General features: G+C 38.9%; 1 long non-coding RNA gene across 4 annotated transcripts; it reads left to right on the forward strand.

Moving 5' to 3' along the window:
* The first annotated feature begins 12,339 nt into the window (after positions 1-12,339).
* LOC125497025 (uncharacterized) lies at positions 12,340-14,094 on the forward strand. 4 transcript variants are annotated; one of them, XR_007273540.2, is made up of 3 exons: positions 12,340-12,791; positions 13,235-13,357; positions 13,928-14,094. It is a non-coding gene; the product is annotated as an uncharacterized LOC125497025 (long non-coding RNA). The 4 variants fall into 4 exon arrangements; XR_008969091.1 differs by having other exon boundaries at positions 13,248-13,357; XR_007273538.2 differs by having other exon boundaries at positions 13,235-14,094.
* Positions 14,095-72,089: the final 57,995 nt, after the last annotated feature.

Raw genomic sequence — 72,089 nt, forward strand, 5'->3', positions numbered from 1 at the left:
TTGTGCGCGAAGGGTGGTGGTGCTCGAATTAGGGCAGCAAAGTGGTGGTGGTGGTGTGGTGTGCAACTCGAAGAAGTGAAGAGAGAGAATGAAGGAATATCGCACTTGGGGTAGTAAGAAGTGAAGAGAGAGAATGAAAGTGGGAAAATAATGAAGTAAGGCGCGCTACATAGCTTGTATCGAAAAAAAAAATTTGAATGAAGGGCTGCGCTAGTTTCAAAAAAAGCGCAGCCCTACACACAGAAGGGCTGCGCCTTTTAGAAAAGCGCAGCCCTTCTGCATGTGAAGGGCTGCGCTTCCTAAAAAGCGCAGCCCTTCACCTACAGAAGGGCTGCACTTTTCTAAAAAGCGCAGCCCTTCATACAAAAGGGCTGCGCTTTTTTTAAAAAGCGCAGCCCTTCATCAATAGGGCTGCGCCTTTTTAAAAAGCGCAGCCCTACTTGCGCAGCCCTTTCGATTTTTTCCCCTAGTGTCATCATAAGTTTCATCTTTACTAGTGAGAAAAATAACCCAAGTGTACCTAGAGTAGTCATCTACAATCACAAGTACATACCTCATTCCACTTCTGCTTTGAATTCTCATGGGTCCACATAAGTCCATATGGATTAACTCTAGTGGTTTAGTGGTACTTACAATCGTCTTAGATTTGAAAGAGGATCTTACTTGCTTACCTCGTGCACATGCATCAAAAACTTGATCATTATGAAATTTTATGGATGGTAATCCTAAAACAAGGTCTTTTGATCTAAGTTTCTCAAGTAATGAAAAGCTAGCATGTCCTAGACGCTTGTGCCATAGAAGTGAATCATCTTCAATAACACTAAGACAAGTTAAATTGATTGAGGAACAAGGTCTAGATCCACAATGTATGCGTTCCCTTTCCTTGTTCCTTCCAAGATAACCTTCTTAGTTTTAATGTTGATGAGTAAGCATTTTTCTTTATCAAATTTTACAGTATTTCCTTTGTCACAGAATTGAGAAATGCTTAATAGATTATGTTTTAGACCTTCAACTAAAAATACATTTTCAATGGAGTGTAATGGTGACTTACCGACCTTACCCATAGCAACTATGTTACCTTTCTTATTATCCCCAAATGTTACACTTCCACCTTCATAGGTTGTGAGTGAGAGAAATTTCGTTTTGTCTCCTGTCATGTGCTTGGAACAACCACTATCAAGATACCATGTGTTGTTCCCCTCACTCCCAACCTGCAAAAATCAACTAGGTGTTAGTTGTAGGAACCCCATCTTTCGTGGGTTCCTGTTCTTGACTAGGATTTGTTTTGACAACCCATTTTTTCTTACTTATTGTCACTTTTTCCCAATCATTTCAGATTTTAATTGACATTGATTTATGTAATGACCTACCTTGCCACAATACATACAAAACTTATCATAGGTAGATCAACATATTTCTTTGTCTTGTTCCTTTTCTTGTAGTTTTCAAAACCAAGACCTTCCTTCCTTTTGGTCTGTGGTTTCTCAATCCACTTAGGAATTTCATGATTTTGCCTCTGTTCCTTGCGACACACCAGTTCCTTTTTAAGATTACAGATCTGTTCCTTTAAAATATTTTCTCTTATTCATTTTTTCAATCTCAGATCTGTATCCTTTCAAAGGGGTTGATCTTATATCAAAGGAACTCAGAACAGGGACAAATTCTTTCAAGTGTGAAATCTCTAAATTAATTAGATAATTTTCATTTTTCAAACTTTCATAAATTCTTTGATTTTAGATTTTTTATCAAATAAATCAAAGAATCTTGTTTCAACATCTGTTCTCATTTTCTTAAGCCATTCTATGTGTTTCCTTGCAAACTTTTAAGGCTTGTCCGTTTGTTCACGTTTTTCACGTTCATCTCTACATTCAAGAATTGCATCATAAAGAAGATCATATATTTCAGTCCTAGTTTTACCATCTAGTTCTGACTCAAGTCCATGTTGACTTACCTCAATTTTTTCTTCATCTTCTTTTTCGTCAGTGTTTGCCATGAGGCAAAGGTTTGCTGTTTCTTCAGTTGGTTGTTCCTCTTCTTCTTCCGTCTCTGAATCTCCCCAAGCAGCTATCATAGCTTTGCGCACATTTGCCTTAGAGAAAGGTGCTTTTGATTCTTTGTTCCTTTCAGCAAAGCGTTCCTTGTTCCTTTCTTTGGTTTTGTCATTTTCCCAAAGAGGACATTCCTTGATGAAGTGATCTGTACTTCCACATTTATGACAAGCAGCTTTGTTAGAAAATTTCTTAGTTTTACCTTTGAAGTTTCCATTCTTCATGTTCCTGTACATCTTTCGAAATTTTCGAACCATGAGGGCTGCTTTTTCTTCTTCAGAGTCCGAATCATCTTCATCATCTGCTTTGAGAGCAATTGATTTTGATTTGGAGCTTTCACCATATTCAGTATCAAGGTGAAGCTCATGAGTCATAAGTGACCCTGCCAGCTGTTCTAAGTTGAACTTAGTGAAGTCTTTTGTTTCTTGAAGAGCAGTGACTTTAGCCATCCATCTGTCCTTAGGAAGACTCCTAAGAACCTTTCGAACCTGTTCCTCAGATGAAATAAACTTTCCAAGAGAAGCCAACTCATTTATAATGTTAGTAAAACGAGTAAACATGTCTCGGATGCTTTCTTTGGATTTCATGCAGAACAGTTCATATTGATTCATAAGTAAATCAATTTTCGATCTTTTAACTTCATTAGTTCCTTCGTGGGTTACTTCTAGTAAATCCCATATTTGCTTTGCGGATTTGCATCCCATGATCCTATTATGTTCATGGGGTCCAAGTCCACAATGCAATATTTAATAGCCATGGCATTTACTTCCATTTTTTCAAAATCAGATTTGTCATAATCAGAGAGGGGTTTAAGAGTTACCTCATTTTTGTCATTTGTAGTTGTGACTTCGAAATCACCAACTTCAATGACTCTCCATACCTGATAGTTTTCAGCCTTGATGAATATCTCCATGCGGTTCTTCCAATAGTTGTAGTACTTCCCATTGAACATAGGAGGCCTTTGAGTGGAATAACCTTCTTCAAGTTTCTCGGTGGTATTCATTGTTCCTTGGATCTTTTTCTCAATAGGGTTTCCTATCTTACGTGAGTTCTAGCTCTGATACCAATTGTTATTTCCCTAGGAACACTACAAGAGGGGGGGTGAATTGTAGGTGTAGAAATAAACGTAACTTTTTGCGGAAATTAAAACTTAAACGAATAAACAAGCTAAAGGAACACAAGGGATTTTTACGAGGAAAAACTTCTTGGGCCCAACAAGAAGAAACAACCTCGACCACTAGGGATTTTAAACTCAACACTTTCACTAATTAGGCCAAACAACTCTGTTACAACCTAATTCTAACTCGAGCCACACCTTGAGTTCCTAAACTCAAGTTCCTGAGCCACTGTTCCCTTAACAGCAGTTCCTCTCAACTTCACTCGAAGTTTTCTACACATACAAGCTTCACTCAAAGCCTTCTCTTACAGAACTTCACTCAAAGTTCCCTTACCCCAAAAACCAAAATACAATTGATCGAAATAAGCTTAGTGGAATTAGAGTAAGAAGGCAAAGAACAAATGGCTATTATGAGAGAATGAAGGCACTGACACTTAATAAGTTAAACTCACTTAATTACTTAGTCAGACACAATTTGGAACTTATCTAGACTTCTTATTTATAGTGTTAATATCATGAAGAACGTGGGATTAATGTTAGAGTACATGTTTAAGTCCATTTAACCCATGATGTTCCTTCCCCTAAGGAACACGTTTTCATCATGTCCCATGATCCCATGAACTATAAATGAACGTGGATATTTCAGCCATTACTCCTAAGTAATAGGAGTTCCTTGAGCTTTATCCGAAAATCAGTTTTTATAAAAACTCTTTTTATCTTTAAAACTGAATTTTTAATCTTTAAGAAAATAATATCTTTTAAATAAAATCTTTCTAACAACCGGATATTTATTTTCTTATTTTCCGAAAAATAAAATCTTTTCTAAACAGATTTTCTTTTTAAAACTGATTTTATCATTTGAAATTAGAATAACTAATTTCCTATAATTTAGGCATGACTTACTCAATATCATTTTATACCGTTACATAATACACGCCTAAGTCTAGTTCCTTTTATTAACTCAGTTCCTTTAACATATTCGCTAAGTGCCACTTAGTTTGTTCCTTACAAAGGAACAAATCTCATTCTCAAATAACTGCCACAGTTCCTTACCATTCTTTCTTTGTTCCTTTACATTGGAACTAGAAAATAAAACGCCTAGCTTCTATTATTCTTGATCCAATGCTTGCTCCAGTATCAACATAGAAACTTCTTTACTTAGCCTTTGAAATCCTCTCTTGACTTCTTCATTGACTTCGTATTCTCCCGTTCCTTGCATTGATACCTTAAACACCATACACTTAAATAATTCATTAGTTCACTACTTAGTTTGTTCCTTTGTTTCTTTGTCATTATCAAAACTAGGGTTCAACAGTTATAGAGTTTCTTGTTATGCTAATCATTAAAACATGGCCTTTATCAAAAAGTCAATGTTAAATTGTCGTTAAATCTTGTTGCTTCTGAGATTCAATGTGCATGCTATGGACACATATACGAGAATTCATATATTGACATGATAACCCATCAATGTCCTCCAAAGCTACCTACAAACCATAACACTGTACATACCAAAAAGGTTTATTAGGTTTAAGATTAGATCAGTTTTCATCTCTTACATTGAAAAAGTGGCACCAGAAGAAAATTCCAATTGCAAGAAGACCATTTGAACATGTGCAGATATCCATATATCACAATATCATATCTAAGAAACTCGATTGTCTGTGAGGCTATTCAAAATAAAGTAACAACAAATAGTACACATATAGTTGTTACTATAATGATAGTAAGAGAAACTAACATTCCAATATTTGAATATTGTCATCCAAGTTATATACATTTATACTTGCTTATAATGTATTGAAATTTTTAAAAAAGATCTTCTGAAACATCTACCAAGAAAGAAGGTTTAATACCTCATCCTCCCTAAATCTACTGGCATTACATATTCATTCAAAGAGCTCTCCATCTACAACGTATTCCATGACCATTGCAAGATGAATAAGAGTCAGCAAAACCTACAAGAGAAGTTCAGACCATAGTCTTACATGGGGAAAAAGAGTTTCTACTACAGAACCAAAGGATACAAAAAAGAAAATTGAGTATCCATGTCCATCCTTAAGTTAGGAGGTAGAAGAAAACAAACAACTTTCAGAGTTACAAAGATGTTTAAGTTAATCAAAGAAACTATACTAAGAGATATGAGGAAAATATACATGTTTTGTTTCACCTTAATTCAGTATTGTACAACTTTCACATCTAGTCGTATAAGGTTTACCTGAGTACCAATAGAACCAGTAGATCCAACAATAGAAATAGGCTTCAGACCATCCCAAGCCTTATAACCAGACTCTACTACTACTCGTCCTGATGTATGAACATAAATTAATTAAGAAAACACACAACTTTAAAGTATGCAACATGAATCATTAATGGCGTAAATCCGAAAACATGCAAGATGAGAAAGACTTATTTAAAATGTGAGTATGATATGACCAGAGTATAAATCCTGCATTCTAGAATAACTTTCTTGAGGATAATTGTTGAGCTCGAAATCAACTTTAAAGTACATATGCTTAGAAAACTTCGAAGATTAAATGTGACAAGATTAGGTAAGAAGGCAAAGATCACCGAAGAGTTAACAACAAAATTTAGGAGTTGTAAAGATAAGTAATCTTATTACTTGCGCTCGATAGAGATATGTAGAGTACCCATTAATTCTCAACTAAAAATTAGTCCTTGAATAAACCACAAAATACTATGCATAATCATTATTGGTAGACAGTATAAGCATTTGGGTATTTTTCTAACCATGATAACAATCAATGGCACGCCTAACCCATAATTAACTCCCACGAAAATAAAAAATGACCATAAGACTTGAAGAAAAAAACCCTAAACCTAGGGAAAGAAACCTCTCTCTGAGAGAAAAATCTTAGTAGCCGACAATACTGCTCAGCCGTCTTCACCTCTTCATCCACCAATAATCTGCTTCGATTCCTGCAACAAAGCTGTAACACGACTGTAATTCCTTTTGTTCAACAGCTGGCTTTCATGCAACTACTTTCCAGATTTTTCATCCGAGATCAAATCCACGGCATACTTCGACATTAAGTACTTCTTCCTTTACTGCTTTGTGTTTTTTATCCCATTCACATCCTTTCAATTAACCATTTCCTCTCACCAACCACTTTCCTATCATTTGCAATGAATTCTCAACATCCACACCAAAATTCCCCACCAAACCCTTCCAATTTAAGACATCCTCAAAGACCGCTGACTCACCGTATGGGTATATTAATACATCATCCCCCTAGCACCCATCTCATATCTTTTGTAAATTGGTCCCATGCTGTTGAAGGCATGTTTTTCGACCATTCTCCACCTAATATCAGTTTTGTATCCAACATAATCAACAACCATTGGGATACTCGTGAGCCGATTCGCGTGCAACGTATGGGACCTTATTTTGTTTTTGAATGTTATAGTTTGCTGGATAGAGAGGCCCTCCTCACACTGAATACTACCTGTATTGACGGGAAAATTATCAGCATTCGCCCTAGTACAGAAGACCATATTCCGACTGCGGTTAACTTCAACATGGCGCGAATATGGGTCCGTATTCAAGACTTGCCTTGGGATTTTCTGAATACCGAATGGATGGTTCGAATACTGAATCACGTTGGTCTGGTTGAGGAAATCAACGACGAAAATTCAGGTTTACCCCACCAACCCTTTCTAAGAGCAAGGTTAGTTATTGATATCTCAAAGCCCTTAATTCCTGGATGTTTTCTTCCCATGCATGGTGGTAAGGTTGTTTGGATCTATTTTAGATATGAGGGAGTTTTTAAATTTTGTAAAGAATGTGGTTGCGTTGGGCATAATACTGGACGTTGTCCATTGTCTGCTTATGAGGCACATCGCCTAATTCACCGCCGCATTCAAGTGTTTGAAGATAATGGCATGCTAGTCCTCCAAACTCAAGAAAATCTACCCTTATATACTAATATGATTCGTGGTTTAATTGACCGTTTTATTCATCGAAATCCTAGAGTCAATCTTCTACGAATACATCCACATATGTATCCCCCAAGCCAAGACCCATACTTATTCCCCCACCTATATGTCCCTCATCAAACGAACTCGAATTCCTCCTCGGAGGAATTTCATGACACATCTACTGAGCTTCCTTCACCACGTAACCCGAACTCCTATAATTATCTCTTCGACGAAAATCTCCAAACCTACGCCAACTATTCCCCAGACTTACCCTCATATCATCATCAATCTCCACAAAATTTACCACATACACAAAGAGTGCGTTTATCCCCTGGTTGTCGCTACGGTTTATCCTCCGACACTTGTGCCTCGTTTATTCCCCATACACAACCATCCTCGCCAGATTTCGACCTAAACCTACCGCCTATAAATCATCCCCCACCTCCTCCCACTCAAAATGCCGAGCATTTACCTCCTGCCGCTCCTGACGTTCAGAACATGGACCATCAAAGCACTCGATTAAACCTATTACAACGCCTTAGTGAAACCAATTGGGCCCAAGGCTCTCTTCGGATTTTTAATGGGTTATGTGTTCCGTTTGGGCCACTTAATAGAGAGAGATCTCAACCCTCACCACCCTCGAAAAGTATAATCAGACCTGAAAGTGGTAGCTTAGCTAGTCTTGTAGCGCAAGAATGGGGTTTACAAGCACCAAGGCCGACGGAAGCTGGTCCTAGTAACTGGATGGAAAGAAACTTACAAAATCTACAGATAAGCCAACTTGATGAAGAGACTGACCGCACCCACCAATCTCCTCTGGAGCTTCGTTCTATCTCGAATCTTATAAATAATAGATTTCGTATCTCACCTCCTTTATTTGCAGATGTTTTTAACCCCCTTTTGCAGGCTCATAATGAAGAAACTCCTGGACATATGCACTCAGATGATATTTACTCTCCAACTTCTCACTTACAAATGAATTTCACATCTTCCGAATTTGAGGAGGATAATAATTCTGAGAATTCAGCTACGCAGCCACATAGGGAGATTGTTATGGGTTTGCCTGTGCAACTAAGGGATTTGGGGGTAAAAGATGTCGTGAAGCTGCCCTTGATAGAAGCAAATCTTTGGAATTTTTTTTCTTTTTGCAGGTTCTCTTGATACCATAAAAAGGAAACGAAGGAAAAAGAAATATGAGGAATGGGATGCCAAAGACAGCTTCAATATGTGCATACAGGCTGGTTTGAAAAGAGATATCAAAAATAGTCACAGATATTTCGATGGCGGAGGACTTGGGGGTGGAACCTGTTACATGATATCCCATTTTCAGGGCCGAAGTTCACATGGACAAACAATAGGGATTCCGATGAACTTATTATGGAATGCTTGGACCGTGGATATGCTTCCTCGGATTGGCTAACTGAATTTCCGGAAGCTCATATTCGCAACTTGCCAATTATTCACTCTGACCATGGGCCGATACTTCTACAATTATTATCACCCAATCGCCAAGCCCGGCGGCCTTATCAGGTGAAAAATTGGTGTTTGCATCATCCTGAGGTAAAAGGTTTTGTGCAAAATATTTGGCGTATTTCTATAATCAGTTCTGCGGCTTATGTTCTTTCCCGACGATTATTTATGCTACGTCAACTATTAAAGGTCTGGTGTTTTGACAAAAAACTATTTTGGGGTGTGAATTGGAAGAATATTTTTGATCAATTGCAATTTCAAGGTAATAGGATTACAACAATAGATCATGGAAGGGCTTATAATCGACAGCATTGTACGTTACACTCGGAAGCTACTTTGGCTTTCTCTTATTGGCGGCAACAGATTAAAAACAACTACCTTCAGATAGGGGATTTGCCTTCAAAAAATTTATTCAGTCGTCTTCGCCAACGTCGCCAGAAAAATATTTTTCATAGGTTGCGCAACTCGGAGGGTATTTGGGTAAGCTCGCCTCAGGACGTACATGAACTTATTCATTCACATTTCAAGTCCTTGTTAACGTCTACATCATCTACGGCCATTTCTAATGATAGTATTGATCTTGTGCTCCGTGAACTTAATCTTCCAACCGTTTCTCCAACTGATTGTGAAACCCTCCTTCGTCCCTTCTCAAGTGAGGAAATTCGAGATTCTTTCTTCTCTCTTGGTCATGGAAAATCACCTGGGCTTGATGGGTTCAACGCAGAATTTCCTTTCTCTAATGAGTTACTAGTGTCAACATCAACACGAACCCTATCCTAAGTATATTTCCTTTCTCACCATGCCACAACTAAACATAATACTCAACCCTAAAACCACGATGAATAATATGATCCCTTATGGTCCTAATATCAGAAATCATATTCACATTGTAGCAATCAATACATGGACAATAAATCTCAGCCTCGCAAGTAAGTTGTTGATGTTCTACAGCACGTTTACAAAATTCATTTACGCCTTTTACGAACTCCAACGTATTTCGCTTTCCATACATCCAACTTCGATCCATTTCTAGAAACCCCCACATATACATAGATAAAAAATTATTATCAATTAAAAAATTCACATAAACATAACACAACAAACTAATATTCAATGCTTGCTTCCAATGGGTCCTTATCACTCCAACTAAACCCATCCTTAAACGTCCAATCCCCCTAATGAATATATGTATCATCTTCGATTCTAAGTAAGAACTTCCCTTCAGTTCTCCAAGTACACGATAAAGATAATTGTTTACCTTATATGTATCCGAAAAACAAATCAGGGAAGTGACTAACCGTATTTCAATTAGAATCAAGACTCAACACACATTCACCACCTAAGTGAGATGTGACGTTTAAGAACAGTCCCTAAACAAGGACTATTCAAGACTTACTCCTAATGAGTAAGTCTTGAACGGGTATCTAGGCAATATGATGTACATAAAAACAATCGCATTCAAGCGATTCCAAGTCATCACCAAACAATAATCCCATTCAAGCGATTTAAAGTTATCACCAAACAACAAGTATCAAACCGCATTCCTTAGATTTTCTTTCCCCTCCCTTTGGTGAAGCTACCAATATAAACGCATTGCATATCAGTTGAAATAAAGAATTGCAAAAATATCACAAGAACTTCAGCATAAATAATCCCGTATAAAATTTTTGGGCATATAAAAACATAAGCAAAATAATCACAAAATTAATTTTTAATACTCAAATCTTATAACTAATCATATATATATACTTTATACTAAGCATTTTAAACTACAATTTAAGCTAAAATTTTCATTAAAACACAATTAATTAGGAAAAGTTTACAAAAAACTAACCTAATATGACAAACGCACACCAGAAATTCGGAGAAAAAATGCCGAAAATTCGGAGGAAAAGCGCCGGAGGTAAAGGAGTGGCACCAGTGGAGGAAAACGGGGGAAAAGCAGAGGAGATTCGAAACTTCTTTCACCGAAAACTCGAAACTCCTTTCGCTTGAAATTCGAAGCAGACCTCGTCAGAAAAACATTGCCATCTCGCCGGAAAAAAAACCCTTTCGCCTGAAACAAACTCCTTTCGCCGGATTGTGAGACTAGAGTGTGAGAGGAGAGAGAGAGTGTGTGTGAGAGGGTCGAGAAAATTGAAAGCCTAAGGAAAAAAAAGAAACTCGCGTGCGTGTTTGTTAGGAAAATGAGAGCAACATATATTATTGCGGTTTCTTCGTAGAACCGCAGCAATATATCCTTCTATGGGGTCGGAAATTTTCAAAAATATCCGTTGACAACAATATTACTGCGGTTTTTGGCAGAAACCGTAGCAATATGGTTATTTTCTATTTTTTCTTTTCTTTTTACATGATATATTGTTGCGTATCGGTAAAACTGTAGCAATAAGCATTTATTCTACTAGAGTGCATGAACCTTCCTTCAAAACCATGATTATTGATAATTGGAAAAACTCCCAACCACATTACCACAAAAGCTATCCTTCCTCTCCAAAATCATTACGTCTTGGGTAAGCGTTTTTTCTGAAAATATCTGCCATGAAAAGAAGAGGCTTATTGCTCGATTAAATGGTCTCCAGAAGGCTCTTGAAAATAAACCTAGTAATGAATACCTCTGGGGCTTGGAGTCCTCTCTTTCTGGAGAGTTGAATAACACTTTGGACCAGGAGGAGCTTTAATGGAAAACTAGGTCAAGGGAGGGACGATGGCTGAATGGGGGGAAGAAATTCTAAGTTCTTCCATCATCTAGTCCTAATTAAAAGAAATAGAAACAAAATTAGGGCCCTTAATACTGAAATAGGGATGGAAATAGTGGATAAGGATGACCTTATTGCTCATATCAAGGACCAATTTATAAACCTATTCACCATCGAGAACTTCCAATCCAATAAGAAAAACCAATGGGACACCTGAACCTAATTAAAATGCCTTCAATGTGGGAGGTTAGAAAGGTTGTGTTTAGCATGGGCCACTTAAAGCCCCTAGAATTGATGGATTCGACCCTATGTTTTTCCAGAAACACTAGGAGGAGGTTGGGCAGGATGTTCTTAGTTTTGTAATAGAAATCTTCAGAGTTTGCTCTGTCCCCCGTGAGATTAACAGAACCCTTATTAGCCTGATACCAAAAGTGGAAGATCCCAGGAGTATTAAACAATTCAGACCAATCAGACACCTCATCACCAAGGTCTTGATTCTGAGGCTCAGACCCTCACTAAATGGAATGATCTCCCCAAACTAGAGCAGCTTCCTTCCTTGGAGGGGGACTGAAAATAATTACATAGTAGCTTCTGAGATCATCCATTCCATGAGGGGCGGAAAAGGAAAGAGGGGGTGGATGGCCCTCAAGATTGACCTAGAAAAGGCTTATGATAGACTTGAATAAGATTTTATTCATGACATGCTGATTAGCCATAACCTGGATAAGCATACTTGTAGCTTAATCATGATTTACGTCTCCTTTGTTTCCTCTTTTATAATTATGAATGGTCAGCCAACTGAACCCTTTCACCTTTCTGGGGGTATTAGGCAAGGAAACTGTAATAGTCCATATTTTTAAGCACATTTTAAATAAATTAATTATGTTTATTAGTTTAATTAAGCTTTAATATCAATGAAAAATTTGTTGAGAATTATTAATTTAAATACATTTATGTTAGTGTGAATTTTAGTAAAATAAGATGTTGACTAAGTAATTCTAAGTTTTAAAAAGAAGGAAAAAGAAAATCACATTCACTCATTATATCTCCCTCACTCGTGTCATCTCCTCAAAGTCACACCACATCACTCTCATCTTCTTCGTGTCTTTTATTGAATTAGCCACGAAAGATTTCAAGTTCAATCTGTTTCAAAGTCTTCAACTTTTAATTGGAGATGAGTAATTTTCCTGAAGGAGGAAAAAGGATTCATTCAAACAAGTTGTTTAGGGGTAAATCCCAAAACTTCCTTTCTCTCTCACGAATTGCTTAACTGATTTATTGGTTTTGAGTTGAACTCGGTCCGGTGACCGTCTTGTGGTCTTCCGTCGGCGAGCTACTGTGGTGCGTTTGCACCGTCGCTATTGGTGGCTCGAATCACCACCTTTGTGCAGCATTTTCTCTCTTATCTGCTTTTCCGGTGCTGTTGTCGTGGTTTGTTGTTCTGCTGTTGGTGCTCCGACACTGCCACTGTTGCTGTATGTTGTTATTGTTGTTGAGTTCTGCCAATTCCGATCTCTTAGCAAGGTATAAAGTCTGGGTTTAAGCTGTGAATCTTATTTCATCGATTTCAATCTAATTTGTATGATATTAATAGTTAAATGATTTTTACTTGTATAGTTCAACTTGTCATGGATTTGCAAGAATAAATTTTGATGTGAGCTTTTTGAAGTTAAAAATTATATTATTATTCCTTATTTAATATAGTGAGATATATATTTGTTTTAAAGCTTTCTAATTCAAAGTTCTGATTTTTCTTAAGTTAAGTTAGTATATCATATTTTAAGAAGAAGTCATATACCTATGAATTGAGTTAATTAAAGCTATCATATAAGATTAATGATGTGAATTAGATTTGTGGCATGGGTTGTATATATATGGGTTATATAGTAGGTCAGGGAAGAGCTTAAAAAGTATGAGTGATTCAATTTGTTGATCTAAATTGTTGTGAGAATGGTTAATGATTGTAGTTATTGTTTTGAGGTCGTTGGTGGAATATGGCTATAGAGATAATTTGCGGAGTTGAGCTATAGTTGGTGATGAAATGTCGAAATATTGGAGGTTTGTTAATAGAGAATTGGGTTGCAGATGAGGTAACATTTATGTTCAGCAAAAATGTATTTATATACCGTATGTGTTATATTATATTTTTGATATTATATATCGTTTATAGTCATGGCCATGGTTATAGATGCATCTCTATGAGTTAGTTGTGAATTGCTATTGGATTGTTATAAAAGTATCCCTTTGTTCAGCTCTTGGAATTGTTCGGAAATAACTATGTTCTTATAGTATGATTTGGGTCGATAATTAGGAAATGATTTTGAAATTGTTTTAGCTGGCTTAGTTTATGAACCGAGATGAATAGTGAGGAAGGTACAAGTGGAGGGGAAATTATTCATATATGAGTGAAGACTAGAAAAGGTCGAATATTATGTTATGTTATGTTAGAAGCTTGTACTTGCCAACGATTTCTGTTACGTGATTAAGCTATGCTAGCGATATATTTAAAAGATGAATTATTTTCTGAACAATAACCAAGTTTGTTTCTTATATGAAAAATGTTTGCGAACCAAAATCGTTTTGACGGGCTGAAGTAAACTTATTGAGCTTTTCGCTCATTTTCGTTTTGTTTGTTTTGTATTTCTCTTCTATAATTGCAGGTTCTTGAATCGGAAGCTCAGAGTGGATCAAAGCGAGAATTTTGATCGTTGAGTAGTAAATAGATTAATGATTCGGAATTTTTAATTAGAAGTATTGAAGTTCTTTATTAATAAAATATTATATTATTTTAGGAATCGAGTAAGATATTAATAATATGTTATTGATTTTGAAGCACTAGTAGAATAAATGCTTATTGCTACGGTCAAAAAGTGGCATATTGCTGCAGTTTTGGGCGCGCAGCAATTAAGGGGGCAACAATAGGTATTTAATATATTGTTGCGGTTTTAAACCGCAGCAATATTTGAACATATTGCTGTGGTTTTTGGGAAAAACCGCAACAATATTAGTATCTAATATCATAATAGTACACCATATTGCTGCGGTTTCTGAGAAAAACCGCAGCAATATGCTGTATGTAATAATAAAAAATACACATATTGTTGCGGTTTCTACCTAAAACCGCAGCAATACACAGGTAAGTGTTATTTTTTTTTTTTTTGCATTTCATAATTAAATTTGAAAGAGTTAAACCATACTCAACCCCCAAATATAATGCGAATGAGCCTGATATTGGTAAATATAACTAAATGATTAGTTACAAAAAAAATATCATTACAAATCTAACAAAAAGTAAAAAAAAGTAACAGTTATACAGATCTAAAAATGAATCAAAAAAATAACAAACGATAAATACAAAAACAAAATAAAATTTACAGATCTAAAAAAAATCCTAAAATAAAAACTCAAAATAAAAAAAATCCTAAAACATAAATTTTACAGATCTACAAAACGTAAAAACGAAAAGAACGAAAAAAAAAAGGAAACACTAAAGAATCTGGTCGGAAGGGTCACACGCCTCTTCCTTCTCGTTAAGTGAACGCCGCCTCCGATTTCGATGAAAAGAACGAATGGCCGACGTAGTGGGTCGGGATTAAACCGCCTCCGATTTCGACGAGATAGACGATGGCCGACGAAACTTGCAAGGAACGAAAGGATTATGGGTTTCGTGTTTCAGGAGAAAAGAATTGGTTCAGATTAAGGCCGACGGAAGTTGCAAGGAGCGAAGGGATTAAGAGCCGACCGACGAACGAACGGTTAGAAGGTTGGTGGAACAAACGGCCGATGAAGGCTGTTGAAACGAAAAGGAAGAGAGAGATAGGGAGATTTCCGGGAGTGAGAGAGAGGGATAACGACCGGAGTTCTTCACGTAAGCAGATTTCCACGAGAGATAGGGAGAAATGAGAGAGAGGGGCTGGCAATATTTTTTTTAGGGTTTACACGTTTGAGAGGGAGATTTGAGAGGGAGAGAGGCGCCCCCCTAACTTATATATAGGGTTTTTTTAGATATATTGCTGCGGTTTTCTGAAAAGAACCGCAGCAATATATTAAAATATTATTTGTCTAATACATTGCTGCGGTTTTTCTGAAAAACCGCAGCAATATGTCTGGTCAAATGTCAACTTTTTTTTCAAACTTTTTTCCGTTCAAACAATATTGCTGCGGTTTCTGTCGAGAACCGCAGCAATATGGTTATTTTATATTTTATCTTTTCTTTAAACGTGATATATTGCTGCGTATGGGTAAAACCGCAGCAATACTACCGCAACAATAAGCAATAATTCTACTAGTGAAGATAATCTATTGTGGGCCCTGACCCACAGGTCCAGGATCGTTTTATAGGTTATGTTTCCGCTGCAACTGAATATAATTCGAGGTTATTAAGTGTTAGTTGAGACTTATGAATATTAAGTGTGATTAGCTAGCAGCTCAGAAGTGCAGACTGTTACAGAAACCCCTTCTCGTCCTACATATTCATCATGTGTATGGAACATCTGACTCATATGATAAATGAGACTATGGCTAGATCTGGGTGGACCCCCTTTGCCTTTCATAGAAATAGGATCCATATATACCACCTTATGTTTGCGGATGACATCCTATTATTTGGGGAGGCAAACGTTAGCTTTGCTGATGCCATAATCCAAACCTTAGGAGAATTCCACAAAAAGTCTGACTTGAAAATGAATCCTCAAAAAAGCTCAGTTTACTTCTCTAGGCATATTGATCCAAGGATTAGTTCCGTCCTGGCTACTAGGATGAATATCCCTTCAAAACTTGACCTGGGTATTTATCTAGGATTTCCCTTCACTGATAAAAGACCAACCAAAAATCAATTGAGTCATATTATTAGGGAGAACCTGAGCAAGTTAGCCAGTTGGAAAACAAAATTCCTTTCCAAGGCTAGGAGAACAACCCTCATCACTTCGACCTTGAATGTCATTTCTGCCTATTCTATGAACTGCATTTCCCTCCCCAAGTTCATCATGAAATCCATTGACTCCATTGTAAGAAATTTCTATTGCAGGAAACATAAAGGGGAACATAAATTAGCTCTCATTAACTGGGATAAGATTTGTGGACCTAAGGATACTGGTGGGCTAGGGATTAGGAAAATTAATATCTCAAATAGGATTGCCCTAGCAAACTCTACTGGAAAATGAACTCTATGGATAATCTGACCACCTAGGCTATCTATCAGAAATACTTTAGGGGAAGGGATCTCGAACCTTTTAAATCTGGCTGCCATACATGGAAAGATCTGGGGAAAGGGTGGGACATATTTGTTAAGTTTTTGGGTTGGTGCATAGGAAAGGGTGAGACCCACTTTGTTCCATTAAGAGATTTGGTAGCGGGCCCTTTTGTCCCATAGTGAAAATGAGAGAAAGCTTGAGAGCATTATAATAGAGGAAAAATGAGACCTTAAAGACTTAACCCTCACCCTTCCTCCCCATGCCATGAATTGGATAGTAAAATACCATAGGACAACAATTGACCAAGACTGTGCTGACACCCTTGTCTGTTGGGTGGCAAAAGAAAACTATTTTGACTCATTGTTAGTTTACAACAATGAGTGGGAAAGGACTACATACCTCTCTTTGTGGCAGATCGATTGGGATTGGAGTAGTTTTTGGAGGCCCCTTGTCATCCCAAAATCCAACATTTTTTTATGGGCTGGTATTTAGGATGGCATCCCCACTAGATCTAACCTTCATGTAAGGAAGGTAACTACTAGCCCTATATGCCCATTATGCCAAACAGTTCCTACAACGAATACTCATGTCCTTAGAGAATGTGTAAGAGCAAAAGAAACGTGGAGTAAATGTGACCTCCCCTAAAAGAAATTCTCCTTGGACTTTAAAACTTGGATTACCTCTAATATTAACTCTAATGTGAGTATAAAAATCATAATAGCATTTCTTGGGCCACCTGATTCAGCTTTCTCTATTGGAAAATCTGGATTAGAAGGAATCTTTGGGTCTTCAATAGTCAGCTCATATCAAGACTATCTTATCCTCAAACCCTAATCTCCAACAACCATTTCAAATCTCCTTGACCCATGATTTACTATATCAGTCGATGCCTCTTTTTGTACTACTAACCTTCATGCAAGAATGGGAGCAATTTGTAGGAGTAAATATGGCCAGTGGATGGGAGGTTTTTATGGTAATTTGGTGTGTAGTGATGCCAGCCTTGCAGAAAGCCTTGCCATATATGAAACATTGATATGAATTGAAGCGAATCATTGGAAGAATTGCATTGTTTTGATCAGATTCTTTGATAACAGTGGATTGTATAAATGAAAGTACAAGGATAAGAGATCCATATAATAATCATACTAATGTTCGCAGCCAACTATTATAGAGAGAGGGTCACATCAAGCTGTAAAAAGTGGCTCGGGACCAAGTGTGTGAGGCTGACATCTTAGCAAGAATAAGTCGTGAAGGAAGTGGGAGGTGGGATTTTTCTGCCAATTTTGTATAGTCCCATGGGTGAAGTTAGACATTAAGGTCGAGAATATTACTTTTGAACAACTATGCTGATCTTGTAATGATGGGATCATAGATCCCTCTCCTAGCTTCTCTAGCTAAACTTTAACCTATTTATATATCGTTTTAGTTAACCAAAAATTATAATAAGAGGGCGGGTTTAGAAGTAGTTTCTATGTGTTCTTTTTCCTAAAGTTTGTTAACTTTAATTTGGTGGATCTTGATTTACATTAGTACTTCATATTATTGCCGCTTTACTTTTTTTTAAAAATGAGATCCATAACCATAGTTTTAAAAAGGAAAACACAAAAGAAAAGAAAAAAGGGCCGATGTACCAGTACCGCATGCAGTACGTTTGGTTTATGGAATTTTGTCTTCTGTGAAAATGGATTATGCGAGTCACGCTCCTCGCGACCGACAATTTCACCCAAAAGTTGAACTTATTGGACAGTGGCAATTTGGCAGCTTTCCGACGGATTAGCCGCCAGGCCCGCCACTAAGGACGAAAAAGATAATTCAAGAAAAGTAAACGATGATTTTCAACCGCAGAGCTGAGAGCACTGCAGTAATAATCCATTGCAATAATTATCTTGGAAATTTTGTAACATTCTACTACTCCTATATAGCAGGTTATATACTTCTACTTGTTATATTTGCTACTTCATTCACTAAATATAAGTATATGCTTCAGAGCTGAGCCACAAAGTATTCTAAAAATTGTCACTATTAGAGAACAAACCCCCATGCAAGCAAGCACAGCAGCAACGGGGGATCGGATAACCGGGGGCAACAATATTCCCCCCATTGAGCAAGCTTTAGCTAATGATGTACAGCCAAGAGAGAGACTACAACTAATATGTAGAAGGAACGAGAAAGGCATGAATCCTCTTCATGAAGCTGCAGAATTGGAGGATAAAGATATTTCCGAAAAACTTGTGGATGCCTATAAATGTGCTTGTAATGACCTTGAACAGTCACAAGAGGGCACAGTTCAGCCGTGCCAACATCCATGGAGCGCCATAAATAACAAGAAAGAGATGCCGCTGCATATTGCGATCAAGGAAAAGCGCAAGGAAGTAGCAATATATTTGCTGTCTGTTGACCCGAACGAGACTGCTTCATGTGACGAAGATGGTTGTTCTCCTCTTTACCTTGCAGTAAAGAACGGGTGGGAAGATCTTGTTTTACAAATGCTGGACTCATACAAGTTCCGCTTCCATCACAAGTTTAAAAATCCCTTAAACGTGGTGCCCAAATGCTCAGGTGCGAATTTGAAACATTAACGTGTGTGCATATATATATACTAGTTTTTATATGCACGCGATGCGTGTGAAAATACGTGGAAAATTATTTTTTTAGAAGAGGTAAAAAATTAATTTAATTATTAATTATATCTAATAAATTAGGGATATTTGAATTGTTGATGGTTTTGTTTTTGTAATGTTTCTTTTATTTTTTAAATTAATTAGGTAGTTTTTTTTTTTATTTTTTATTTTCTTTTAATTAAAGTAAGTAGTTAGAATAATGGGGGTAAAATTAGGTTTTTGATATTTTGGTGTCCTATCCCTCTTCCCATATAGAATAGAGATATATGGTGCGAGTTTTCAATATGAACGTGTGTATTAGTGCGTGTATATATATGTGGTAATCTGGTAATTAAGGGAACTCCCTGGTACAAGAGGAGCGACTAGATCAATTTGATCCACTTGAACCTATCCACATATCATATATGTTTCAACCATCTCTATTATATAAGGCAATATATAGGGGACACTAAAAAATAGAAAAAGGAAAAAAAAGAAAAAAAATAGAGAATATTAATTGTTTTATTTGAATGAAGAAAGGAGGGAAAAGTATGACATTTAAACTGAACATCAGTTTTTTGAGAAAATAAAATGTAAAGACAGTTTTTTTACCCAATTAATTTTATTTTGTACTTCATTTGTTATCACACGTTATCGCACACATTGCGTGCATGTAAGACTACTACTCATATATGGGAAGCCTCATGTGAAAATACATATTTTATGTGAGAACACTAAATATGTGACTATGTGAGAACACATCTAGATGTTCTTAAATTTCAACAATGACAAGTTCTAATATCCAAAGCATGCTGTTCTAAATATTCTTTCAGACATGTCTCTTCTTAAAAATATCCAATGCCTCTCTTCAAGTAGGCTCCTTGAAAATTTGAAGCTCAAATTGAACTAATCTGTTCACAAATTCAACAAGATTATTCATCAAATTTTTGTAATTGACTTACTTTTGTTGAATTGATATATTATGTAAAAGTCTATTTGTTTTCTGTCCTCAATAACTATCCCTCAACGCTTTCATCTTTTTCCTCCGATTTTCCCCCAAAACCTCCAAATTCTTATCCTAACATTAATTCTCTCTCTTCTATGGACCCTCCTCATTGACTACTCACTCAGATTATCTCTCTTCTTCGTCGTCTTCTTCCATAGTGGCCATGCATAGTGTCTCCCTCCGATAACTCTCTCTCTTCTACGTCATAATTACACTACCTCTCAATTCTTCCAGTACTCATATTATCACTGATCAGAATTCATCAATATTGCTCGTTAGTTGTTCCATAATAATGTAAAACATGTTCTAAAATAATATACATCATGCTCTCAAACAATATACATATGTAATGTTCTTAGACAATGTACAACATGTTATAAAAACAGCGTATAACATGCTTTAAGACAATGTATAACATGTTCTAGTTTGTATACGAAGGTCTGTCTATTACAAATCATGCCACACTGCCATTAATGACGTGCAGTTAATGACAATGTACATCTAGGCATGGCTTGGGATCCTATATAGGATATGCATCACTGAAATTCAGGTTGGATGAATTGGATCTGGATCCGGATCTCATTTTTGGGATCCAGATCCGACTTGTTGATCTATTTTCTGTTATGAAATATATCAATGCACATATAGTTTTGATAATGTACTCATATGATAACTAAGGTGGTATTCTCAATGTTCTTGTGTTGTAAAATGTAGATTGAACTAAAAAGATAATAATTGACCTTTAAGGCAATATTTTTTTATAATGTTTTTCAAATGGATCCAGATCCAAATCTATAAATCTGTGAGTCCAGTGTATTTTGCTCAGGATCTAAACTTTAAGAATCTAGCGAATCCAATTCGGACGTCGATCCATGCAAAAATTATGGATCTGGATGTGAATTCAGTCCAACTGACACGACTCGTATGCCATCCCCAGACTTAGATCTCACCTTATCCAACATTCTTTATATATTCTGACATCTGTTATATGTTATCATATACGAAACGATTATATATATACTTCTATATATATATATATATATATATATATATATAATATATATATATATATATATATATATAGAAGTGAGTTTATATGAGAATGCATACTTACGTGAGAAAGACACAACAAGAATGTCAGCCTTTAGCGTCCGCAAAAATCAGACGCTAAAAACGCGGAATCGGAAGCTAAATATATTAGCGTCCGCCAACGGACGCTAAATGGCTAATGCAAAACCCTTGGTCGCTAAAAGCGGACGCTAAAAAATTAGCGTCTGATATTTAAAATTTAGCGACCGTTTCCTATGCAGTCGCTAATTAGCGACCGTTTAGAGCTGCTGACGCTAATTAGCGACCGCCATGGCATTCGCTAATTAGCGACCGCGAGCCAGCAGTCGCTAATTAGCGACCGTTTTCTCAAATACGCATTTGTGCTTTCTTTTTCCTTTTTGGTACGCATTTGCAATTTTTTTTTTCTTTTGGTTAACTAGTATTAAATGTAATAGTTTTTTAAATGTAATAAGATATGGAATGATGCAAATACAATACTTTTTTTATTAAGGCAAACAAATTAATCAATTCAATTATTATTGATAATAAATGTAATTACAAGTGAAAAAATATTCTAGAACTAAATTCTAGTATACTTAGAACAAAATCTAATACAAATCTCATATAATTACATGTACACTTTAAACTCCACAACAAAAATCTAGAACCAAAACGGACTTTAAATCTGGCATCTGGATCGAAACCAACTTCAAATCTGGAACTCAAACGCAAATCTCATAACCCTGCAAATCAACAAAAACAAAAAAAATTAATGAAATTAACTAGAAAAAAACAATTATTAACAAAAATTATATGAATAACTAAATAAATCTGAAACAAATGCCTGGTCTGAACAAATATCGAAAAACATATCCGTTAAACCAGGCAAATGCCTGGATCATAGTGGATGAAATTATTGAAGATATATAGTATTATGCATCCATCAATATTTTCATTTCTGTATAAGCATGTTGACTAACGAGTTCCATCTCAAACCCCTGCTCTCCTCACTTTTCATCAAAAATATTAAATACACAAAGGTTCTGATATATAAATTAAACTTTTGAATCGCAGGAATAATTGTCTAACACATCTATCTTTAACCAACTTTCACATATACCCTCAAAAAAAACCACAAAACCATTATTCCAAATTTGCAATAATCTAAATACGGTTTTTTCACCAAATACCCCCGACAAATCAAAATATTCACAATATACCCTCAATGTTTCAAAAATGCACCGTATACCCTTGGGTTTTCGAAAACGTGCACCAGATACCCTTTTCCTAACTTCCATTAACTCACCGTTAGCTCACCGTTAGCTTTATTTACCATTTTGCCATTAATAACCATAAACCCTAATTCTAATCTAACCCTAACTCTAACTCTAACTTTAAGCATAAACCCTAACCCTAACTCTAACCCTAACCCACCCCTAACCCTAACACCATGGCAGCCCCTACCCCCTCCCCTTCCCCTCCACCCCAAGCCAGGCCCACATCCCCTCCCCTCGCCTCCACTGTCACTCCCCCACTCCCTCCCCTCCCCTTCACTGTCACTCCCCACCCCTCCCCTTCACTATCGCTCCCTCACCCTTCCCCTCCCCTCCACTGCTGCTCCCCCACCCCTCCCCTCAACTGTCGTTCCCCTACCCTCTCCCCGTCGATTTCCCCAGCCCCCCTGACAACCCTTCGAATTTCCCGCCGATTTCCCCAGCCACCCTTTGATTTCCCGTCGATTTCCCTAGCCATTAATTCCCGTCGATTTCCCCAGCCATTAATTCTTGTCGATTTTCGCAGCCATTATTCTCGAGCTTCATGGTCGCCGGTGTTCGAAGGGGATGGGTGGGGTCTAGCGTTCGAGGGGGAGGGGAGGATGGGGTGGGGAATTTGAAAGGTCGGGCTGGAAAATCGACGAGGAAGGGGGGAGGGGAGGTCGGCGGTGAACAAACACACGGGGGTGGGGAGGTCGGCACGCGCAGCGGCGGTGAGGGTAGGGGCGGGGAAATCAGCGGGGAAGAGGTGAGGGGAGGCCGACGGTGGATGCGCAGGGGGGGGGAGGTCGGTGGGGGGAGGGGAGGGGTAGGGTAGGGGCTGGGTAGTCGGGAGGTCGGTGGTGGGGGAGGGGGAGGGGTAGGGGTGGGGGCTGCCAAAGAGTTAGGGTTAGGGTTAGATTTGGGTTAGGGTTAGGTTAGATTAGGTTTAGGGTTTAATGATGGCAAAATGGTAAATAATGCTAACGGTGGGCTAACGGAAGTTAGGAAAAGGGTATCTGGTGCACGTTTTCGAAAACTCAAGGGTATACGGTGCATTTCTAAAACATTAAGGGTATATTGTGAATTTTTTGATTTGTCGGGGGTATTTGGTGAAATAACCGATCTAAATAATATATCACAAAAAGAAGAAACAGAACAAGTGACCTTTCTGGCTGAATCAACAGAAGTGAACTCTTTCCACAAATCTTGCAAATCAAAATCACAAAAAAATGCAATATTACTTAAACATTATACAGAAATAGAGCAACAACAAAAAAAAAAACAAAACAAAAAAAACAGAGGAAGAAAAGTATACCTCAATTTGAGAAAGCTTTCCTTCATCTAATACTTTAAACAGGGCAAAACTCGCAGGAGTTTCAAATAAAACCAACATTTCTCAAGCCTCAAATTTTTACCTTTTCTTCTGTAACCCAAAATCACAAACAAAAAGAAGCAAAGATTTAAGAGTCAGTGAATGATTAGACGAAAAATAGGAAAAGAAAAAAAATTGAATGAAGAAACTTACGAGAGAAAAAGAGGAAGACTGTGAGAGGAGGGGGAAGGACTGAGGAGGGTATTGCAAGGGATTTAGAGAGGCGAGCATGAACCCTAAGTATCGACCACCCCATCATATATTTTACGGCATCTTCAAATTACGATATTTTTTTGGGTTTTGGGTCGGGTTAACCCGAGTTTAGGAATGTGGGATTTGATAAAAGATTCTTATGTAGATCTATTATAGATCATGCTCCTATATCTGGATTAGAGCTAACCCTGAATGTGGGATTTGATAAAAGATTCTTAGTGAACCTGTGCCTTAATGAGGAAGACAGCCTAAGAATTTTGCACAAAAACAGAGGAAAACACTATCCTGAAGAACTATTGTAGATCATGCTCCTATATCTGGATTAGAGCTAACCCTACTAATGATCATGTCCGACATCATGTAACCACTCACAGTCACATATTCTGATGGACCAACTGCATTCCTTTGCAATATTTCTAAGATAGTAAGACCAATTAATTAACAGTAGTTTGACATGAAACAACAGACATTGAATCAATATTTTCTATCCATAACATGATGATATTCCAAACAGACATTACGGAATAAATGACACAGTACTAGTGTGGTTGACTCCATCAAGACCATAGCAATTTCGACGTTCTAGCACATCAATGGAATCACAATTTGATAAAAGATTCTTATGTAATCATGGAACAAGGACATCGCCAACATTAAGCTTCTTCTTATCAAATCCATGGCATAATTAAACCTCAAGTTCAGCTCTATGACACACCCAAAGTATTCATCACTTAAACTAACATACCATGCACGTCTAAAAACAATCTACATTATATATTATTGCAACATTGTTAGTAGTATTTAGTAGATACTAAATCTTAAAAACATCTCAATCACCTACATTCAATACACACAACAACCATAATTCCAAAAACAGAAACAAGCTCAAATATTATAAATTAGCACAATAAATCAAAAACCAGCATAAAAACAGAAAAATCCAACAAAGCCACAACAATATACCTGACATGATGTTAATCTTAGTCTTCCCGGTATCCTTCTCCAACCCAGTAGGTCGAGCATTCTCAGACCAAGCAGCCAAGATATTCACCCCTGGTCCAATCACATCCGGCTTCATCATCTAACCCCAAATACCCAAACCACTCACGAACCGGAAAGCACCACCCTCCCCGAACAACCCCACGAACAGACCCACCCAAACTAAAACAACAGATCCAAAAACCCAAACCAAAACAACAGCGAAAACGAAGATCCAAAAACAAAAACTGAAAACAAAAATTCAAACACTAAAAACATAAAAAGCGATAATTCAAAAACTGAAAATTTAAAACCAAAAATGAAAATTAGAAAAACGAAAATTAAGAAACTGAAAATTTAAAAAGCGAAAATTGAAAAATTGAAAAATTGAAAATTGAAAAACGGAAATCCAAAAATGAAAAATCAGAAACGAAAATTGAGAATCCAAAAACTGAGAATTCAAAACTGAAAATCCAAAATGAAAATTCAAACGACAATTAAAAATAAAATAAAATATACCTGATAAAGAAGAGGCGATGATGCTTGAAGACGGCGATGATGCTCATAGAAATAACGAAAAAAACCCTAACCACAACCAACTGAACAAAAATACCAGATCTAAACGAGAGAAATAACGAAATACCAGATCTGAGGAAAATGAAGAGTTAGACAGAGGAAAGAATTAAGGTGAGAGAGAATTGAGTGAGAGAGAGCGGTGAAGAGAGGATTTTATTTCTTATTTAGGAAAATTGGAAGGTTTGAGGGAGCGGTCGATTGATTTTGGTAAGACCAATAAATTAGCGTCTGCCAAAACGGACGCTAATTTACTGAACGGACGCTAATTAGCGTCTGTTTACAAGAACGGACGCTAAAAACAAGAAAGCAAACGCTAATTTGCGTCTGTTATATATCGGGCGCTAATTTTAAATTTACCGTCCACTTCTACTATCGGACGCTAAATATAGACGCTATAAAGGCGGATTCTTGTTGTGTGAGAATGAATTCTATGCGATATAGCTCTTATCATATCGATAAGTAATGTAACTCTAATGAAAAAGTGATATAACTCCAAAACAAGAATTTAGAAGAAAAAAACTCAAAAAAAAAATATTTTGGTCTCGAAATTTTTTTTAGGGGGGTGGGTATAACTCTAATGAACAAGTGTTGTAACCTAATACAATCGTATGGTTGAGATTCATTCTCATTTCTCATGTGATGCCCATATATATATATATATATATATATATATATATATATATATATATATATATATATATATATGTATATGTATACATATATATATATATATATATGTATATACATATATATATGTATATATATATATATATATGTATGTATATATATGTATATATATATATATATATATATAATATGTATACATATGTATATATATATGTATATGTATGTATATATATATGTATATATATTAATATATATATATATATATATTATATATATATATATATTATATTATATATATATATTATATATATATATTATAATATATATATATATATATATATATATATACATATGTATATATATGTATATGTATGTATATGTATGTATATGTATATATATTCTAGAAATATGCCTTGAATCATTGTGCATCGAAGGTGTTCGACGAAATGCGTCAAATAAAGGCTTCGGGGTTCCGCCCGATCGGGTCGGGCGAGGCCGCCCGATCGGGCCCGCAATGCGCTGAAGAACTAGAGTGAAAAGCTTAGTCGCCCGATGCCTATCGAGCCTCTTCGCCCGATCGGGCGAGACACCGAATTACGACTCGGGCGATCTCGCCCGACCGGGTGCGCAACGATGTTTTGGGGAAGTGAAATACCGCCCGATCGGGCAGGGTTCGCCCGACCCGATCGGGCGGGTTCGCCCGACCCGATCGGGCGGCTGGCCGGTAAATGCAGAAACGCGTTTTTCTAGACGGGATATAAATATGTTGTTTATATCTAAGGGTTTAGATTACGAAAAACACTTTGTTCTTTCTGTAATCTGGTTTTCCTCACATAATAAAATATTCTCCCTCTCTCTGCCGTGGATGTAGCCAAATTGGTGAACCACGTAAATCTGTTGTCTATTTTTATTGTTTTTGCATTCATAATTTGTTTCTCTCTCACGTCCGTTATAACAGATTGGTATAAGAGCTTTGGTGATCGATCTGTGTGAGAAAGATGTCTGGGGTGAATGTCAAAATCGATAAATTTACTAGGAGGAATAGTTTTAGTCTGTGGCAGATCAAGATGCGGGCTTTACTGAAGCAACAGGGGTTGTGGGCACCGTTGGCAAAGAAAGCGACGGATTCAGTTACCGCTGAGATGGCTGTTCTGGAGGAGAAGGCTCATTCAACGATTATGTTGTGTCTAGCAGATGACATAATCACTGAAGTCGCGGAGAAGGAAACCGCATCTGGTCTGTGGTTGAAATTAGAGAGTTTGTACATGACAAAATCTCTAACCAACAAGTTGCTTTTGAAGCAACGTCTGTTTAGTCTGCGAATGCAGGAAGGTATGCCTCTTAGAGATCATCTAGATCAATTAAATACAATTTTATTAGAATTGCGTAATATTGATGTGAAGGTGGAGGATGAGGATGCCGCTTTAATTCTGCTTGTTTCTTTACCTATATCGTATGAAAATTTTGTGTAATCTTTCATTGTTGGTAAAGATTCTGTGTCTCTAGAAGAGGTTAGATCATCTTTGCATACTAGGGAATTGCGCCATAAGGCATCTGGTAGTAGTACAGAAAATCAGTCTTCTGGGTTAGTGGCCAGTAGTAGTGGTGGTAATGGACATGGTAAAAAGAATTTAAGGAAATCTGGAAATTCTAAAGGAGGTCCTAAACCTAATGATATCTGTAACTACTGTAAGGAAAAGGGGCATTGGAAGAAGGAATGTCCTAAAAGGAAGCATCATGAGAACAAATCTGGGTCTGGTTCTGCTGCTGTTGCAGCAGAAAATTCGAATTCTGATGATGACCTTGCTCTAGTGGCAAATGAGAAAACATATAGTGATGTGTGGGTTCTTGATTCTGGAGCGTCATATCATATGAGTCCTCATAGGGAGTGGTTTACTACTTAGGAGCAGGTAGATGGGGGAAATATTTCGGTGGCTAACAGTGCAGTCTGTAAGATAGTTGGAATAGGCTCTATCAAGATCCGGACTCGTGATGATATTTTCTATACTTTTAAAAATGTTAGGCATGTTCCACAAATGACCAACAATCTGATTTCACTTAGTCTACTAAACAGTAAGGGTTTCAATTTCAGAGGGAGTGGTGGAATTGCGTATGTCTGCAAGGGTTCAAAGGAGGTTTTGAAGGGGGTCAAGCGTGGTACTTTGTATGTTCTGCAGGGTTCTACTATCTCAGGTTCAGCTTCTATTGCATCGTCTGAGGTTCAGAAGGGGGATATGACCAAGCTATGGCACATGAGAATTGGTAATATGAGTAAAAGAGGAATGCAAATCCTCTCCAAGGCAGATCTTTTGTGTGGCCATAAGATCACAAACCTGGAGTTTTGTGAGCATTGTGTTCTTGGAAAATTACATCGTAGCAAGTTTCCTAAGGGCATTCATAGAACAAAAGGTACTCTGGATTATATCCACTCTGATTGTTGGGGTCCTTCACGCGTGGAGTCTTTGGCAGGTCACAGGTATTTTGTTTCTTTCATAGATGATTATTCAAGAATGACTTGGTTGATTATCATGAAGTCAAAAGGTGAAGCTTTCAAGAATTTTAAGAAGTGGAAGGCATTAGTGGAAAATCAAACTGGGAAGAAGATCAAAAGGCTACGAACTGATAATGGTCTGGAATTTTGTTTGTCTGAGTTCAATGAGTTCTGTAAAAATGAAGGGATTGCTAGGCATCACACTGTCAGAGATACACCACAGCAAAATGGTGTAGCAGAAAGGATGAATCAGACACTTCTGGAGAGAGCTCGGTGCATGCTCTCTAATGCTGGTATGACTAGAAGATTTTGGGGAGAAGCTGTCAATACAGCATGTTATCTGATAAATCGTGGACCTCATTCTGGGATCAATCTCAAAACACCATATGAGATGTGGTCAGGTAAGCCTGCAGATTACTCAGATTTGCGAGTTTTTGGTTGTAATGTCTACTATCATGTGAATGAAGGAAAACTAGAACGAAGGGCTAAAAGGGGAGTGTTTGTGGGTTATGGGAATGGAGTTAAGGGTTATAGAATCTGGTCTCCATCTGAAAAAAGGGTTATACTTAGTAGAAATGTAGTCTTTGATGAAAATTCTATGTTTAATCCTACTGTGATGTCGGCTGAAGTACCAGATAGTAGTAGTGTTGATAAACAGGTGGAGCAGCAAGTCACTCATGATGAGAGTGATGATCAACACATTGGTTCTGAAGAACCATCATCTTCGACGCCTAGTGAGGAGGCGCCTAGCCTGGCACGGGAACATCCTATAAGGACAAATTTTGGTAAACCTCCAACTAGATATGGGTTTGAAGATATGGTAGCTTATGCACTGCAGGTTGCTGAAGAGGTGGATGTCTATGAGCCACCAACCTACAGGGAGGCAGTTACATGTACGAAGTCTACCCATTGGCTAGCTGCAATGGGGGAAGAGATGGAGTCACTTCATAAGAACGAGACTTGGGAGCTTGTGTCTAAGCCTTCAGGGAGAAAAATTGTTACTTGTAAATGGGTTTTCAAGAAAAAGGAGGGATGACATCTGAAGAAGGGGTCAAGTATAAGGCTCGACTGGTTGCAAGAGGGTTCACACAAAGGGAGGGTGTAGACTATAATGAGATTTTTTCGCCTGTAGTCAGACATACTTCCATCAGGGTGCTACTAGCGATAGTTGCACATCAAGATTTTTAGCTTGAGCAGCTCGATGTAAAAACAGCTTTCTTACATGGAGAGTTGGAGGAGGAGATATATATGGCTCAACCAGATGGGTTTCAGGTTCCAGGAAAAGAAAACAGTGTTTGCAAGTTGAAGAAGTCCTTATATGGGATAAAGCAGTCTCCAAGGCAATGGTACAAGAAGTTTGATAGCTATATGATGAAGCTAAGCTACAACAGGAGCTCATATGATTGTTGTATGTATCATAACAAGCTAGCAGATGGGTCTTTTATCTACTTAGTGCTATATGTGGATGATATGTTGATAGTTGCCAGGAACAAGTCAGACGTTCAGAAATTGAAGCAACTTCTCAGTGCTGAATTTGAAATGAAGGATTTGGGTGCAGCAAGGAAGATTTTGTGGATGGAAATTTATAGGGAGAGGACTCAGAAGAAACTTTTCTTGTCACCTAAGGGTTATATTAAGAAGATATTATCAAGGTTTGGCATGTCAACAGCAAAACCTATAGATACTCCAAGTGCTTCGAATAGTCATTTGTCTGTGGCTTTTGCACCTAAGTCGGCTGAGGAGAAGGAGTACATGAGTCGGGTTCCGTATGCTAGTGCAGTAGGGAGTCTGATGTATGATATGGTGTGCACTAGGCCGGATCTTGCACATGCAGTCAGTGTGGTTAGTAGGTTCATGGGTGATCCTGGTAAGGAGCATTTGCAGGCAGTCAAGAGGATCTTTCGGTACCTTAGAGGTACGTCAGATATTGGTCTCATTTATGGAGGTGATATGGCTTGCTTAGTTGCAGGATATTCTGGTTCTGATTATGCTGGAGATGTAGATGGTAGAAGGTCTATGACTGGATATGTGTATACTCTTGGTGGTTCTGTGGTGAGTTGGAAAGCAACTTTACAGCCTACTGTAACTTTGTCTACTACTGAGGCAGCGTATATGGCCTTGACAGAAGCAGCTAAGGAGGGAATCTGGTTAAAGGGGTTAATCAGTGATTTGGGTCTACATCATGATCAAGCAACTGTGTTCTGTGACAGCTTAAGTGCAATATGTCTGGCAAAGGATCAAGTCCATCATGAGAGGACTAAACACATTGATGTCAGATATCATTTTCTGAGGAGTGAGACAAGGATTAAGGTGAAGAATGTAGGAACTGCTGATAATCCTGCTGACATGTTCACCAAGCCGGTTCCGCAGAGTAAGTTTCAACATTGTTTGGACTTACTCAATGTTTGTGATTGTTAATTGCCCTCCTTGGGCAATTCTGAGGTCCTTAGGGACTAATCTGGTCTGGTTGTCTTTTGGGACAAATCTAGTGTTTGGGAGATTCTGGGCATTGTGATCAATGCATCTGGTTTTCTGGTTATTGTGAGAGGATTCAAGTCAAGGTGGAGATTTGTAGAAATATGCCTTGAATCATTGTGCATCGAAGGTGTTCGACAAAATGCGTCAAATAAAGACTTCGGGGTTCCGCCCGATCGGGTCGGGCGAGGCCGCCCGATCGGGCCCGCAATGTGCTGAAGAACTGGAGTGAAATGCTTAGTTGCCCGATGCCATCGGGCCTCTTCGCCCGATCGGGCGAGACACCGAATTACGACTCGGGCGATTTCGCCCGACCGGGCGCGCAACGAAGTTTTGGGGAAGTGAAATACCGCCCGGTAAACGCGAAAACGCGTTTTTCTGACGGGATATAAATATGTTGTTTATATTTTAGGGTTTAGACTACGAAAAACACTATGTTCTTTCTGTAATCTGGTTTTCCTCACATAATAAAATATTCTCCCTCTCTCTGCCGTGGATGTAGCCAAATTGGTGAATCACGTAAATCTGTTGTCTGTTTTTATTGTTTTTGCATTCATAATTTGTTTCTCTCTCACGTCCATTATAACATATATATATATATATATATATATATATATATATATATATATATATATATATATATATAAGTGTGTGTGTGTGTGTGTGTATGAAACAACCGGAGGGATTTGTTGTCCAAGAACAAGAAAAGAAGGTGCGTAAGCTTATTAAATCTTTTTATGGACTTAAACAGGAACCAAAATCGTGGCAATGTATTCCTTGCCTAATTCTTCGCGTTTCCTTCTTTCTTACTATGTTTCATCACACCACAACATCAAAGCATAATAATCAGATAAAATCAACGAACACGTTTAACTATAAATGTTCCAACAATCCTCCTCCATTTATAGTATAAATGCTTTGAAGTCCATCCACTTGCAAACAATATAAAACAACTAAACTTTTGCATAAATCAAAATATCTTTAAGATTGAGTTTCCACTTACAACTTTTCGATTGAAGTAATTGACTAAGCATTGAATCACTCAATTATACGAAATATTGAATATGCTACACACATAAGCTTACACAAACACACATGAAAATAACAACTCCTTTAATAGCATTGAGTCCATAACTGATTCATGAGTGTTCCAAGCCAAGCCCCAAACTTGGAGAAGCGGCCAAACTTCTGACTTACATAGGTAAACCTTAATCCACATGCTCCTACAACATGAGCAACTAATCAGAGGTGTATAAATATATTAAAATCATCCTTCAATATTGTAGAAACAACCATTTACCTTGGGATGTATCTCTTCGAGTGCTACAAGCCACAAATCAAGTTTGATCTTCATTAAATTCAAGATCTTTCGTTTAACAAGATGTAAACTGTGTTTTCTCCACTTGTGACTTATACATGGGCTTCGTTCCCATCCATTTTGATGTTTTGTACAACATTTCCCTTTATAATGGTTTAGTGGATGGATACGCTAGGTTCACCTTAGACCGTACAAAATCAATAGTTAATGCACAAAAGTAGTAGTTAGTGCATTAGTGGAAGATCATATTCCTAAATAATAGTAGCTTAATTAGAAGTTAGTTGATTTGATTTGTTAGTGGAGCATTACATGGGATCATGTTGACCCACTCTTTCTTAGTTGCTAGTTCGTAGCTTGTTAGTTTAATTTTGTGAGCCTATTTGAGTGGGTCTAGTTGTTTCCTTTATTTCAATAGTAATGCATTCAGTGAATGAAAGCCTTTATTTTGTCTTCTATTTTCTCAATATTTCCAACAACTTTGGTATCCGAGCCAGTAAAAGAGAAGAGGCACGTGCTACCTTCTTTCATCTTCCTCAAACCAAATTTGGTAAAGTAAGTGTGAGAAAACATCAGTGATGAGAGCAAACACAAGGAGAGGACACAGACAAAATCAAAAGCAAACTCAATTGAGTGAAATAACTGAATTTAGGAAAAATTATGGCAAGCACTGGTGTAAATCCCTCCTCTACGCCCTTAATTCCAATTTTTAAGGGAGAGAAGTATCACTTATTGAGTTTGAAGATGCAAACTTGATAAGCTGATATACTTTAATTAAGTTTGTTATGGTTGTTAGCCTTTCTGTTATTCTGTTACAAGTTAGTTCTCATATCTTGTTTAGTTAGTTAGTACACTTGTATATAAATACACTCTCAAACTATATGAAAGGCAAATCAATATACAGAGAGTAAATCCTTCTCTCTTTTTTCTCTCCTAAATTCTCTCTTGATCAGATCAATTCATACTGAATTGTTCATGGTATCAGAGCTACGATTGTAGTTCATAACGAAATTCCGCAATTTCTTTCTTAAATTTCAGCTGATTGTAGCTGATTTCTTCTTCTTTTCATCAAACTATTTTTGATAAACAAATTCAGTTGATTTCTCTTGCTAAATTGATTGATAATCTTCAATCGATTCTTCTTTTGATTCTCCGTTAATGTGTTTAACAACACATACTTTTACTGGTCATAAGTTCATTAATTGGAGCAGAAGTGTCAAGATGGCGTTAATTGCGCGCAACAAGCTTGGATTTCTGATGGAACTCTGGTTAAACCACCTTCAACATCCAGCAATCATCATAAATGGATTCACAATGATTATATGGTACTTTCTTGGCTGATTAATTCAATGCAAAAATCTATTGCTGAAAATTTCTTGTTTGTTGAGTCTTCTCATTAATTATGGTATGAAATTCTTGAGAGATATGGACGCTCTAATGTGCCTCATATTTTTGAGCTCCATAAAACTCTCATCATTCTTTTGCAACCATCTCCTCCTCCTTATTGGGTTACCCATGCCCTTTTTCATACAATCTAAAAATTAACATGGTATCAGAGTCCGGGTTGCGGGTCTCGTCTAAACTGGGTATTTGATCGCTACTGGATAAGGATTTACCTCGACATCAGGATGTCCAGCCCCTAAGAGGATTATTGCTCTGACCTTTCTAGTTAGCTCTGAATTTCTAAGGACACTCACAAGTGAGGGGGTGTGTTGAAACCCATTGAAAGTCCACTTGTGAGTGTCCCACATTGGAGAAAGAGGATAGAATAAACCACTTTATAAGATGAGGAGTTACTCCTCCTATCACCAATTGGTTTTAGGATGGAACCTCCTAACTTGTAAGATGGGCTAAACTCTCCTCCTCCTTATTGGGTTACCCAGGCCCATTTTCATACAATCTAAAAATTAACAGAGGAGTTTCTTCTCCATGTCCAACTTGAAGGGGGGGTGATAAGCTGATATACTTTAATTAAGTTTGTTATGGTTGTTAACCTTTCTGTTATTCTGTTACAAGTTAGTTAACTTCTCATATCTTGTTTAGTTAGTTAGTACACTTGTATATAAATACACTCTCAAACTATACGAAAGGCAGATCAATATACAGAGAGTAAATCCTTCTCTCTTCTTTCTCTCCTAAATTCTCTCTTGATCAAATCAATTCATACTGAATTGTTCAAAACTCTGTTCAAGTCTCAAGAGCTATGGGACATGGTAGTCACTGGGTATACCGAGCCGATCACAGAACCGGCGGAGCCCGACCAACAATTGCGTGATAATCGAAAGAGGGATGCAAAGGTGTCGCTATTCATCCAAGGAGCATTGGATGACTCTATTTTTCCGAGAATTTCATCAGCAAGTTGTTCCAAGGAGGCATGGGAGATTTTGAAAGTGGAATATCATAGAGATAGCAAGGTAATTTCTGTGAAATTACAAACCTTACGTGGGACTTTTGAATCACTTAAAATGAAAAAACATGAACCTGTGCAAGATTACTTGTCCAGAGTGTCTGCCATTGTGAATCAAATGAAATCACATAGTGAAATAATAAGTGATTAAAATGTTGTAGCTAGGGTGTTAAGGAGCCTTACAAAGGACTATATTCATGGTGTGGCTACCATTGAAGAGTCAAAAACAATGTCAACCTATACATTTAATGAACTAATGGGTTCTTTGTTAGCTCATGAGGATCGAATGAATAGGCATCAAGAAAAGGAGGAAGAGACAACCTTTTTCAGTAAGCACGGACTCTTCAACAAATGGACGTCTGAGAATAACGGTGGTCATGGAAATAGTAGAGGTAGCTATCGCGGACGTGGTAGAGGTCGTGGCCGTGGAGGAGGTCGATCGATCTCAGTTTGCAGGTGAATGTCGCTATTGTAAAAAATATGGGCATAAGGAAGCAGAATGTTGGAGTAAGCAAAGAAGTGAAGAAAAAAAGGTCAACTTTACTGAACAAGCTGAAGAAGATGACAGGTTGGTCATGGCTCATTCCACTGTTGATGATGCATCTCAAGAAGTATGGTTCATAGACAGTGGTTGTTCAAACCATATGTCTCGAACAAAGTCTCTATTTCGAGATCTTGATGTGTCAAAGAAGAGCGATGTTCGACTTGAGAACGACAAGCAGATGCAAGTAGGAGGAAAAGGTAACATTACAATCAACACCACTTAGGGTAATGTTAAGCTTTTATATGATGTTCAATATGTTCTGAGTCTTGCTCATTGTTATGTCCTAAAAATCTTGCTAAGCTGAATTTGCAGGATATACATCCGTCCCAGCTAGAAGTTACCAGGTAGCAGCTACAGCAAGCAGGAACGAAGGAAGTTGAATAAATTCGATTTAAAGAGCATTGGATATTGATCAAGACCAAGTCAAGTAATGCTGTTGCGCCTACAAAATAGGGTTGACAAAGTCATTAAGCAGAAGTGGAGATACTCCTTGATATTAGGAGATCATGGCATCATATTAGGAGATTAGTTATGCAACGTAAACATGTAAAGCAACGTTACAATAAATGTATGGATATAAATAGGAGTAGAAGTATTGGGGAAAAGGCAGTTCATTAACATTGCTTACATTAGAACACTTCCATTTACTTTCACAAATATTTACAAGTGTATTCAGTATAAGCTACAAGCTGCTAGCTGCTAGCTATAAGTTGTAATCTTCCTACATAGTGGATTGGTGGACTCAATTCCACCCGCGTTTTTACCCTCTTCTTGGGGTTTTCCGCGTCACCATTTCTTGGTGTCTTGCCTTGCTTTGCATTCTCTTTAATTCCTAGCTAGTATCTTTTATTGTTTGTAGCTGCATCTCCATTAGCTGTAGATCCTCAGCTAAGTTCTGCCTGATCAGAATTTGGCATAAACAGTTTGGCGCCCACCGTGGGGCTCTACAGCTAAACTCTCATCAAAATCCCAAAAGAAACACTTCAACCCAACTTTGAAATGGCTGACGATTCTGCTGAGGCAATGAAAGCGGCTTTGCTGAAGGCTCAGGAGGACCTTCACCGCACTCAATCTGAGGCCCAGCAGACCATTGACAGCCTCAGAAAAGAATTGGATTCTGTCAAAAGTAACAAAACACCCAAACAACGTATTCGAAACGTAATTCCTAAGGTGCTTGATCTAGAAGATTCCGAGGCCAGCGAAGGTGAAGATGGAGCAGCTAGATCCGACGATGAAGCAGATGAAGCTGATCCCACAGCCAGGAAAATGGCGCTCCAGAATCTCAGAACAGGAAAATACTTCGCATGCTGACGAAGCTACCTGGAGCACCTACCCCTGTGGCTGAAGAATCTCCTGATGGCTACGCCCAATCCCCCTTCGTGGAAGAAATTGCAAGAGCCAGGATTCCCAAAAAGATCAACGTGACCCAGCCTCACAAGCTGTATGATGGAGCTGCGGATCCCTATGACCATGTGGCTCAATATAAACAGAAGATGTGGACTCTGTCCATTCCTGAGCATCTGCTAGAAGCCACCATGTGCAAGTCCTTCGGGGCCACCCTATCTGGACCTGCTTTACAATGGCTGATAAGTCTTAAGCCAGGTAGCATTCAAAATTTTGCTGCTTTAATTAACAAGTTTTATATGCAGTTTGCAAGCAGCAGGATCCTAGAGAAGCACACCGGCGACTTATACCGCATCACCCAGAAAGCCAATGAAGCTGTGAGGCAGTACCTGGATCGATTCAACAAGGAAATGATCTCTGTCAAGAACCTGGATGTTCCCACAGCTATCGAAGCATTCAGGAGAGGACTAACCTATAAATCTAGATTGTATTATGAATTGACCAGGTACCCATGTGGCACATTCGAAGAGGTCAGGGCCAGAGCTATGGCTGAGATACGTGTCGAGGAGGACGAGGCGTCCAGGTACGTGAGCGAGCCTAGCTACGATCGGAAATCCCAGAACCAGAAGAAGACTGATTGGCGCCATCAGCCATATCAGAAGCGCGAAAGTAAACGTAGCCAGCAAGGCCACAGGTAAATCGTCTAACAATGATTACCCTTCCATTGCTTCCTACTGTTTTAACGTGGATGCAGGAGGCGTAGTAAACGCATTAGAAAAGCTGGGAACCACAGTTAGGTGGCCTCGCAAAAACGACAGACCAGACAGCGAGAAGGACACCACCAAGTGGTGTAGCTACCATGGCGACCATGGCCATCGAACAGAAGAATGCAATGCTCTCAAAAAGGAGGTGGCTGGCTGCTCAAGAAGGGCTATCTCGAGCACTTGATGGGGAAAAGGGGCAGCAAGAAGATAAAGCTGGCCCCAGCCAGCAACAGCCTCATCCGCACCTGAGCCCCTGCACGATAAGGTAATCAATTCTATCTCTGGAGGTTCAGAAATATGTGGACTAACATACTCTGCAGCCAAGAGATTTGCTCGAGAAGGTTCCAAAATCACCTAGCCCGCTGAGGAGTGCTGAAGAGAAAAAGCTCAGAAGCATGACCATCAGCTTCGACGAAGAAGATGGAGATGAAGAAGCTGATAATCATGACGGCCTCGTCGTGTCTCTCACCGTCAGCAATTGCCTCATGAAGCGAGTCTGATAGACAATGGCAGCTCAGCTAATATCATTTTCAAAAGTGCTCTAGAAAGCATGGGGCTGCAGGAAGCTGATATCCTCAGGAAAGCAACCGTTCTGTTCGGGTTCAATGGCGAGCCAGCTACAACGCTCGGAGAAATCGTATTGCCCACCTATGCAAAAGGAGTCAACCTCCAAACCAGGTTCAATGTGGTAGATTGTCCCTCAGCATACAACATCATAATGGGGACACCATGGATCCACAAAATGCGAGCTGTACCTTCCACCTATCACCAGACTATTAAATTCCCTACCAAGTGGGGAGTACAAGAAATCAGGGGCGATCGCAAGCTGGCTAGGGAATGCTATAGCATATCTCTAAAAGCAAAAAAGGAATCTATCTAGCAATTACAGCAAGGTCCAGCGCCAGCCAAGCCAACAGATCAAGATGTAGATGAAGTGGCGTTGGACCCAGCAAAGCCAGAGCAGACCGTGCAGATTGGGGCATCCCTGCCAGCTGAGGAGAAGCAGCGGATTATTGAATTCTTAAAGAAAAATTAAGCTGTTTTCGCATGGAGCCATGAAGACATGGTAGGCATTGAGCCTGACATCATCACCCTAAGCTAAACGTCGATCCCAACTCAAAGCCCGTGAAGCAGAAAAGAAGGAAGTTTGCTCCAGAAAGAAAATGATAGTCAACGAAGAGGTGGACAAGCTACTCAAAGCTGGCAAAATCCGAGAAGTCAAATATCCCGATTGGCTAGCTAACGTGGTGGTTGTTGGAAAGAAAAATGGCAAATGGCGGGTGTGCATCGATTTTACAGATCTCAATAAGGCGTGCCCTAAAGATCCATTCCCACTGCCACATATTGATGCACTAGTGGACGCTACAGCTGGCCATGAAAGGCTAACGTTCCTAGATGCATACTCAGGTTACAATCAGATACTAATGGATCCTGCAGACCAAGAAAAGACCGCCTTCATGACTGAAAGAGGCATCTATTGCTACAAGGTAATGCCCTTTGGGCTAAAAAATGCGGGTGCCACCTACCAGCGGCTAGTCAACAAAATGTTCGAGAAGCAGCTGGGGGACACGATGGAAGTCTATATAGATGACATGCTGGTCAAAACAAAGAAAGCAGAGGATCATGTGGACCACCTGCAGGAAACCTTTGAAGTCTTAAAGAAGTATGGGATGAAACTCAATCCTAGCAAGTGTTCCTTCGGTGTCCCAGCAGGCAAGTTTTTGGGCTACATAGTCACCCAGCGAGGAATAGAAGCCAATCCCAGCCAAGTGCAAGCACTAATCAACATTCAGTCACCACGAAACCTGAAAGAGGTCCAGAAGCTGACAGGAAGGGTAGCTGCACTGAACAGATTCATATCCAGATCATCCGACAAGTGCCACTTGTTTTACAACGTGCTAAAAAAAAATAAAGGATTCAATGGACAGATGAGCATGAAGCTGCATTGCAGGATCTGAAGGCCTACCTGGCTCAACCTCCCTCTATCAAAGCCATCCACAGGAGAGACTCTCCAGCTGTATCTAGCTGTTAGCAGCAAAGCGGTAAGTGCGGTACTAGCCAGGGAAGCTGAAAATCAACAACTCCCAGTTTATTACGTTAGCAAATCCTTGCTAGTGCTGAAACCAGGTACACATCACTTGAAAAGTTAGTATTAGCTTTTATATGGCATCTCGTAAGTTGAGGCACTATTTTGAGTCTCACCCCATTCATGTTATGACTAATTACCCCATCAAAGCAGTATTACGAAAACCTGAGCATTCAGGGAGAATGGCCAAATGGGCCATATCCCTGAGTGCACATGACATTAGGTATCTACCCAGGACAGCTATAAAATCGCAAGCCCTAGCTGACTTTGTGGCAGACTTTAGCCCTGACTTAGCTGCTACCGCTGAAGAAGAAGTGCGCCATGTTAACAAAGTAGGTAAATCAGGCTCATGGCAGCTGTATGTAGATGGATCTTCAAACTTCAGAGGGCTGGTCTAGGTATAGTGCTAAAGTCGCCACAAGGGGACATGATAGTACGCGCTATCTGCTGCGATTTTAAAGCTACCAACAATGAAGCTGAATATGAGGCCTTAATAGCAGGTATGACACTAGCACATGATTTAAAAGCTAACAGTTTGCGTGTCTTCAGTGATTCGTTGCTAATAGTAAGCCAGGTAAATGGAGAGTACGCAGCTAAAGATTCTAAAATGGCCTCTTACCTAGAGCTAGCCAAAGACAAAGCCAAGTTATTCGAAGAGTTCAGCATAAAGCAGATCCCAAGGGACCAGAAACCAAGGCGACGCCCTAGCTAACCTCGGATCAGCACTCAGAAAATGCGATTTCAAATCAATACCTATAGCCCACCTAGCTGAGCCAGCTATCAGCAAAGAGTAAACATGGTGCATCAGATGACACCAGGCAGGAAGCACCAGCTGGACCCAGCCAATCATCGATTTTCTGGAGAGGGGCATCTTGCCAGAAGATAAGCTGGAAGCTAGGAAGCTGCGAATGAAAGCCACAAGATATCATGTTATTTCCGCACTCTATTCAAAAGAGCTTGCGCCAGCTACGATCTATTACAAAGGTGCTTAGACAAAGACCAATGGGAGCCCACCTCAAGAATTCCATGAAGGTGAATGCGGGTCTCATGCAGCTGGAAGAAGCTTATCAAACAAAATCCTAGCATACGGGTATTATTGGCCAACCATGCGTGCTGATGCTAAGAAGTATGTGCAAAAATGCGAAAGCTGCCAAAAACAGCAGGCATGACACATCAGCCAGCTGAGATATTGCACCCCACCTTAACACCCTGGCCTTTCATGAGGTGGGGCATGGACATTGTGGGGAAATTCCTGTAGCTCCAGGGCAAAAAGTTTTCATGTTAGCACTCACGGACTACTTCTCAAATGGATCGAAGCTGGGGCATTCCAGCAGGTGAGAGATAAAGAAGTAATATCCTTTTTGCATACTAACATTATCTGCAGATTCGGAGTACCCAGCGAAATCATTTGTGATAACGGATCACAATTCATAAGTGACAAGACAAGGCAATTCTGTCACGAATGGAACATCAGCTTGATAACTTCCACACCTAGATATCCGCAAGCTAACGGACAAGCTGAGTCCAGCAATAAAGTAATTATCAATGGCATTAAGAGGCGCCTAAAAGCTAAGAAAGGAAGATGGGTAGAAGAACTACCTAAGGTGCTGTGGGCAAACAGAACAACACCAAGAGGCGCCACAGGAAGAACTCCTTTTTCACTTGTGTATGGATGCGAGGCGGTCTACCTGCGGAAGTAGCTGTCCCACAGCTAGATATGGATTGATACTCCTGAAGCCAACGACAAAGAGCTTAGCTACGACCTAGATTCCATCGAAGAATTGCGAGATAATGCATTAGTACGAATGGCTGCACAACAACAAATAGTGGCTCGTAGCTTCAACAAGAATGTCAAAGCTAAAGTATTCAAGGTAGGAGATTGGGTTCTAAGGAAAGTTTTTCAGAATACCCAAGAAGTCAACGCTGGTAAGTTAGGGATCAGCTGGGAAGGCCCCTATCTAATCGATCAAGTAGTTGGAAAAGGAGCTTATCGTCTAACTACTAAAGATGGAAAAGCCATACCTAGAAGCTGGAACGCTTCTCACCTTAAGCTATACCATTTCTAATCTGGGGCACCTACCAGGTTACTATCGGGCAAAAACGCCAGAGTCTCTAAAGGTAACCACTGCTTTGCACAAAGCATTGGTCCACCAGGTAAACAACCACTTAATTTGTCTAACGACTTAAGTATTTTATGCTCGTAGCAGCAAGCCATCTAAAGTCCACTTCATACGCAGGTAAACGCAAGGGGTTGCAGCACCCAGGTGGGTAGCTGGAATTTCGAGATCCAGCTAAAGGTCGTAGCACCAGCATCAAGCAGCTAAGGGTTAGTTCACCCAAACTTAGCTGAGTGGTCGTAGCACCAAGAAACGGGCCCAACCAAGTTGAACAACACTTACCCCAGGTAAATATGTTGTTCTAATATAAGATCAAAAAGCATGCATGTAACTTAAGTACTCATCAAAGTATCAATAGCTAAGATCAAAAGGCAAAGACATAAGTTCAAACGATTAAATTGCAAAGAAAATATGTTCTTACAAAAACACATTGCCCCCTAGGCAATGGTAAAAGTTTCCAAGCTAATTAAAACTAAATTGTTCCAAAAGAAAAACTGATGAAAGCACTGAAAAAACTAAGAGATCACGCTGGCATCATCGCCAGCAGCCTTGTCCTTGTCACCAAGAACAGCACCTTCTGGCTGGTTGAGAGAAGGAGGAGATTCAGCTGTGGACTTCTCCGAATCATTTGTTTTGCCACCTGTAGCTAAAGCTTCCAGAGCGGTCATAGAATCCAGCTTGAGGAATCTGTCAATGTAGAAATTGACACCCTTGTCATCTAGCTTCTTGAACTTAATCAGGAAAGCTAGCTTCGCAGTTTCGATAATTTTTGCTCAGCTTGGATGTCTAAAGCCCTCTCCTCAGCTTCTCTTACAGCTGCAGCCAGGCGTGCATTTTCCCTCTCCGCCTCAGCTATCTTCTCATCTTTTTCCAGCCTCTCTTTTCCATCAATTTTTGTTCAGCAGCTAACTTGCTCTCAGCATCCAGCCGGGACTGTTTCTCCCTCTCCAGCTTAGCTTGGTGGCTCAAATTGTCCTTTTGCAGACGAGCCACCTTATCCTGAAGGGTAGCAACAGTCCGCAAGCTGTCCCTGGCAGCTATGCAACTCTGGGAAAGCTGGGAAGCAAAAAAATCATAAGTATAAGCGACTTAATCATTTTTTCTGATTTAAATAGGTCAAAAGATGTTCTAACCTGTAGGGATAGCTGAACAGCATGGTTCAGGATGACCTCAGGGTCCTGTCCCTTTCAATCTTTTGCGCAGCTGGAATACGAGCTTGTCAGCTGCAGGCCAGATCCCACCTTCTAGACCTTCTTCAGCTAGAAAGTCAGCAGGAAAGCTCACAAGGACCTCATCCCTAGGAGAATCGTCGTAATGTCAATGGTGGTTGGGATGGAGGATGAGCGTAGGTTCTTGCGAGGAACTCTTTCAATCTGAGACTGCCCAGAAGAAGCAGCTGACCTCTTCCTATTCTTAAGCCTGTCCATGGCATCTTCGTCAGATAAGTTACTGGATCTTGCTGGAGCTGCATGAACGAGAAAAGTTAGTTGGCCTAATGTCTAAGAGTAGTGAGCAAAGTATAAGCCGCACCAAAAATCAAAATTACCTGTCGACATCGAGTTAGTGCGAGAAGATGCTCTGAAATCTAAGGGTAGAACCTCGGTAGGAGCTGCGAAGGTACGTTCCTCGACAGGAAACTTGAGCAATTCAGGTAACCTCTCAGCTTGTTCAGGAATCTGGGAGGAATAGGGCCAAGACCTGCAAGTGAAACAAGGTAAGAACCTAGTTAATTCATTTTTAGAAACAAAGCACAAATGGACAGTTAGGTACCTTTAGTAGACCAACCCCCAACTAGAGGGCCCCCAGCTTCGCCCAGCGAATCTTTCACCACAAAAAAATACCTAGTTTTCCAAATGGAGTCTGATGCAATTGTACCTTCTATTAATGAAGGAAAGGGAGCCTTAGCCCTAAAAGTGATGAAACCCTTACCCTGTTTTCTAACGCTATAGGCAGTTAGTAATTCATTTAGAGAGAAAGGATTATGCCATGTCTTAGTTAGGGCTTCTAAAGTTAGGCAGGTTTTCCAAAAAGCTGGCATCAGCTGGCCAGGGGAAAGGTGCAAAACCTCCATGAAAGATCTAGTGAGGGGTGAAAAGGTGTAATTGTATCCTAGGTAAAAGGGGTGTTCATAATAACAGATGTAATCTTCGGGGCAGGTTTCGGGTCTGCATGTGGGTGTAGGAAGGATAATCTGAGCATTTTCAGGGAAGCCCCCCAGGACCTTAAGCACCTCGATATCTCTCTCAGTGACAGATGAAACAACGTCATCTATGGCTCTGCCCATTAGAAAGGAAGAAAAACTCTACAGAATTCTTGAGGAAGAAAGAAAGAGAAAGAAACTTTACCTGAGAAGGAGACGAAGTCGCTAGAAAATAAAGTGAAGTTCAAAGAAGGAGGAGGAGTCCTTTAAATACTGGTAGCTCAACGGTAGTTTGGGCTAACGGATAAAAATTTATTGATGCGTGAGAAATTATCTTTTAGCTGTTGATAAGTAATCATTAATCTGATGAGTTTTTTCTTTCCCCAGGAAAATTATCTTTTCAGCGGATTAAAAGGATTTATCTTCTAGGGTAAAATTTATTATCTTCACACGTTTTAATTCCTCAGATTAAGAGATAAAATTTTGAAATACCAGTTTGTTTAGATCTTAAGTCCTTTTGCTAATGGTTTGTTTCTGACTGGTAACTTGCGATTTTAACTCAGTTGCGCCTAGGTTGGCATCACAAGTTAGGGGCAATTGTTATGTCCTAAAAATCTTGCTAAGCTGAATTGCAGGATATACATCCGTCCCAGCTAGAAGTTTACAGGTAGCAGCTACAGCAAGCAGGAACGAAGGAGTTGAATAAATTGATTCAAAGAGCATTGGATACTGATCAAGACCAAGTCAAATAATGCTGTTGCGCCTACAAAATAGGGTTGACAAAGTCATTAAGCAGAAGTGGAGATACTCCTTGATATTAGGAGATCATGGCATCATATTAGGAGATTAGTTATGCAACGTAAACATGTAAAGCAACGTTACAATAAATGTATGGATATAAATAGGAGTAGAAGTATTGGGGAAAAGGCAGTTCATTAACATTGCTTACATTAGAACACTTCCATTTACTTTCACAAATATTTACAAGTGTATTCAGTATAAGCTACAAGCTGCTAGCTGCTAGCTATAAGTTGTAATCTTCCTACATAGTGGATTGGTGGACTCAATTCCACCCGCGGTTTTTACCCTCTTCTTGGGGTTTTCCGCGTCACCATTTCTTGGTGTCTTCGCCCTTGCTTTGCATTCTCTTTCAATTCCATAGCTAGTATCTTTTATTGTTTGTAGCTGCATCTCCATTAGCTGTAGATCCTCAGCTAAGTTCTGCCTGATCAGAATTTGGCATAAACACTCATAATCTGTTGAGTGTCGGACAACTCATGAAAACTGGATATTCAATCTTGTTTGATGATGCATGATGTGTCATACAACATAAGAAAACTGGAAATACTATTGCAAATATGCAAGTGGCTAAAAACAATATGTTTTCTCTTCAAGTATCCAGTGTTGTAAATGATGCTCTTGTTGTTAAAGGGGTTAATACTGAAGAAGATTTATGGCATTTACGCTATGGGCATCTCAATGTAAATGGACTTAAGTTGTTAAGTCAAAAGAAAATGGTTGTTGGTCTTCCAAAAATTAGTACCATTAATTTTTGTGAAGGATGTATACCAGGAAAACAAAGCATGAATTCTTTTCCTAGTGGACAGTCGTGGAGAGCCTCTAATGTTCTTGAATTACTTCATGCTGATTGTGTGGTCCGCTGAAAACAGAGTCACTTGGTGGGAGTAAGTACTTCTTGTTGCTTACTGATGACTATTGTCGATGGAGTTGGGTTTACTTCTTAAAGTTCAAATCTGAGGCCTTTGAAACTCTTAAGAAGTTTAAGGTATTAGTGGAGAAACATAGTGGCAGGTACATTAAAACTCTTCGAACCGATTGTGGTGGTGAATTTTGTTCCGATGAGTTTAACACCCATTGTGAGGAGCATGGAATACGGAGGGAGCTTACTGCACCACGTACACCAGAATGGAATGGTGTTGCCGAACGTAAGAATCGAACAATGGTGGAGATGGCAAGAAGCATGTTAAAGGCAAAAAATCTACCAAACATGTTTTGGGGAGAAGCAATAGCTACTGCGGTTTATCTTTTAAATTTGTCTCCGACAAAGGCAGTCATGAATCAGACCTCCTATGAAGCATGGCAGGGAAGAAAACCCAGGGTAAGTCACTTGAAAGTCTTTAGATGTATAGCATATGCTTTACTTGAAAATCGCTCAAAGTTGGATGAGAAGTCGCAAAAATGTATTTTCATTGGTTATTGTACAAAATCTAAAGCATATCGGTTATATAATCCAGTAAGTGGCAAAGTTATTGTTAGTAGAAATGTCATCTTTAATGAAGAAGACAGGTGGGAATGGAGTTCTACTAACAATGAGGCAGAATCTGTAGAGTTTGCAGACTCAGTGAATGAAGAAGTACCGGCTACAGCCCGTGAAACAGAGACGTCGTCTATCGAGCCCACTCCGACAAGCAGCCCCAGGACACCATCCAGCTCATCTCCTGGAAGCATGAGGTCTGAAGAATCACCTAAGAAGTTTAAAAGTCTTAATGACATTTATGCCACATGTGATTTTGCTTTGTATGTTTCTGACCCAACTAGTTATAAAGATGCAGCAGATATGAAAGTTTGGCAGGTAGCAATGGCAGAAGAGATGTCTGCGATTGAAAGGAATGAGACTTGGGAGCTCGTTGACTTACCAAAAGGTAAGAATGTCATTGGCTTGAAGTGGGTGTATCGTACAAAGTACAATGATGATGGTTCCGTTCAGAAGCACAAAGCTCGTTTGGTCGCCAAGGGGTACTCACAACAACATGGAGTCGACTACGAAGAAACGTTCTCTTCGGTTGCTCGTTTTGAAACCGTGAGAACTTTTTTAGCAGCGCAGTTACAGTGGCCCGTGTATCAGTTTGACGTAAAATCTGCTTTCCTCAATGGTGAACTGGAGGAAGAGGTTTACGTCAGTCAACCCCTGCTACAGTAGACGGACACAAAGTCTTCAAGTTGAAGAAAGCGCTTTATGGCCTTAAGCAAGCGCCACGAGCATGGTATAGCAAGATTGACACTTATTTCTTAAAGAGTGGATTTGAGAGGAGAAGAAACGAGCCAACTCGCTATTTGAAGAAACAAGGTATGACTGATTTTTTACTTGTGTGTCTCTATGTTGATGACATGATATATATGGGATCAAGTGAGTCTATTGTTGCTGAGTTCAAAGCCTCTATGATGAAAAGTTTTGAGATGTCAGATTTAGGCCTACTGCATTACTTTCTTGGCATTGAGGTGAATCAAAGTTCTGATGGAATTTTTATTTCTCAAAGAAAGTATGCAAATGATTTACTTAAACGACTCAACATGCTTAAATGCAAATCTGCACCTACGACTATGAATGTGAATGAGTCTCTTACGGAAAATGATGGTTCTGGAATGTCAAATGCAAGCTATTTTAGAAGTCTTGTTGGCGGGTTAAATTATTTGTCACACACAAGGCCTGACATTGCGTTCCCAGTTAGCAAGGTTTCAAGGTTTATGCATAATCCATCAATGCATCACCTTGGAGCTGCAAAGAGAATCCTTCATTATATTACTGGAATGGAACTACAGATTATGGGCTTTGGTATTCAAAGGTGACGAAGTTTGTGTTAACAGGCTTTGTTGACAGTGATTGGGCTGGTAGTTTAGATGACAGAAAGAGTACTTCAGGCTACATTTTTACACTTGGTTCAGGTGTAATCTCTTGGAGTTCAAAGAAGCAAGATGTTGTGGCATTATCTTCATCTGAAGCCGAATATATTGCAGCTATTGCTTCAGCTTGTCAAGTAGTATGGCTAAGAAGATTATTGGCAGATCTTGGTCAAGTTCAAGAAGGCGCGACATCAATATATTGTGACAACAAGGCAACGATAGCTATGACAAAAAATCCGGCATTTCATAGCCGCACTAAGCATATTGATATTCGCTATCATTTTATTCGTGATTTAGTTATTGCTGAGGAGATTGAACTGAAGCACTGTGGCACTAATGATCAAGTTGCTGATAACCTTACTAAGTCTCTGGCATACGGCAAGCATGAGAAATTCAGAATGCTTATGGGAGTCACTACTTTTGTAGCAAGGGGGGGTGTTAGTTAATGCACAAAAGTAGTAGTTAGTGCATTAGTGGAAGATCATGTTCCTAAATAATAGTAGCTTAATTAGAAGTTAGTTGATTTGATTTGTTAGTGAAGCATTACGTGGGATCATGTTGACCCACTCTTTCTTAATTGCTAGTTTGTAGCTTGTTAGTTTAATTTTGTGAGCCTATTTAAGTGGGTCTAGTTGTTTCCTTTATTTCAATAGTAATGCATTCAGTGAATGAAAGCCTTTGTTTTGTCTTCTATTTTCTCAATATTTCCAACTTCCCCTTCTGCTATTGACAGTGGACATATGTAGAAGACTGCTAGAGAGACGCTTTCATTTAAAGGAGTATGAAAATGAACTGGAACCAACCTACCTTCGTCATTGGATACAGGGTAATCATATAGAGTTCTTACACTTTTTCTTAGTTGATGATGGTCCACCAAAACCTTGGTCTCAGGATCGCAGGAAAGCAATCAGTACGGCTAACAAATCAAATCAACAAAATGCTCTTCATGATGCCGTAGACTGGGACAATGTTGAAGCTGCAACCCTCCTCATAAGTGCATGGTTAAGCAACAATGATCACAATCAGATCAGACCATGGTTACAAAAGAATTATAATGAGGAGATTCCTTTGCTTATGGCTTTTAAGTACGCTGACGAGGAAGACATGGCCTTGGCTTTGTTAAATAATCCTGCAGGGAGTACTGACCCGTTAGAACAGTGCAAGACAGCCTCTATACAAGGCAGCCCGCTGTTTTTGTCAATCCAAAAGCAGTGGAGCAAAGTAGCAGACACAATTCTTCCTTTATACAAAAGAGCGAAATTGCTTGGTGAAGACTCGCATACCTGCATGGGCAAACAAAATCCTTTGCATGTTGCTTTTAAATGCCCAGGTAATAGAGTTTATCTCTCATGACTACTTCTTAATTCTATATTTATGTATTCTCTTTTGTTAACCTATTTACTGATCTTATCTGTCATAAAGTCGCATTCTCATTTTCTCATGCATTGTTTTAGGGGACGTAAATTATTACAAGATTTTCTCTGTGGAATATTTGACACTGTTTACTTTACTAAATTATTACAAGATTTTGTTAGGATTTTATGGGATACTGTTATGTAGATGTCGTTCTAATCTAAGTTTTAAGGTATGGAGAAAGTAAAAGATCCTATATATGGGATAGATTCTCAACTAATTATGAAACACAAGAATCAAATAAAATGATTCACTGTGTCTATAATAGTATCAATTATTGACTTAGTCGAATATCAAAAATATTAGTTAGGTCTCTCTCGATCACTAAGACTCTTGGACTTTTGGATACTCTCGCACTTTTGAATGCTCTTGCACTCACTGACTCACATTCACATTCACATTCACTCCTCTAGTTGTAAAGAAGAGAACTATATCTCAATCTACATAACTCATTATTAGCAATACTCGATAGAGGAGAGAGTCACCACATAAAGGTTGGCAGGGTTCCATCCTAAAGTCAATTGGTGATAGGTGGAGTAACCCACCGACCACCAATCTATATGTTATTCATTCTGTCTCTATATTCTTCAATGTGGGACAATTATTCCTAACATGTGGGCTTTACTTTTAACATAACCTGTACAAGTGTGGGAAATAATTGTGTTAACCTGTTGTAGGTTAACCTGGCATTCAATATATATAGCGTTTACAATACAGACCCATGACTATGAAAGTAATACCCTTCTACCCTTTACAATATAATATTTTCCTTTTACATATAATATTATCCAATACACCCCCTCAATCTTTATGGGGTGAAACAACGGATAGATTGGTACGATGTTTAGTAATTAAGTCAGTAGATAGACCTTTAGTAAAGATGTCTGCAACCTGAGACTGTGTAGGAACATGTCGAACAATAAGACCTCCCTTGGCAACCATTTCTCGAACAAAGTGATAGTCAACATCGATATGTTTGCTACGATCATGATGAACTAGATTAGCAGTGAGATAAGTAGCAGAGACATTGTCGCAATAGACAATCACAGGACGACGGAGAAAATGGCCAATGTCAGCAAGAAGTTGTTTGAGCCAAATAGTTTCTGCAGCTGTGTAGGCAACTGCCCTGTATTCAGCTTCAGTGGAGGATTTGGAGACAGTAGGTTGCTTTTTAGAACGCCAGGAAATTAAATTCTTCCCAAGAAAACAGCATAGCCAGTAGTAGAACGCCGTGTGTCAGGACATCCTGCCCAATCTGCATCAGAATAGGCAATAATAATAGTAGGAGAGCTGCTGTATAAATACAGCCCATAATCCAAAGTGCCCTGCAGATATCTGAAAATTCTTTTCACAGCATGAAGGTGAGTAGTACGAGGAGCATGCATAAACTGGGACACCATATTAACAGCATAAGCAATATCAGGACGAGTCATAGTTAAGTACTGCAATGCACCAACCATACTACGATAATCTGTGGGATCAGCAAGAAGTTCTCCATCAAGCAGAGACAATGTTACTCTAGAGACAACAGGAGTGGTAACTGGTTTAACAGTATGAAGATGGAATTTACGAAGTAAATCAGAAACATACTTATGTTGGGACAAAAATAAACCAGAGAGAGTACGCACAACCTGTACACCTAAGAAATAATGAAGATCCCCTAAATCCTTCATAGCAAATTGAGAAGAAAGAACAGAGATGAATTTGGCAACAAGAGGAGGACTACTACCAGTTATGACAATGTCATCGACATATAAGAGAAGAATAATGAGATGACCACAATATTTGAGAGTGAACATAGAAGTGTCACAACTGCTGCACTTGAAACCAATAGATAAAAGAAAATTACTAAACCAAGAAAACCAAACTCTAAGAGCTTGTTTCAAACCATAAATGGACTTACAAAGACGACAAATATGAGTAGGTTTAGATGGATGAATAAAACTCGGAGGTTGACGCATATAAACCTCTTCATTGAGAAAACCATGAAGAAACGCATTTTTGACATCTAACTGACGAATAGACCATTTAAGCGAAACAGCAATAGTAAGAACCAAGCGAACAGTAGTAGATTTAACAATAGGACTAAAGGTTTCAAAGTAATCAATGCCTGCCTGCTGGTGATTGCCAAAAACAACAAGTCTAGCTTTGAACCGCTCCACAGAACCGTCAGAATGATATTTAATCTTGTAAATCCACTTACAACCAAGTAGATTCTTATCATAGTTGCGATGTACCAACTCCCATGTGTCATTTTTAATCAAAGCATTATATTCATCTAACATAGCTTGACGCCAACGTGAGTCTTTAGAAGCTTGTTTAAAATTAGTCGGTTCAGACTCAACAATATTAGTTTTTAAGCCCATAATAATCTTTGGTTTAGACACACCGACTTTGAGGCGAGTGACCATTGGATGATGGTTAGCTACAGACACCGAGGGAGGAGGGTGGACAGGGGGGGACGCAGGGCTAGGCGACACGGGAGGCGAGGGACTAGGCGGCGTAGGCGAGCGAGAAAGCTCGCTAGGGGAGGGGGACCACCCAGCTAGGCGTGACGCAGCAAGGGGCAAGACAGGGGACTCGGACGGTCGGAGGGCGACAGGGCTATACCCAGCAGCCGAGACAGGAGGAAGGCCAGGCGCGGCTGGGTCCTCGACATGGGCCGACGCAGGGGACGGGGAGACCGCGACAGGCGAGAGAGGTGGCTGGGCAGCAGAGCTGCGTGTGATAGGGTCAGACACTGGTCGAGGCACAGAAACCAAGGGACGGGCAACATTAGTAACAGGCCAGTCAGCAGACAAGACACTAGGAGACGTGTAAGGCTCATGAAACGCAGGACCAACCAAAGCACGATACGGAAATTTATGTTCATGAAAAAGGACATGACGACTAGTGTAGACTTTCTTGGTAGTAGGATCAAAACATTGATACCCTTTATATTCCAATGCATATCCAATAAAAACACAAGTTTTAGATTTAGGTTGCAGTTTGTGATTTTTAGAGTTCAAAAACAAAGGAAAGCGTTCACATCCAAATGTTTTCAAAAATTGATATGAAGGAGAACGATGAAATAATTTTTCAAAGGGAGAAACACCCCCTAAAACCGAGCTAGGTAATCAATTGATAGTGTAAGTGGCAGTATATGATGCATCAACCCAAAATTCCGTAGGAAAGTCAGAATGAATAATCATAGTACGAGCCATTTCAATGATATGACGATGTTTGCGTTCTGCAACACCGTTTTGAGCTGGAGTATGGGGACAAGATTTTTGAAAATAATACCATTGTCAGAAAAATGTTGAGAAGAGGAGAATTGTCAAATTCTCTTCCTCCATCACTTTGAAAAATTTTAATTTTGCAATTAAAAAGATTTTCAACCATCTTTTGAAACATAAGGAATTTTGAATAAGCTTCCGATTTTCGACGTAAAGGATAAATCAAGGAATAGCATGAAAAATCATCAACAAACACAACATAATAGCGAAATAATTGATTTGACAAACCAGGAGATTGCCAAAGATCACTATAATTTTATATAATGGATAGGTAGAAATATGTTCAACAGAATCAAAAGGTAAACGATGTATTTTCCCTACTTACATCCTACACAATCATCATGAAACTTAGAGGTACATGTGATGTATTTATTTGAACATAATTTTCCTATAATGCTAGAAGATGTATGACCCAGACGAGCATGCCACACGTCACTCGACTCCTTAGTGGCTAGGAAAGCAGGAACAGAAGGCTCAGGAGGGACAATGCTGGGCTGTAGAGGGTAGACACCTTGCTTACTGGTTCCCTGAAGCAGAACTTCCCCCGTTATCTGGTCCTTAACATAAACAGAATTTTTATCAAAACTCACAACACAATCATTTTCATGACACAACTTGTTAACTGATAATAAATTATGTTTTAAATTAGGGACATGACAGACAGATGATAAACGGAGGGGACGATTGCAGTTTTTAAAGTTAAATTTCCAGTACTTTTAATTGGTAAGGTACCATTACCAACTACAACAGAACTAGACCCAGTATAAGGAGTTTTAATAGAGAACGTACCATCCTGAGGAGTCATGTGGATGCAGCTCCCGAATCGGGTACCAGACTGAGTCATTGTTTCACCACCAACAGACAGTGCAGCTAAGCTCGAGTGACACTTTCTGAGGAGGAGGGAACAAAGTTATGATTGAAACGCTGGGGACAGTAGGCAGCTTGGTGACCTGGAAACCAACAAAACCACATGTATCAGAAGTAGGGGTAGAGGTAACATTGTTACTATTGATGAATTACTCCCTGTAGACGACAAATTATTAGTAATATAATCTAGGCAAGGCGTACTATAGGATGACAAGTTAGAAAATTTACTTATACCATTTGAGCGTCCCCGATTACCATTGTTGTTGTTGTTTCCTCCAGAGCCACGATTATTATTGTTGCCACCATTCCAACCATTATTATTCCGAGCATTGTTGCCCCCACGATGATTATTACCACCTCTGTTTCTGTTATTCCTTCCCCGATTTCTCTCTCCAGAATTATTCTGGGAGGAGGAAGGTGAACTAGTACCAGTAGATTTAACGGCAAGTAAGGCATGATGGGATGAGGAATCAAATGCATCCTTAGAAGATTTCAATCTTTGTTCATGCAGTAGCAACTTGGGACGCAAATCATCAAAAGTTATTGGGAAAGGATAATGCAGGAGGGTAGTAACTATATGATCGTACTCAGGATCACGATCTAAACCAAAGAGGGTATACTGCACTAAATCCTGGTTCGACACAGGACATTGAATAGCAACTAAGGAATTAGCAATCACCTTAATCTCATGTAAATATCCATCCATTGTCTGAGAATCAATCTTTTTAATACGAGTTAACCTTCCCTTTAATTCTATAGATCGGGCCATACTAGCATGCATAAATCTAGTTTGCAATCTAGTCCAAATTTCCACAGAACTAGATAAATCATGTACATCCACGAAAACATCCCTAGATAAGGTGGCAAAAATCCATGATTTAATTTGTTGATCCACACGTAAATATTCATAAAAGGGAGGATTAGGAATCGTAATACCACTTTCATCAATAACAGTAGCAGGAGGAATAGTAGCAGAACCATCAACCATGCCAAGCAGTTGATGGGAAAGTAATAAACAAGTAATTTGGGTTTTCCATAACAAATAATCCTCTGGAGAAGAAAGAGTAATAGTTACCAAATTACTGAGATTAGGAGATGAGAGTTGTGGAAGGGCAAATAAACACCGAAGGACCTAGCATGTTGTAGGTCGGAAAGGGACCAGAGGTGGTCGGCTGGGGAGCAGCTCCGGTGTGGGTCGGAAAACCCAGAGGAAAGCGCGGTGAGGCGCGGGACGAGGTGGGCTGCTGTGAGACACCTACGTGGGGTTGGCCGGAGAAAGAGCCAACTACAACCGAGGACGGAACAGCAGCCGTCCAAGACGCCGAGAATGACTGCGAGATGTGCGACGGGGTGGCCGGAGAAGCACCGATGTGGTGCAGGCCGGAGGAAAACACAGCGGAGGTCGCGGACGATCCTGCAGTAGACCAGAGAACTGGTACAGAAGGCGCCGGAAGAGACGCGAACGGATCGACAGAGGGAGGACGGTCTGACGCCGGTGAAGAAAAACCGGTGGTCGTCGGCGGCGAAGACGGTGCAAGAGCAGCGGCGGAAGCGTGGGCAAGATGATCCATCGCAGAGAAAAAAACGTGAAAAAAACTGAGATTTGTTTTTGGTGGTTTTTTTTTTCAGTAAATCTGTGGCTGTGATACCATGTACAAGTGTGGGAAATAATTGTGTTAACCTGGCATTCAATATATATAGTGTTTACAATACAGACCCATGACTATGAAAGTACCCTTCTACCCTTTACAATATAATATTATCCTTTTACATATAATATTATCCAATATAACCAAACCAAAATAATCAATCAATATTAATGGCATAATATGGATTATGTGATCCTACTTAATCATGAAATAATGGATATGAACTAGATCCGAAAATGAAAACATAATTAAAAGAAAGAGAAAGAATTAAGTAACAATGCCTCGACGAAATAAATTAATGTAGTTCATGAGGAACACCAAGGCTAAAAAAATAAAAATAAAAAGCATGAAATCCTTGTCTCTGTTGTGATATTAGAAAGTCTAATTAATAAAATTAAAACTAAACGAATAATAATGAGTGAGCGATTTCTCATGTATGAGTCGTTCCTAAAATATATTTATGAGACTACGTTTCCTAATATGATGTTTCCTCCAAAGATCTCGCCCATATATGTATATCTAAGTTTCCTAATATATGAAACTAAGTTTCGAGATAAAGAGCGTCGTCGAAATGTTCAGTAAAAACCATATACCGGCTAATTCTTAGTCTTAAACTTCTTTTCTAGTACGTACCTAGTATCATTGAATTTATACGATCCTTTTCACGCGTAAAACACAACTTAGAGAGAGAAACTCTCTAAAAACCCTAGGGAAAGGAAACCCTTGAGAGTTGAGGATAGGAAAAACTTTTCTCAACCTCGAAAATTACCCAACTTCTGTAATCATTACCCGTTCAACAATCCCAGAGCAATATGCCGGCAAGCACTGCTACTGGAAACCAGATGGCCTCCATACATTAATGTAGCCCCTAACACTTGTCAATCTCATTTTAGTTCCTTGGTACAGTAAATTACCGCATTAAGTTGTTTGTTCTTTCTATAAATTTTGCGATCACCTTTTCATTTACAAGATCAACTTTTCACCCTGAGTTATAATGAATTCCAATAGATCTCAGTCATCTCGTCCCCACCATCATCCTTTTCAGCCTGTTCACCATCATTTAACCTCCCATCGGATGTGAATTCTTATTCATCATCCTCCAACTCATATGCTTACCAATATAAGATGGTCTCACGCTATTTTTGGGATTTTTTTTTACCGCTCTCCACCTAACACGAGTTATGTTAGCAATATTATCAATAATCATTGGGAGACAAGGGAACCAATTTAGGTTCTTCGTACTGGACCTTATTTCATCTTGGAATGTTCGAATTTGTCGGATAGGGATGCTATCTTGTCTTTAAACACTTCCATTATTGATGGTAAGATAATCACTTTTCGACCTATTTCCGGCCACCAAATTCCATCAAGCATTAATTTTAACATGGCGCGGATCTGGGTCCGAATTTAAGAATTGCCTTGGGACTACCTAAATACGGAGTGGACAGTGCGCTTGCTAAGCCACGTCGGTTTGGTAGACGCCATCGACAGTGAGGGGCCAGGCCTTCCACAACAGCCATATTTACGAGCCAGCTTAGTTATCGATATCTCCAAACCTTTAATTCCTGGATGTTTTTTGCCTCTTGGTGAAGATAGAGTGGTGTGGGTTTATTTTCGTTATGAGGGTGTTTTAAAGTTTTGTAAAGATTGTGGGTGTGTCGGCCACAACACGAGTCGATGCCCACTGTCAGCATATGAAGCTCAGAATCTAATTAATGCGAGATTACGAGATTTTGAAGCAAATGGAACGACAGTTCTACAAACCCAAGAAGATATTCCTTTATACACCAACCAAATTAGAGGTCTCATTGACAGGTTCATTCACCGCAATCCTAGAATCAACCTCATGCAAATCCGTCCTTATATGGATTCTCCTAGTCAAGACCCTTATCTTTTCCCACACTTATACTGACCCAGTCACATGCTATCTGATTCTTCCTCGGATGAGTACTACGACGCCTCCCCAGACTTCTTTAGGGCAGCCAACATCCAAATCAGATCTGATACCCTCTCTAGGGATAGCGATAACCCCTCGCAGGTCCATATAAATAATTCCCAAAATATATTTCCTGCCACTGTTAGCCCATGGGACCCGCTATGGGCTTGGCCTTGATCCAAATGGGTTTTTAATCCATCTTCCACAAAATAACAGCGATCCTGATACATCCTTAAATTTGAATTATCCTCCAAATTTAAACGAACCACCTTTGGAGCCTATGAGTCTACCTAATATTGCTGGGCCAAGTGTTGGGCCTCCTATATTGTCTCAGGCAGGATTTCATCAAAGGGCCTATGCTAATGAAGATCAATCTGATGCTAGGGGGGAAAGGAATCGCTCGGATCATCACGGTTGGGCCCATGATTTTATTAGAATGACTAACGAAATATGCTTTCTAGTTGATCATGGTTTTCAGGATAGGTCGCTGAGGTCTCCTCCATCACCAAGTACTATTCGACCTCCTGCGACAACCTTGGCAGGTTTGCTGGCGTATGGTCGATCAATGCTTCCCCCCGGGCCAGATGAAACCGGACCTAGCAATTGGATTGAAAGAAATGCTGAAATCGCGCACCTATAGTCATTTGGAAATTCGCATATTGAGCAACAGTCTCATAATTTCTATGGAGAATATATGGCTGACGAACCTCTAGAATTCAAACCTCATGAAAATTTTACTAATGATAGATTCCGTTTGTCCCCCCCTCCCTTGGCAGATCCTTTTAATCCAATTTTGCAGGAACATATTTTGGCCGCAAGAGAGGAAAATGGATCGACCTCGGAGGATTTCAGGTTGACTATGGCTCTCAGGTCAGTATCGAGGAGGACATGCCATAACGTCTTATTGTTTTGGCTCTTCCTATCACTTCGGCCATGTTCAGTGGGAAAACGAGACGTAAGGGGAAGCACAGTTGGGCTATTTCAGTGGAAAGCTCTATGAGGGTTTCGGCAGGGGAGGAACAAACAAAAATTATGCGAAGGAAAAAACGTTATGAGGAGTGGGATGCGAAGGGAGGTTTTAATATACGGATAGATGGAGCAAAGGATGGTACAGTAGCTAAATCAATCACTGATGTTTCTATGGCCAGAGCACTAGGCGTGGAACGAGGTACTATGATCACTTCTCGTTTAATGAAAAAGAGGGCAGCGTCTACTTCGCCAATGGAGTCCTCTGGGGATTGGAGTTTGAAAAGGAATAAGAGTGTGAGTTCACATGTTTTAGAGCATCCAGCCACTGCAGATAGTCTCGGAATTCAAGAGGATACTCAAAACAGTGGTGCGGTTGACCCTTCTCAACCTCCAACGTCATCATGAATATTATATCGTGGAATTGTCGAGGATTAAACGCAGGTGATGATCCGACAATTCCTTTCATCCACTGGATGATAGTGCAGTTCAAACCAAGTTTTTTGTTCCTGCAGGATACAAAGTGTAGTGTGTCACTTGTACAAAAGTTGTTTCATAATACTAATCCGACCTTTTGTTATGGGGTAGATGCTAGGGACACTCGGGGGGGTTTAGTTCTTTTTTGTTGGGGTCCCTTAGGTGTAGATATTGTGAGCTAGTCGGATAGCTTTTTGTTTTCTAAGATATCAGCTATGAATGGGAAGCAGTCGCACTGTTTATTTTTGTATGGAGCTTCGCAATACCGCCATCGTGCTTCTCAATGGCGGGAATTACATCAGCTTCTTCAACCTTATAACAATTATTTGATCATTGGCGACATTAACCAACTGGATCTCTATTCAGACAAGCTCGGTGGAAGCGATCTTATCCGAGGATGGGAAGAAATAATTGAATGGAAAATCAATTTGCAACTGTGTGACATTCCTTTTACGGGGCCTCGTTACACTTGGTCGAATAACAGGGAAAATGATCAACTCTTTATGGAACGACTAGATAGAGCTTATGCTTCTCAAGAATGGATTTCCAACTTTCCATATACCATTGTAAAAAACTTGCCAATCACCATCTCCGACCATGCTCCGATAATTCTCCAAACTTCTTCTACGTGGTTTTCCGCGAAAAAACCATATCAAATTGAAACATGGAGTCTCGGCTTTCAGGAGGTTAGAGATATGGTTACCAGCATTTGGGCTCTTGTTATCGCTGGTTCTCAAGCTTACATTTTGGCTCGAAGATTAGCCCTGCTACGGAATCGTCTGAAGGCTTGGTGCCTAGACAGAAAGCTTTTTTGGGGAATAAATTGGAAAAAGCTACTTGAAAGACTTCAAGATTCCGCTTGTAATATTGGCACGCTGCAGGGAGGTATGATTTTCACCCAGCAACATCGTATTATGCGAGAGAAGACGTCTATTGCGTATGCCTATTGGCGACAATGTTTAAAGACTAATTATATTCAAAGCGGTGACTTGCCTTCGAAATTACTGTTTCGTAGGCTTCGTCCAAGGAATCAACAGAATGTTATTCACATGTTACAACGATCGAATGGCGAGTGGATAAGTAGTCCCAGTGACATCGAAGCACTCATAAAGCATCATTTTTCTTCTCTTTTCACCTCCAACGGAGACACGGCTTCTTCTCCTCTTGACAATGATGAAGCGGTTGATCTAGTGTTGCGCGAGTTACCCTTGCCGCATCTGACTAATAATGAAATAGAAAATTTAATGATTCCGCTGGAGAGGGAGGAGGTGCAACAAGCTTTGTTTTCTCTTCCTAATGACAAATCGGCAGGGCCGGATGGGTTTAATGTTGAATTTTTTAAGCTTCATTGGGCAAAGGTGGGGGAAGGTGTCATTTCAGCAGTGCAAATTTTTTTTACTATCGGGCACCTGCTGAAAGAATGGATTCGTACGCTATTGGTGCTTATTCCGAAAATTACTCCGCCAACTGAGGTAAATCATCTACGACCTATAAGTTTATGTAATGTCTTGCATAAATACATAGCTAAGTGTATGGTCAACCGGATGAAGAGTTTGCTTCCTTCATTAATTGCGGATAATCAAACGGCCTTTGTTCCGGGCCGTCATATGCATGATAACATTCTTGTTGCTCACGAACTTACCCATGTCATTAATAAACAACGGAGTGGTAACAATCATCTAGCGGCATTAAAGCTCGACATGAACAAAGCTTACGACCGGGTTAGCTGGGTTTTCTTATTGAAAGTTTTACAAGCTTATGGTTTCCCTGTTCATTGGATAAAAATGATTCATGAATGTATTTCCACTTCTACTTATCGACTGATCATAAACGAGACTGTTACGGATTCCTTTACTCCAACTTGTGGTCTTCGTCAGGGGATCCTTTATCACCTTATTTGTTCTTGTTTTGTATGGATATTCTGTCCCGAATGACATCTCTAGCCACAGACATCCGCCAGTTTCAAGGTATTAAAATTGGGCGAAGAGGGCCGCAAATTTCTCACTTATTCTTTGCAGATGATTCCATGTTCTTTTTTAAAGCTTCAAATGAGTCCTGCTCCGCGGTGAAAGAAGTTTTACATCGTTTTTGCACAATTTCGGGTCAAATGTTGAGTTTGCAGAAATCTTTTGTTAAATTCAGCCCTAATGTATCAGAGGAGGCGCAACAAGTTTATAGAAGCATTTTGGCAGTGGAATCAAGATCTTCTTTGGGCTCTTACCTTGGCGCACCCATAGATTTTCAATGTTCTAAGGTACATCTCTTTACTCATTTACTGGACAAGATCACTTCGCGGATTACTAGCTGGAACCATTCTTATTTATCTCAGCCGGCTAAGGTGATTATTATCAATTCGATTCTTATTGGTGCTTTAATGCACTACTTGGCGGTGTTTAAAATTCCGAATACCATAGCTAACAAGCTGGATAGTTTGTTTGCGGCGTTCTTTTTGAAGGATAGCCAAGGTAAAGGGTTACATTGGAAAAATCGTAGCACGATCCAAAAACCAAAAGGAGAAGGAGGTTTAGGGATTAGAAATGTGGGAGTGTTTAACAACGCTTTATTAATGCGTAAGGCTGCGAGGATTAAACACAACCCCCATCTGCTTATCTCGCAAATCCAAAACGGATCAAGCAGTTCTCGTACTTATCAAATGCAACACACAAGCCTGTCCTCTTGGGGTCGGAGAGGCATCGTCAAGGCTAGCAGCCTTCTCAACAAGCTTTCTCGTTGGAAAATAGGTGATGGTCGAGCGATTCATGTTACGAATAATTCTTGGATGCATGGGGCTACACCTGTGTTTCGGGACAAAGTTCCGCTCTCTACTGCTCGCAACATTCGAGTGGCGGACCTGATTCTGGAAGGTCAAGGTCAATGGAATTTACGAAAAAATTTTGACATGTTTGAACCGAGTTCGGTCCGTCAAATCAAAAGTATTGAGCTTCCTCCCGCTCCGAACATAAGCGACGAGCAATATTGGCCTTATAGTAAATCTGGCAACTACACCACCAAATCGGGGTACGCAATATAACTCCAACAGCAAAATGAAATCTGTAGCATGAACTCTCCAGTGGACAAAGATTTCTTCCGTGTCCTATGGGGATTGCGCATCATGCCGAAATGGAAACTTTTTATTTGGAAATTATGGCACAACGGACTGGCCACGAAGCAAAACCTCTTTCGACGTCAGATTGGAGACTCGAGCGATTGCCCGATTTGCCTCCATGATTTTGAAGATATGAACCATCTCTTTCGCTTCTGCCCTTTAGCCATTGAGGCTTGGGCGAATTGCGACATAGGGCTGGAACAAGAGACAGGGTTGGCACTTTCCATGCGGGAATGGCTTCGTTCTTGGTTTTTGTGTTTTTATACAGAAGATGGTTACCAAGGGCATCGGTTACCTAGGTTTGTAGGTACTATGTGGTCGATTTGGTTATTACGGAATGAGCAGGTTTTCCGACAGGTGCGACCAACCATGGGCTCAATTACCATAAGCCTTCAAAAGAGCGACGAGCAACATGCTTCGTTTGCCCATGATCGGGGTGCACAGGATCGGGTGTTGCGGGAACCAATCTCTCCTTCAGGTTTCTATCAAGTACACCTTGGGAATCAGTCTTCCGGGGGCACGCCAATCCAGATGCAGATTCATGCAGTTTGGGACAAAGGTAACCTCACCACGGGCATGGGTTGGGCTTTTTGTGAAGCGCCGAATCAACCTTGGAGGAAGTATGGGTGTTTTTCTTATGCTTCTTCCGCCATCGCCGCTACGTCCATGGCATGTCTGAAAGCAGTGACTTGGGCTCAGCTGGTTGGGTACCCACATATTACTATTATGACTTCGTCGACCGAGCTACTCCGAGTGCTTCAATCCAATGATTATCAAGACATCAATATCAAATGGACAATTGACGCAGTGAGGACCACAGCTTTCTCATTGAATTCTTGTCAGACGATTCGTGTGTGCAATTGACAGATTACAGAGGCCCAACAAGTTGCTCTCTAGTGTCGACAACACAAAAAGGATTTCGGCTGACGATCTTCCGGGGTTTACTATTCTATTTCTGTTTTTCCTTTCTTGTTGCATCTTCTTTGTTTTCGCAAGGTTTGTTCTTAGGTTTTCTTTGTACGTTTCTCCATTGTAAAAAAAAAAATAAAGAAATGTTCAGTAAATGGCAAAAATTTAGTGATCAGCGCTTACATATAGAGGATCCCGAACTTTGCACCAAAGATGTTATTCTTCTATCCTATATTTCACCTCAAAATTTAAGGCACGACAAACTTACATTTAGTGTGGAAACTTCTTTCCTGACAAGTACATGAAAAATCGCCAACCGTTTCATTAATTTTTCAGTGAAAATTAGCAAAATCCAAACTCACAAATCCCGTAATGAACTACAATCTCTCTGAAGAAATTTAACTAGTAACCTAATATTTTTTTTTGTAATCTCTACCTATACATTTTTTTTGAAAGAAAAGCTCCAATAGTGCATTAATCAATGGACAAAGCGTCCGAAAGAACATAGGAGCAAATCTCCGCCGGACAATGATTCTCCCAAACTTGTTCCACCCCAAAGGCACTATCTTAGCAAGATGGTGAGCTACATAGTTCACACCTCTTTTCACATGAGACCACACTATAGATCTAAAACCAGAACTAAAAGATACAATGTTCTCTAATACATAATCGAAATCAGACATAAAAACTTCAGCTTCGGAAAGACGAGACACTAGGACTTGGATATCCGACTCCAGGATGATATCATCATAACCATGTCTTTTCGCAAGCTTAATGGCAAGTAGAAGAGCTCGGCTTTCAGGAACCTCTGGAGGCCACCACGCACGGATTCTTTGAGCAGCAACAAACAATACTTCACCTTTCTCTTTCCTTGGTACAACTCCCATACTTATCCACCCTTCAACAGCTAATGATGTATCAGCATATAAGCTTGACCACATCTAAAGGTGGGGAATTCCAACTGTTTGAACTAGGAGCCCAACAAGGAACGTTGTTCTGGTAAACTTACTAAGTGTATGCATTTTGTTCCATGACATGTCGCGCCACACGAGCTAGTATTACCTCATTTGGGGTAGTATTATTCTGAAACACTTTGTCATTTCTCTCCTGCCATATATTCCACAACAATAAAACTGCAGCACGTTGCCTCAACTTCACATCTCCTCTCGACCAGTCCATCAGCGTTGCGCACCAATCATCACCAGCCCATGCTGCCAAGTTCTCGCAGCCACTCTCGGACCACAACCATCGCACTCGAGAACATTGAACTAGTGCATGTAAACTAGTCTCGACCGCATTCTCACACCAAGGACACGCTGCTGTGTTAAGCATATGACGGTGCATAAGAAAAGCTCTCGTTGGCAGATTTTTGGAGCAAAGTCTCCAAAGAAAATGTTTCACTTTTGGTGAAACATCCATTCCCATATTTCCATCCAAACTTTATGAAAGTTCTCCAAATCTCCTCCTTTGCCAAGCATGTAAGCTGTTTTCGTTGAACACAACCCATCTTTTGAATATACCCAAGTGAGAGAGTCATTGGGGGCTCTCATACTTAAAGGTATAAACAAAATACATTTTTGATCACGTTCATTAAAATGAGGAGAAAGAAGATCATTCTTCCATTCCATGCTCGAAGAGTCTATTAAATCACTTACCTTGATAACATCATCAACTTTTGGGCTCGTAATAAATCTACCTTCGTCACCAACTACCCAAGGGTCCTCCCAAATATTAACTTGAGTTCCATTTCCGATCCTCCACAGGACACCCTCCTTAACCAAATCCTTGGCGCTCCAAATACTACTCCATAAATAACTCCCTGTAAACCCCAAAGAAGCATCAAGAAAAGACGTTCTTGGATAGTATTTGGCTTTCATCACTCTTCCCATTAGAGACTCGGCATGCTAAACTAATCTCCATGCTTGTCTACCAAGTAATGCATCATTAAACACTCTCAAATCCTTGAATCCCATCCCTCCTAGAAATTTGGGAGTGTACAAATCATCCCAACTCTTTTAGTGAACTTTTCGGTTTGGCCCCGTTTGCCCCCCCCAAAAAAGTGTGCCATAGTCGAACTAATTTTATCTATAATCGATCCAGGAAGCTTATAGACACCCATCAAATATGTGGGAAATGCATCAGCTACAAGAATAAACAGATAAGGAGTAAGACGGTTCCCCTGTCTTAGTCCCCGAGAAGGAGTCACATCCCCACACACTCTTCCATTCAGAACAAAAGAGTATGATACCGAAAAGACGCAATCCATCACAAAGTTCACCCATCTTCCATAAAATCCCATAGTAAGAAGCAGTTTCCTTAAGAAGCCTCATTCTACTCTGTCATAGACTTTGCTCATGTCCAGCTTCAGAGCAATGGTCCCTCTGTGCCCCTTACTCCTTTTCTTCATAATATGGAACAGTTCTAGAGCAATAATAGCATTATCAGTAATCAGAGGCCCAGGGACAAAGGCACTCTGGTTCTCAGTGACAACATGAGGGAGAATGTTTTTCAGACGCATCACCACAGTTTTAGTAACAAGTTTATACAAGACATTGCACAAACTAATAGGTCTAAACTCAACCAGCGAAGACGGATTCTTAACTTTAGGGATTAAAGCAATATTAGTGTTATTTACATGAGAAGGGGAAGTCACACCATGTAAAATATCCCTAACGAAATTAGTCACATCATTCCCTACAATATGCCAGAAATGCTGATAAAAAATAGCATGCATACCATCTGGGCCCAGGGCCTTACATGAATGCATCTGAAGCAAAGCAGCGTGAATCTCTCTTTTGTGTATGGCTTAAGCAGAAGATCACTATACTCAGTAGTATAAAACTACCCACATAGGATAAAACATCATTCAAATGCTCTTAAGTCGGAGATGTTGAAGAAAGTAGTTCCATGTATTACTTCCCAATAACCTCTTCCAATTTCTCATCTTCAGCCTGCCAAATATTATTTTCATCATAAAGTCCTTCAATTCTATTTCTTTTCTTCCTCTGTGAAACTTTGTGACGAAAGTAGCTTGTGTTTCAATCTCCATCTGTTGTATAATATGAGCACTATAAGAGGGGGGGTGAATTATAGTGAGAGAATAAGATATACTTTTTGTGAAATTAAAAGTAAACTTGGGAACAAACAATGGGAACACGAGAGATTTAGCGAGAAAAAACTTCCTAGGCCTAGTAGGAAGAAACAACCTCGACCACAAGGGATTTTAAACAACTTTCCACTATAATAGGCCAAAACAACTCTGATTACAACCTATTACTTTTCTCTCGATTCTCAACTTAAGTCACTCAACTCAAGTTCCCAACGACAGTTCCCACAACTGACGTTTCTCTCAAACTTCACTCGAAGTTCCTTTCTCTTTCACTTTCTCTTGCTTCACTCAAAGCTTCTCACAGTTACAAGAGTTCACTCAACCCTTTTCTCAAAAATACACTTTACAAAATAATGGAAGAGTAATAAACTTGATTAATGTAAGTATGAATTCTCTTAAGAAAAGGCACTGACACTTTAGATAATCTTAAGACAAATTAACTAAGTCAGACACATTTTGCTCAAATGAATTAGGCGCCTATTTATAGATAATTAAGACATGACATGTTCTCCACTAATTACACCATTATCACATGATCTCCATGATGTTTAATTGATTAATTAAATTAAATTAATTATCACATGTCAAGTAAAACATCCACTAATCCACTACTTCACTCCATAAGAGAAGCAGTAACACATTACGTGGTTTAACAAAACTTGGAGATTAATTAAACTTATTTAATTAAATAAATACTTGGAGGATAATTAACTAAGCCACTAAATCCACTAACTACATAAATCGTGTAGCAGTAGGTTTAGGCGTGCAATCTAGATTTTAGGAAATAAATAAATTAAATCTTTAGCTAGTTTTTAGGAAAAATATCTTTTTCAAAATATATTTTACAAAACCGGAAATAACAGTTTTATATTTAAAATCCGAAACATTTTAAAAACCGAAAGTATTAAATTTTCGAAAACTAAATCTTTTAAATATAAAAGATAAAAGATAAAGTATAAAAGGATAAGATTTGAAAATCAGTTAAATGAAAATCAGAAAATCTTTTAAAATCTTTTCCTAACAAACTTAAATTAAATTCCTAAAATAGTGGATCTTAGTCAAAATATCCCTAAAAACTCTAACAACTATAGTAGCCACAAGTTTCACTTAGGCGCACAATATTAGAGTCACTTAGGAGTTCCTAAATTAGTTTTAAGTCTTGTTCCCTAACCATTAAGTCTTGTTACCTAACCTTGTTCCTATAGTGCCAGGTGTGTTCCTTTCATGGGAACAGAACCAAGTTCCTTTGAGAATTCACCACGAACTTAATAAAGCTTTTACTCAACCTTAACATGAAGATTAATAAATACCCTAATGTATACTAATCTTCATTCCGTGCTTGATTCTTCATCTCTCGAACATTTTTACTTCGATCTTGATTAATTCTCCGCTTTAATCTTCAATCAAGTATTCTCTTAGCTCGAGCATGAATTACCTTGCAACAACATAAATAAAATATACTATGTCTTTTGTGGTTAGGTCATCTTCAAAACTCAAGGTTCAACAATTTCCCCCTTTTTGAAGATGACAACAAAAGGCATATACTAAAAATAATATACATAAGTCATATAAAAATAATTTTAACAAAGTATGTAACCAAGTTAAATTAAGTATTATAGACTCATTATTTTATTTGTTAATGAAGAAATATGAGAACATAATTCATGACAAAAAGAATTTACTCTGATTGCCTTTATCTTTCCCCCTTTTGGCATCTTGAAAACATTAGTCCACGATTTCAAAAAGATGAATATTATTCACTAAACACATCACACCACTAAACTTGTAAGAAATAAGTAGGTTAGTATAAGCAAATAAAGCATTCAACTCTCAAAAACCGCAATCCAAGAATATTAGCCATTCATTTAGACGCACACATGCAAAAAGATCAAACTTAGAATTATCAAATTAACAAGTTTCATTGTAGCATGATTAAAGGAGAAGGATAGAAAAGACAAATATTAAACAAAGTTCATATTCCCACACACAAAAACAAACTAAACTAGAAAGGTTTATGGTTTAGGAGAGGGAGGTTGCTCGACTTCTTCCACCACATCATGAAGCTTAGCCATCACTTCTTGATGATTTTCGGCCAATGTATCATTTCCCTTGAGCACAATATCTTCCAACTTCAACAACCTTGAGTTCATTGCTTGAATGGAGGAACAAAGTTCACCAAGCTGAGCCATGATCTCTTGTTGTCCGTCCAAGGCTTTGTCAACTTTGTGCATTACCCCTTTTACCAACCCATTTAAATCCTTAGCTTCCGTAGCAAACTCCATCATAGCTTCCGCATGACCCATAACCAAGGAGAACAAAGAATCCAATCTTCTAGCTTGAGCTAGAGTATATGTAGAACCAATGGTAGGATTTTGAGAAAACGAGGGAGCATTTTGAGAAGGATTTGGTGCAGTTGTTTGTTCCTTAGGTTTGGGAACAGCAGGTTGTTCCTCTGAATGGGAACAACATCTGTTTTCTTAGCTTTAGGAACAGAACAGGAGGGTTTTGAGGTAGAGGGAGGGATAGGATCATTTTGTGGTGTTAGTGTAGATGGTAAGGCAGATTTATGTGGATATTGAGGAAAAAGAGGATTAGTTTCCATAAGAACAGGAGTCGGTTCCCTAGAAGGAGGTAGGTTAGATTCATAATCTTCCCTATCAATCACTCTAACTTCATCTTCCTCAAAACGTTCATATGCATCAAGCAAAGGAAAATTAAGCACTTTCATGTTTTGAACTCTTTGACTAGTTCTAGTGCTTTTGGCAACCGGTTTCACCACCTCTTAAACCACTTTCTTCCCTTTCTTCTTAGCTTCTTCTTTTTCTTTTTCGATTTTCTTTTCTTTTTCATTTTTCTTTTCTATTTCTGTTTCCACTTTTTCATTTTTCTTCGCTTCTTTTTCTTCTTCTTCGTCCACTTCATCATACACATCATCATCCTCATCATCATCAAGGTTAGCCCTTCCCTTGATTACTTCTCCATTCACAACACAAACATTCAAGTTATTCAAGGCACGCACATTCAACATATTTCCCGTAGAAACGCCAATGGTTTGAGTTCCCGAAATTTTCACATTGAACTTAAGTAAGATTTCGGTTACTAAAGCCCCATAGCCAACAACAAAACCATTTTCAATACAATGACTCATGTGTTGAATCATTAAAGAGGGAAAGTTTATGTGCTTATGAGAGGCTAAACAATGAATATAAATTAAGTCCAACATGCTAACTTGAGTACGTTTAGAAAGACGAGGCAATAAGGCTTTCTTTAGGATGTGAAATAAAATTTTGTGGTAGGGAGAAAGAAGATTATGGTCAAGAAATGTTTTTCCCTTTTGACCACCATATTTAACAATCAATTGATCAAAAGAGATATCCGAAAATGGATAGGATCCACGTTGCTTCTTGAAATAAACATCAGTTCCTCTCACGGGAACACCAAGCAATTTACCCAAAATTTTAGCATTAAAATCTATTTGAGTTCCCTTTACCAAAGTAGAACAATTCCCTTCTTCATCAATGGAAAAGTTTTCACAAAATTCATCCATTAGTTTAGGAATGAAACTATTTCCATAACAATTCACAAAGAGATGCTCCCAACCTTGAAACTTGATCATATTGAGCAATTGACGAAAATTTACTCTTTTACACCAAGAAACATCAATAAAAAGTCCATGAACATACCTAGATGCCGTGGGATTTTTTCGAGAAACTCTTGTTGTTCCTTTCTCGGGAACATCCGATTCCCCTCACTAGTTGCATGTGTTTCTTCAACCTCCATTTCAACGGTTTCTTCCATTTTCTTCCTTTTTCTTAGAATTCTAGATGATGAATTGGGAGAAATATCCATGGGTGTAGGTGATTCAATGTTAGTGGAGGAAGGAGAGGGTTTTTCGGCTTTGTGGGAGGAGAGAGAGTGAGAAGTGTTTTTGGTATTCATATTTTGTGGAGATATTTTCGATTTTAAGAGAAGTAAAGCAAAGAAGTTTTGTTTTGGTTTAAGGAAAGAATAAAATAAATATAAAACCGTGTGTTGTACACGGTTTTTGGAAAAAAAAATCTTCTATCTAATTTAAAAAATATCTTCAACTAACTTGAGAGATATAAGGGAAAAATCAGATTTTTAGGAGAAAAAATCTAAACAGAATATTTTTGGATTTTTGAATTTTGAAAGAAAAAAAAATCTAAACTGAACACGCTGGGAACAACGTTTGGGAACAATGAATGGAAACAATGAAATTGTGCTACTTTGGAACACCATTAATTCTTTTAATCCTTTGTTATCACTTAAGGCATAGAATTGTCTTATGAACAATAAGGGGAATATTATTGGACATTGGTGAGCAGTTTTCAGACATTTTTACTTATACACATGAAATAATCATATAAGGATTGTGATGTATTTAAGCAAATAAAAACATAGAATATGCACATCCAGACATAATGCTAATTAAAGAATTAACACAAAGGGGAATATTGTAGCAATCATTTCAACTTGATCAAGCCAAGTTCAAGTCTCAATTTCTCAAACCTATCTCTATTTAAGGGCTTTGTCATAATGTCTGTAATTTGACGTTCAGTCTCACAAAATTCCATTTTAATAAGACCCTTTTCAACATTATCTTTCAGAAAGTGATGCCTAATATGGATGTGTTTGACTCTTGAATGATGCACGGGATCTTTAGAAATACTAATAGCACTAGTATTATCTCTATTATATAAAGGAAGGGGGGAGTTATGGTGTCCCCAAATAAATTTACTTAATTACCCTTTAGTAAATCAACTACTCTATCAAAAAAAAGGAAAGAAAATCAAATTCAAATATAGCCTAAAAAAATTAACAAAGAAAATTATATCAATCAAATATTGATCAATCAATACACAATCAAGTAGTAAATCAAAAAGGAAAATACAATCAATTAACAAAGTGAAATGATTTGATTAAACAAAATACTTTGTTGATAAAAATAGAAGAAATCCTTAATAAATCTGCGTAACATTCTTTTATTACTCATCAATTTTAATTTTTAAAATCTTAAAGAAAGTTTAAATAAAATATATAATATAAGACGGGTTTGGTTAAGTGAAATATGCTTAATCAATAAAATTAGCTAGCTCAAAAAACATGTCTAATATTCAAATTTTACCTTTTTTTATACCCAAAAGAAGTTATAAATTATGTTATAAAATTGTGAGGCATGCATCGCGTGCATAAATTGCTAGTCACAATAGATGGAACACATTCAAAGTAAATTCCATAGTCACGTAGTTGTTGTTTTATCCATAGCATTTGGGAACAACATGCTGCTGCTGCAACATATTCAGCCTCAACTGTAGATAAAGCAACTGTGTTTTGCTTCTTGGTGCTCCAAGAAACTAAACTATGACTAAGGAACTGAACCATACCTGATGTACTCTTTCTATTGACCAGATCTCCTGCATAGTCAGCATCCGCAAATCCTTTAATTCGAAGGTATCACTTCTCGAATAGAATAGGCTTAAATCATTTGTTCCCTTGAGGTATCTTAGGATTCTCTTCACAGCTGTGAGATGAGATTCCTTTGGATTGGCTTGAAACCTTGCACATAACCCTACACTGAAAGCAATATCAGGACGACTTGCAGTTAGATATAGTAATGAGCCAATCATACCTCGATACTTGGTTTGTTCCACACTTGTTCCTATAGAATCTTCATCCAATCTGGTTGAATTCCCATAGGTGTATGATTTACTTTGGATGCTTCCAAACCATACTTTTTCAATAGTTCCTTTATGTACTTTTGTTGATGGATGTAGATTCCTTCTTCTGTTTGCTTGATTTGCAACCCCAAGAAGAAGTTGAGCTCACCCATCATACTCATTTCAAATTCTTTACTCATGAGATTAGCAAAGTCCTTGCACAAAGATTCATTAGTGGCACCAAATATAATATCATCAACATATATTTGAACAACTAATAAATGTTTTCCTTTTGATTTTAAAAACAAGGTTCGATCCAATTTTCCTCTTTTAAACTCATTTTCAAGAAGGAACTTAGAAAGTCTTTCATACCATGCTCTTGGAGCTTGCTTTAACCCATAAAGAGCTTTGTCAAGCTTAAAGACATGATTAGGAAATTCTTTACTTTTCAAAACCTGGAGGTTGTTCTACAAATACCTCCTCATTAAGATAACCATTTAGAAAAGCACATTTTACATCCATTTGATACAATTTAAAACCCATGAAGGCAGCAAATGCTATGAAAATTCTAATTGCTTCCAATCTTGCAACTGGAGCAAAAGTTTCTTCATAATCAATGCCTTCCTGTTGATTGTATCCTTTCACAACTAACCTGGCCTTGTTTCTTATATAGTTCCAACTCATCTAATTTGTTTCAAACACCCACTTTAAACCAATAACCTTGTTATTTATTTTAGGTTCAAGGTGCCAAACTTTGTTTCTTTCAAATTGATGAAGTTCATCTTGCAATGCTACGATCCAATCAGCATCAGTGAGAGCTTCTTCATGATTCCTAGGTTCCAACATAGAAAGAAAAGCATGAAAAGCACAAAAGTTTTTCAATTGAGATCTCGTTTGAGTTCCCTTGTTTATGTCACTGATTATTAGTTCCACAGGATGGGAACGATGAGTTTTCCAAGGCTTTGGTTGGAAATCCTGGATGGAAACTTGGTTTCCTTGATCATCTTCATTTCCCTGTACTTGGGAACCAGGTTCAACAATAGTGGATTCATTCACTGTGCTATCATCACTAGTTCTTCTTCTTCCTCATTGGGAACAGGAACAGGATGTTGTTCCCTTGGCTTTGTTCCCATGACTTCGTCTTCCAAAGTCTCATCAATAAGACTTGATCTTTTTCAATCCTATTTCGAAGTCATCTTCAACCTGTGTGCTTGCATCAAATTTATCTGTTTCATCAAAAAT

Source organism: Beta vulgaris, chromosome 4 (assembly GCF_026745355.1).
Source record: "Beta vulgaris subsp. vulgaris cultivar EL10 chromosome 4, EL10.2, whole genome shotgun sequence".
NCBI classification, from domain to species: domain Eukaryota; kingdom Viridiplantae; phylum Streptophyta; class Magnoliopsida; order Caryophyllales; family Amaranthaceae; genus Beta; species Beta vulgaris.